A 72,089-nucleotide genomic window follows, 5' to 3' on the forward strand; every position below is an offset into this window, starting at 1 on the left:
GCGGAGCCACAACAAATCCATCCAGAACACACATCGCGGAGAATATAGAACTGACTCGGCAGCTGAGGGTTGTCTTAGACCGGATATCACCCAAAAGATTAGCGCAATTGAGATCTGGGCAGCCGAAGGCAAAGCGCTCAAAGTCGACGAACACTACAACAAAGAGAGTCAACTTGATGCCTGACAGCGCTGATGACGATGTCTCAATTGCGGAAATGATTGATAATAACGGCGACGTGGTAGGTACCTACTTAAATGCCAACGGCCTTACAAGTGCAGGTCCTGAGTCACAACAGTGCGGTCATGAGTGGCAAAACTTGAGTCGTGCTGCAGTGTCTGCTGACCTATTTTGTGTAAGGCGACCTTCAGCGCCGGGCCATAGTTCAGCCAATACCGCGGATGGATTTGATGGCAGCTCCGAGGTTCATCAACAAAGTCATCATCACCGAAAACTGTCAGATCCTCGCCTAGCAACTCGCCAAATGTCTGGACCATCTAATATCCAAGCAGTTCATCATATGACGGTACCATCTTCTGAAAGAAACGATCTTGATCATTATCAGAGACAATCAGTCCCTCATGTTGCCCCATCATTTCCTCTAGTAGGCAGCCCTCGGCCTTCATTAACGGTCCATCATCAACCATCTCACTGGGTGAGTGCACCATCTCATCAAATACACCATCCCAGGCCTAATAATCCAGTCCATCATCAACCATCTCATCGGATGAGTGCACCATCTCATCAAATAGATGGTATTGGGCCTATTTATTCATCTCACCAGTCGGTGGATCAAATAGCCTCTACGTCTCTCCAAATACCGTATCCCGGGCCAATAAATTCAGTCAATCATTACCCATCTCATCCGATGAGCATACCATCTCATCAAATTGAAGGTCTTGGGCCCATGCGTTCACGTCATCAGTCGGTTAATCAAATGGCCCCAACATCTCATCAAATACACCATCCCACGCCTATTAATCCATCTTATCATCATCCATCTCATCAAATGGCCGGACCATCCCAAGAAGTTTCCTGTCCTAGGCTTATGGGTCCAGTTAGTCCAACCATCCCATCAAAGAAATGGTCCATGGGTTACATATTCACCCCAGTTCATCGCAGAGCATGACCAGAGACCATCAGTCTCTCATGTGGCTGAACCAGCTCATTTCAATTCTTATAGAGAGCTGCTCAGCCAAGACACATCTCACCTTCTTCAACTGAACCCAGAGCATAGACCATCTACGTCATACCCTCCTCTATCCCAACATTATATTCACCATGTGCAGCAGAATCAAGTAAATCAGTGTCACTGTTGCAATCAAGTTCAACCTCCAACCAGTGAACCAGCTGATGAATCTGCTTTTGCTGCAACAAGTCCACAAACAATCAGTGATACTGATGTCTCTGATAATGAAGGACATTCGGTTTCAGAGAGCGATATGCAGAATATGAGGCAACATCTTCTATCAGTCGCCAATGACTTTAGCACCGGTTATTCTGCTATTTGCGGAAATCTTGATGAAATGCAGAGATCTATTTCAGCATTGAAATCAAGAAATGACCAAATCTGCAGATCATTCTTAGGCTTACTTGAATTGATAACCAAGAAGCCACAGTAAGATTTTAATTTTTGATAAGTTTTATTAGTGTTTTAGTATTTTCTAAGTACTTTATCATCTAAAATTGTTAAGTAAATATGACATATGTAATAAGTTTTACTGCCAATGGCCGTAATGCGTGCTACTTCACGCAAGCGCTGTGATTTCACCAAAACCATTCAAATTGTTTAGATTTTTTCACGTGGCGCCACGTGATGTCTAGAAGTAGCTTAAAAGTGCGATTGTATGTTTTCGTAGCTTAAGGCTTGTTCTCAGTATATTTGATTTTATTGTAAAGTTAATTGTTAGTAATGTGAATTCTTAATCTCTAGGTGTTTACAATAAATACCGACTACTTAACCGAATTGTTTGTTCTCATCCATCCCTCGTATTCAAACTTTCCCGCCATTTCTGAAAACTTAATAAGTACCAACTTCGAATCTATATTGGGCTGCTGATTTCAAACTGTTGTGACATCTTACTTATCTATCATCTTAATTTATGCGTATAACCATAACCACTAATTATGATAAATCAATATTTTAACGACTTATTAATAATATTATTGGCCGCAAATTAGCATAATTATTTGTAGTTCAAAAGAATCTAAGTTGAATGTCACAATTCGATTTCTATGAAGCGGTTTCTTTTGTTTAAACAAATAAGCAATAAAATATGATTTTTTACTGATTGAAATATTTGATAACGTTAATGAGACAGGGATTTACGTAGAACTTTGTATATCTATTTAAAACAGTGACCACTTCCTGAAGTGGACTCAATTAGTAACTGAGGTTAGGAGTGCAAATTGATAAGAGAAGTTCCCGGAATTATCGATTGTTCTGTTTTCAAAACAATTCGCATAACAATTAAGTAGCTCTGTCTCCTCTTCTCCCTCAGTATAGTGACGTGTCGTTTTTTACTGTAGTACACGTTTCCCGCGCGAATATAATACACTTGTTTCGTGTAACATTTGAATTCAAGGACTGCAGAGTAAGTTTTAGAATAATTAATTTAGAATAAGAAAACTGTCGCCATATAGCGTCTAAAAATAGTCATTTTTTTTTTCAGATGGAAAAAACGAGCAAAAAAAAAACGTTTTTTTGTGGTTAAGTTTAAGGATATGCCTTTTGAGCACGTGGACAATTATGTCTGCGTGCCGAGAGAGTGGATTAAACTGAGGAAATTGGGCCAAAATCCGGTGATTATTATTTACCCGATTGACGAAGATCGTCAAGTAACGGCAGGTCGTGTTGAGCTACGGGAGAGCCAAAAGATGGATGGAGGCTGTGGGCAGCCGAAATAATATTTAAATCAAGTAGGTAGAAAAAAATAACGGCGCGAGATTTAAATTTTTGGTGGTAAATTAATAGGAAAATTTTGTGTGTTTTAGGATCTTTTAAGATTGCCGACCAGTACACGTTCACGATGAACAATTATGAAGAGCCGAAGGAAGTTAAAGCGTAATAGGTAAGAAAATGAAATTATAATTGTTTTAAACTAGTCAGGATTATAATATTGCTATCACAAGTTACTACGGGCGTCATATTTATTTATATCAATATTGTAATAAAAATGTATTTTTTTAAATATTAGAAATATTGGTAATATTTAACGGGATGTTGTGTAAATTTATGACTAATGAGTATGTAAAAACAAGTACAGAAAATTACGATTATAAACAATGATTCTTGTGGTTAAATTTAATGATGTACTGTGAATTAAATTATAATAACACGTCAGAGCCCTCACTATCAGTGTTGCCAATGTGTGGAAAATTTCTCCAAATGTGGGATCGTTTTGGCGTACAATCGCCCACATTAATGTCTGGTAAAGGAATTTATCATCAGTGATCGGAATAGGTAGTGCCATTTCACGGGAACTCGGTGCGTAAGCTTAGTATGGACATAGCTTTTAACCCCGGGATTTCATATGAAAAATTTTAAGTTTATGTTTAGTTCAGAAATGTTATGTGTGATTTTTTTTTTGGTTACTATAGAATATGGCATCGACAAAATATGAAGTAGATACACTAGTGTTGAGTTGCTCACTCGTGAGGCACCTCATTTGTACCACTCATTTAGTTAAATTGTCGCAGAACTTCACACCGCATAAATGTCATACATCACTCCTCAATTAATTTTACTCATTTACTCGCGCGCATCACACACAGCTCTTACCACTCAAACTATTCTAACACTTCAAATTTGAAAAAAAACTCTCAGCCTTTCAAACTCACTCGCGTTCCTCACAACTCGCAAGAGAGTCGCGAGGCGCTCGGTGCTCGCCGACATTCAAATGAAGAAATGAGTCATTGACGTCATCGCATTCATCGCTCACACTATCAACTGCCCAACTACAAACCTTATTGCAAGGACAAAAGGTCCACCGAGAAATGCGTTGTGTTTATTCACTCGCCTCACTGTGACATCCCTCAAAAATCCTTTCAAAATGAAACAATGAATTAGATTTACCGAAAGAGGGAGTGAGACAGACACGCGCCGTGCTTCAATAACACCTCATCGAAAATACGTTAAAAATGAAACACGAAAGAAAACAAGCGTAAGCGTCCGCAAGCTTACATACATATTACGTCATTTTGATCCTAGCATTGCTAAGTTACTTGTCAAAAGCGAAAAATCTAAGTCATCAAAGAACCTACCGAAGAAAGTTTTTTCTCTCTGTCGCACTTGTAATTTCATACGTAAGTGCGACAGCAAAGCAAAACTTCGTGGTTCGCGGTAGGCCTCCATATTTGTTAGCTATTATTGTACTAACGCGCATACCAGTATAACCTGACCTCAAGACTCATATTGCTGGTGTCATGTATAATCTGAATCAATTAGACTGGACAGTGAAATGGTTACTTGATAAGCGATTGAAATGCCAACCAAGTCTCACTGGGCATTTACGAAGCTAGCTTAGTTAGAAACAGTTATCGTTTAAGAGACCAAAATATTATTTAAATTATTGAAATATAATATAGTGGCGTACACAAAATATGATATTTTACATTAGTTTATTAATAAAAAAGTAAATATAATTTGTATAGGTGAAATAAACATGTACATTTTAACGATTTGAATTTGTAATACTTTTTGTTAACGTGCTTCGTATAGTATTTCGATCATTTATGATTTTGACATATTTATAGTACGAGAAACTCGAAAAAGTTGTTCGTAATCTTTAGTTGTGTTTTATAAATAGTGATCAGTGACCATTCTTATAATTATACCAAAATAACAATATATTAACATTGTTTTCGCGATAAAATATACCTGTGGGTCTTTCTTTGTGTCTTTTGCATACAAAAATCAAGTGTATATTACACGCCGGTGGCATTACCGCGCGAACGTTATTGAGGCTTTCGTTTGTTATCATATTACAATGCTATTATTACTGATAAATTATGAGGTGGTAAGTTAGTAATTTCTATATAATAATGGTACAAAAAATATTGGATTTGTTCTCCTTAGTTTGTTAATTGTTTGTCTGGCAGTTTATGGTTAGTATTTATTTCAATATATGAATGTTAAACTTAAAATGATATCAAGTAGCAAGGATTGATACTGAACAATCTAACAATAAAAATAATAAACTGCTAAATTAGAACAAGTTTCATAAAAGCATCATATTAAGTTGCAATAGGATGTATGTACTTTAACTCCTTAGTTTGATTCTTAAATGTATGTCTTCTGTTGTTAAAAGTTCTGTTTTAAACCTCCAGAATTGCACTCCAAGTAAATATTTAAAAGGAAGTTTAGCAATGCCTAAATATGTATTTACATTAAATATGGTTTGCTGCCGTTGGAGTTGATGGAATAGTCGATGCTGCAAAAGTGCTAGTACCTCTCCTCATTTGAAGTAAGACATTGTAACACCTCATTTTAGAGAATGAGGTACTCATACAAACTCATTTTAAATTGATGTCCTACCCATCACTAAGATACACTAACTTTGACATCCATGCAAACAAAGAAAATAAGCACGTCTTATCAGTTATCTTTTTGCATTTGCATGTTGTTTTTCTAAGTGCATTCTTAAATTATCTTTACTTAAATTATCTGGTTCGACCTTGAGATAACTTTCTATTGTTTACCTCTATGAAGAGCTCGGGGCAGGGTGGGACAGTAGCAACAGATGCCAATATTTGTCATGCTATCTCTTTTTAGTTGAAAGATAATGTTTTAAACAAGGCAAGTATTTTAAGATTACTTATGTTCTTCTGTTCGTTAAGTTCGCACGTATTACTCATGGTTGGTTCAATTCGACTTTGGCTTGTTTACCGGACTTTGTGATCGATCATCTTATTGTGACGACGTTGGCTATCCCTAATTGGACTCTGATTTACTTGTGATTGGACTAAGTGGAACTTCTTATCTAGCTAAACATGACTCGGCGAGCTAAGGAAGAAACTATTCTGAGTTGGATTGAATCCTATCCCGACTTGGAGTTTGATTCAACAAGACATTTAATACATTGTACTAAATGTGACGTTAATATTGGATGCAGAAAGAGTACAGTGAAGCGACACATCGAAGGACCTGTACACAAAGGATTACATCACCAACCAAATGAAAGTTTTTACTTTGATCTGATCGAGTTCCTCATACTTTGCAATATCCCATGGGTTCAAATCGAAAATCCAGCATTCACAACCTTCTTCCAGAAGTATTTTTGCTGCACTTGTACAAATCAGCCTCTACGTACTCTACCCAGTGAATCGACAATAAGAAAAGTATACCTGGACAAGTTTTATCAAGCCAGAATAGCAGCTATACGCAGTGAAGTGGCAAATAAAAAAATTTGGATTTCGTTAGATGAAACGACAGACTTTCTAGGCAGATACGTGGTCCATTTCTTGGTGAAACCTTTGGATGCAACCGTTTCTCATAAAACTTATTTAATGGCGTGTAAAGTGCTCACGGTAGTGAATGGGGAGACTATTGCTAAGTTTGTTACAGACTGCTTAGAAAAAATGTGGGGAGAAGGCTATGAAAATCAACTCGATAATGTGCTTCTCTTATCTACTGACAGCGTTGCGTATATGTTGAAGGCGGGGCGAATTTTAAAAAGTGTGTTACCGAATATGAAACACGTTACATGCTTAGCTCATGCTCTGCATCGTGTGGCAGAGCAAATAAGATGACAATATCCGGACGTAGACGCCCTGATAGCTAACTTGAAAAAAGTATTTTTAAAGTCTCCTAGTAGAGTGCAACTGTTAAAGGAAATGTATCCAAATTTGCCTTTACCTCCTAAGCCAGTAATTACAAGGTGGGGTACTTGGCTCGCTGCAGTATCTTACTACGTGAAGTATTTCACTGAAATAAATACAGTTTTGTCAAGATTAAGAACATCAGATGCTGTTTCAATTAAAAAGGCTAAAAAAGTGCTTGAAAAACCCAACATAAAAAAAGAATTAGATTATATCCACGAAAATTTCATTATAATAGAGGTGGCCTTAACTCGTTTACAGGAACGAAATATGTCATTTGTATTTACAATAACCTGAGATTTTTTTTTTCACTCTTTCCAGATGTCTCCACTAGAAAACCAGCGAAAACGACCAGCAGAAGAACAAACAAACGCGCCCAGTCCCAAACGCGAACGCTCTTCAACATCAAACACAACGGAAAGTGACTCAACCGATAGCCAGCCTTTAGAATTACAAATGTTTTACGAAAACATGGTAGATAAAATGAACATGGTATTATATTGGAGTGAACTGGCGAAGGACGTGTTGGACGAAGTGCAACTTACGTTTATTGAGGCTCGTCAGAGGTTGTTGGAAATGATGGAGCGACTCAGCTCGCTGGGAAATTCCGAGGGTCGTGTTTCTCCATCATGAAACGCTTCCGTTGTGGAAGAAATGAAGAAAAAAATGTCTGACAGTGGTAATGACAGTGATAGTTAAGCTTTAAGGCCAGTTTTTCAATCTAGGTTTAAATTTTAGCTCGGATTGAAAAACTGGCCCTTAAAGACTTAAAACACTGTGAAAACAAGTGAAGGCCTAAGTGTTAAAACAGTAAAAAAAAATGACATCAAATACCAAAGCAAAGTGCCATAAAAAATATAATTTATACACTAAAATTAATTTTCTTTTAAACTTTCACTAGATATTTAAATTCCACAATATTTTCATATCATTTAGTTTTATTCGAAAGGTTTAAGTTTATAGAAAAATTATTTTAGTGTATAAATTGCCCGCCGAATTTTACTTAAAATATTTAGTCATAATTAAGTCTCTAGTCTAAGTAACGTTTTCGGTTTTCTAGCTCCTGTACAACTTTTAAGTCTCTACTTTATCGCGAAATGGTCAAAAAAGTGATATTCTAGTATACCGACCGATGATAGAAACTCATTTCAAACATAGTTACTATTGTAGCGGTAATTATTCATTTGCTGACAGCTTATTACGAGGAAGACTTCAGGATTTAATTATTTTCCTCCTATTCTTCAAAAGTTAAGCAATTGGAGCGGAAAACAAAAAATATTGTATGTCTGGCCGTTTAGTGACGATATTCTGATATTTGCTCTAGTTTGTGACGCAAATGTACACCAATAGAAATAAAGTTTTTTCCTTGGTTGCGTCACGAGCATTAAAAATACGCCTGAAGTCTCGCGCCACAACCTTAAGCTCATATCGCAAGTGCGTCGTTATCAGAAAACCGTCACTTCGCGGTCTTATAGACCAAGTTCCAGGTCTATTTTATTGCATGCCTTAAGCGCTAGCGTAGGTATGTTCTACTATCGCCTAAAAATCAAAATCCCGTGTTTTATCACATTAATTTGTGTCTAACATACATAATATGCATTCAAATGCTACAAAAACTAATCTATCACATAAAGAAATAATCACTGATCATTTAAAAAAAAATTGATTTTTTTTATTATTATTTTCACAGAAAAAATGGTTTTAAGTCCTCGTAGTCGAGAAAAACTTAAAAATCAGCCGTTGTAAACACTATAACTTTAATAAAAATCCGTTTTTACACTTTTTTTTTTAATTGATTCATTATATATTTGCGAACACAAGGAATACAAAATCGTTGCTTGAAATTGTTTTGTTTAATTACAATAAATATATTTCAGTTGGTCTCTCGAGAGATTTTGTTGTCTTTAAGCAGTCTTGTATCTAAATAGAGCTTTCAACTATACATACTATAGCATAATTCTAAATGTCGGTAATATAGTTTCGAAATTTTTTCTCCCATTACGCGGGAAAATTCAAATCAACTTGAGTTAATAATACTTTTTATTTAACAATAAATATTTTATTTTTTGTTTAACAATCAAATTAAGAGTAATAAGAGTTTACTGTCTCAATATTGCATGCCTTAAGCGTGAGCGTAGGTATGTTCTACTATCGCCTAAAAATCAGAATCCCGTGTTTCGGCACATTAATTTATATCTTACATACATAATATACATGTAAATGCTACAAAAAATACATTGTCTGATACAGAAATAATTACTGATCTATTAAAAAAAAATTTTTAATTGTTTTTAATCACTATTTTTATATAATAAACGTTTTTTGAGTACTTGTAATCATGAAAAGTTAAAAAACACTATAACTTTAATACAAAATCGTAGCATCAAGTCGTTTTGTTTAATTACAATGAATTTATTTCGGTTGGTCTCTCGAGAGATTTTGCTGTCTTTTAGCAGTCTTGTATCATATTTTTTTTCTAAATACAGCTGGAAATAGCTTTAACTATACATACTATATTATAATACCGAATGTCGGTAATGTAGTTATGATATTAGTTTTTTTTTTCAATCCACGCGGAAAAATTCAAATCAACTCGAGTTAAATGATACTTTTTTTTGTTTTTTTTTTTTTTGCAATATATAAGCAAATATTCAACGCAATTTTTAGTACGTAAAAATTTTGTCTTAAAAATGTGGGCGAATAAAATTAATAACAAAATTCTATTGTTTTTATTTGGAAATCATTTAAAATTTTTAAAACTTGCAAATATTGTTCTTGTTCCTTTGCTTAAATTTATTCTCTTTAATTAATAACTTCACGCATTTTTTTTTTCAATTCGAAAATGTATTATAAGTCTATCTAAAAATCAAAAATATTAAAAGGACTTTTTTTGTGTCAAAAACCTTTATTTAAATAATATACGAAAAACACGAACGCTTAAGGCATGCTCATTTGGTTTTACCAAACTTTTTTATATTAACAGGGTGGAGAAATAATCTCAAGTGATTGAATCTGAGGCCTTAATTTTACACAATTAAAATAATTCGTTAATTTTTTTTATATTCTTTCAATTTTGTCATTGAAATTTATACTGTTAGCATCATAAGGTACTGACTCTCGTAGTATATTCGACATTCATTTTAATCAAACTTATATGCAACAATTAATAAAAGATCATAATAAAAGGACTAAAATATTATATCGAATAATTGCTGACAAAATGCTACAATCAAAAGAAATTACACATTCTCGTTTAAAAGCATCAGCTTCTACATCTCAAAATTTTCATAGAGGAGACGAAATTTATACCAAAGTGGTAAATAAGCGTTTAACTAAAGATAAACCAAAATATGAAAAGGCTACTAATACAGGCATACCAGAAAAACATGTAGCGCCCATATGTATTAGAGGACGAAATATCACCGTACCCGTTAGGAATAATAAACGTCCAAATAAAATACATACAGTATTAAACTGTATAATGCACAATAATATGCAAGACGACGACGATCCTTAAAATCACTGAAAGAAATAAATGTAATCAGTTCCCTACCCCTATAAATAAATATAGCATATATGATTGTAAAATAATTATTAAGACGTCAAATCATGAAACTGCGCATAATGATTAATTCTACGACAATTTAATTAGTTCTTTTGATATACAATAAATGTATCTAAAAAATATCTCTAAACAATTCCGACTAAAGGATAAAAAGCCAATTAAAGGCTAGAAAGCCTAAATAATAATAAAAATGCGACGCTTACACGGTAATATACACTTACCAGAACATCTGGACAAACAACAAAGGTGCCGTCTCTCTGGATGTGATAAAAGAAGTTTATTTAAATGCTCTGATTGTAATGTAGCTCTTTGCCTGAATCCGACAAGGAATTGTTTCAGGACCTTTTATCTCCAAGAGAATTAATAATATGAAATATTAAACCTTTCTTGTCAAGTTCATTTGATAAAAATGTTTAATTATTAAGCTAATTACCATGTGATCTCTTAAACTCGGCTGTGATATTGCCCTTAAATGTCAAATAACTAGTTAGAGTAGTTAGTAAGGCAGATTGTTGTATTTTTTTTGTATTTTCCATTTTTATAGGTACAGTGTATACCATTATTCTCTGATTTATAAATGTTTATTATGCTTAAATTGTCTTTAAGACTGTGTCTATTAATTGTTTTTATAAGAAGAAAATTGCTTATGTTGTGTTAAAGTAAAAAAAAATACTTAAGTGATGATAAGAGGAAAAATGTGATTTGTTTTTGATACTAAATAAAACCATTATTTTTTTGTAATTGAGTTTTAATGTACCGTGTAAAAACCGAATGTACTCACACAAGTACAAAATATTTTCAATAATTTCCTTCTTAAGGAGATGCTAACTACAACAAACATACCATAAAAAATAAAGGCAACAAGACTTCACTTCAAAATATCTCTAAAAACTACATATTTTTGTCTCGGTCTGAAGCACTATTCTTGGTTTGTACTTGGTGTAGTACAACCGGCAGATATGGCTACAGCTGTAGAAAAAACACAGGACTTAGGAGGATATATATATATATATATTATGTATCAGAACGAAGGGCTTTTTTTAACTTTGCTCTATCTCAACATGACTTTGGGTACTCTTATTTGCAGTCGGTTAACAAATCTTGTTACAGTCTGTAGAAACAGTAAGACGTCAGTTTATAAACGTAAACAAACTAATTAAAACCAATCCACATAATATCAGATTACTGCCATTTCAACTATAACCAGATACTGATAAGCCTAATACATACGAAACACTAAACACTTCTTGAAATTATCATTTAAGGACTATTTTTTGTTATTATTTCATTATTATTTACAACAGGGATTTTGCATATCATTGTAGTTCACTTTGACATTAATTATGACATTCCATTAGATTTGTCATCTTGTTATTTTTATTTTGAAAGAGGTCAGGTAATATCAATTAATTGGACTTTTTTCCTTTAAATTTAAACTTCAAGTCAGAGTTTCTATAATCTAATAAAAAGATATTTAAATTAAGAATTACTGATAATGCCTTTAAATTTTTCTGCGGAGGAACTTGTGGATATGATCCTTCTTTACGGAGAGTGTAGGGGAAACGGGAATGCCGCTCTTCGTCTGTAGGCGGAGAGGTTTCCCGCACGAAGGCAACCCAACCATGGCCGTGTGATCGTTAATACGCTTATCTGACTGCTAAATAACAACCCGCCGATGCAGATCCACCGAGGAGGGGCTCCACAATCGTGAGAGAGGAAGAACATGTACTAGACCATTTTCATAACCACCCGGGATCTAGTACGAGACGTGACGGGCGCATTTTAGGCATGAGTCACTCCTCCGTCCATCGAATACTAAAACGGGATTGACAACACCCTTTCTCTATTAAAAAAGTTCATGCGTTACAACCCGACGATTATGACAAAAGGACTGAGTATGCAGATTTGCAAAAAATAAGACAAGATCGTAACTTTTTAAAAAAGTTCTTTGGAGTGACGAGAGCACGTTTCCTAGAAACGGAATGTGGAACCGGAGATGTGTCCACCATTGGTCTCCTAAAATTAGAAACCCTCACGTACCTTTGCAGTGCTGGGTATGTCATTTTACTAGTGATTACTTCCGAAAATATTATCTTTATAAAATCATTTTGTATGGGAGCTACACTAAGATTTTTATTTTTATTTTACCGTTCTGTCTCAATGCATGATTTATGTATCCATGCCAAATTGTAACTTTCTAGCACTAACGATCACAGAGCAAAGCCGAGGTCGGACAGACAGACGGACATGGCGAAACAAAACGAAAAGGGTTTCTGGGCGACTACAAAACCCTAAAAAGGCTTAATTATTGAAATTATTATTTTTACTCATGTTAATTTATTTTATCTACTTTAGAATACCACCATAGCACAGTAAAACAAATAATCGTTAGTACTTATAAATAAGTAATTACTCAACCATTCCAATAGTTTCAAATAGAACATTGATTGTCCAATGCCCAACGATTGTAAATGTAAATATATAGGAACGGAAGGAACATCTATCTACATTTTGCTTACATTGTCATGTCCTGTGAAAAAGCCCTTGAGGCATACTCGAAAAATAAACGTTTGATTTTTAAATGTTTAAACTTCATAATGTGTATAAGAGATAAAGGGTAATAATGATACTGTATTGATATTGCTTTATTGTTTCAGATGGCACAATTAACATTGCTGGGCAGAAAGTATATTTTTTGACCCATCTTCTGAAATGTTTGAGAAACAATTTTCTCAATAAATACATTATTTAGGAAAGAAAGAGGGTCTCATGGAAAGATATTCAATTTATATACGACATAGACAATAGATGGGGACACACAAGGGCATTACCCAAATCAACTGCACATCACGTTGACCCACACAAAATAAAAAAAATGAAGGTCAGCGTAGCGGCGCAAGTTTTCAGTTCTCGAACGGCGGCTACGGTAAACTACACAGCTGCGCTTAGTAAGTTCCTATATTTGAATTTAACTATTTACCTCATTCTTGTGTCATATATTGCCATAAAATTACGAAAATCTTATAAGTATGTACAGGTGGCGCTGCAATAGTACAAAAAACTACGATAGAATAAAGATTCTTTTTGCGTCTGGACACTAGGAACCATTTGCGAGTATAATTTGCGGTAGTACTATTTTATTAAGGGGCTAATGTAATCAAACTTACTAATAATTTACTACTGTCCTTTGACTTTCAGATAAGCTTCACACTGGTTCAGACTCAAGTGACACCATGGCACTATGGTTCGCGTAGAACAAGCTAGCTGGACAAGTCACTTTCACATTCCTTGGAAATTCTTATCAATACTGATAAACAACACCCTGACGATAATGAGTCCACGTCTAATTATTGACATAATTACTTAATGAGGGAGTAATTAAGGTGAGTATATAATGCATAGTGATATTTTTGCAGTAATCATTTGCAAAAGTGATTGAGCATGGCCATCAAAGTCCATGGATTAATTGCACTGTTTATTTGTGGACAAGATTCTTTAATGATGGAAAAAAACAAGACAAAACAAAATTAATGCATTTTCGTATAAAAGTCGCTAGAATGCATTGACGCTGTTCACATCACAATACGCTTTCATCGGATATCATTGTATTTTCTTGATCATTAAAGTGTGTATTTTGCAATGCATCACTATAATTTAACAAACATGTTGACTAAACGAGGCCTTCTTGGCGGTAATTACTTTCACGATGTAGCCAGAAGCGGATCCATAGAACTTCTTAAACGAGTGGAAACATTTCTAAAAGAAAATCACAAAGTTCTACTGACATCGACGGACAATATGGGTCTACAGTGTGTTTATGTTGCGGCGCAAAAACTTGAAGGGAAGTTGGCAATCTTGATGATTGAAAATCTTGTACGCTTAGGCGCAAATATCCATGCAAGAGAATCAGACACCGAAGATAACTTGTTGCATATGGCAGTGCACAAGAAAAATTATGATCTCGCAGAATGGTTGTGCAGGCGGGGAAAAATAAACATAAACGCTAAAAATCATGCGGGCCGTACGGCCCGTGAAATTGCTGAAAGTAATGATAACAAAAAAATGATGGCAATTTTGCTTAAATACAGAGGTGATGAACTCACATCCATACCAGAGTGGGAATTCCCTGCGCCATCTACATCTATATCACGCGACATTTACAACTGAGAACGGAAAAAACCAAATCATCCAGTGATTCCAGTGAAAAGTGCAGTGTACTATGGTGAAGAATCTATTATTATGGTGATTTAATGCACGAGACTATCACTTGGGACTGGTCGAGCAGTAAGAAAATATAATGAACGTCACGTTCATCATATTTTCTTATCGATACTGTGATAACAAAATATTATGAACGTCACGTTCATTATGTTTTCTACTCGATGCTGTGACAACATTCGATGTATGGTTTGTTTTGGTCTTTAAAAAAATGTATGTCACTTATTTCAAGAAAATTATTACGCTGATTTTTTTCGTTTTAATTTATTTTCTTATGTTTTATATATTATTATAGAAACTAACATGTAAAATTGATGTTCATAAATCTATGAAACAATCAAGGTATTTTACCTTCACGATAATCAACCTAATTTTACCTACACAATTATAAACCAACAAACATTGCTCGAGCAACAACAATAACTGCTAAGAAAAAATAAATCCAGCGAATGAGTTCACTTATTACGCTGGAAAAGATTAATTTTTGACAGGGACATTTTTTCTGTGGTATATTTTTTTCGGTATATTTGTAAGAAAGATATTATGGCGTGCAAGCTCTCTTACTATGGTACAGGCCCTATCATCGAAATCGAGGGCATCATGAACAAGGAATACTACTTAAAGAAGGTGCTTCAGGATGTAATGTACCCATATGTAATTGATTGTATGCCGCTAAAGTGGGTTTTCCAGCAAAATAATGACCCAAAACACACCAGCATGGTTGTGAAAAAGTGGTTTAAAACTGAAAAAATTGATGTTTTACCTTGGGCTGCTCAATCGCCGGACCTCAACCCGATTGAAAACTTGTGGACGGATATTAAGAATGCTGTAAGTGATCAAAAACCCACCACAAAGTCCCAATTACAGCACGTGGTACAGTCAGCATGGAACAATATCCCTGTACAAAGATGTCAATCTTTAGTGGACTCAATTCCAAGGAGATGTGAAGCTGTTATCAAAAATAAAGGTCAAGCAACGAAATATTAATAAGAATTTATACTTTTTGTTGTAAATTGTTTGAGAAATAAATCCAACTGCTATTATTTTTAAAATCGTCTTGATTATTTTTGGTCATTTTCCTCGAAGATATTGATCACTTCTTTAAAGTTCATTTCTTTTCAGTGTAACGGGATATAAAATGGTAAATATGACCAATTATATTCAATATAAAACTATATTTACATACTTAATGCGTAATTTTGCCTTCACTGCTATTATTTTGCACACAACTGTACATCACTGCATCCACTGCACTGCATCCACTACATCAAACACGCGGAATGCAGCCTCCACCATTCCAGCAACACGTACATAACTATCCACTGTATCAACGACCTGCAATGCAGCCTTCGCTGCTGCAGCAACATGAACTTCACCATCGATTGCAGCAGAATCAGGTGGATTACACTTACGATGGTAACCAAATTCAGTCTCAAGACTTTAGGGCAGCCGATGAATTTGCTCCAGCTGCGGCAACTCATATCAGCCAGAAAAGGACATGGATGACGAACAGCATCAAGGGGAAGATTCGGGTGTAGAGACTAATACCCCTGATATGATGCAACAGATTGCGAGTTGTGCTTTGTCTTCGACAGCGAGACAGCGTCCATGTAGCAGAATTTTAAGAATATAGAACGTACGGGAGATGAGAATTCGATACTCTAAAATGTGCAAGTCATTTTCGGAATTACTAAAACTAGTCAAAACTAGGCGGCAAGAGCGAGCGTCTTTTAGTTTATAATTAATGAATTCCTCTACTAGTTTAATAAGTATTGTATATCGTAAAAAAATGTCGAATACGTCGAATCTCAGGTATGCAATTTTAATAATTACTAATCATTATACTAAATAATTGTTTGTTTTTTAATCCAGTATGTATTCAAGGTCTTGAGTTAAAGCCCAGCCGGTGAAATACTTTCTAAGTCAGAATATTCAAATCGGCCAATCTTTGAGTATCAACTGTTAAATATCAAAATTTGAGCTAAGGGAATTTTCGCAAGATATTAGAATTTAAATATCAAGAAGCGGTTTCCTTTGTTCGGTAACTAAATTATAAATATAACTACGGTCAAAGATACAAATTTAAAAGATAAAACACTGGACTACACGTGGTCGTTATCTTTTGACGTTTAATGTTGACGGAACAGTTGTTACCCCTTCCACTTTTCAGCACTAGTAGGTATATATTACGCACGCAACTGTAATCAATTTAATTGTGTCTTTGCATATCAAACAGTTGACACATGTTTAAATATTAATAAGCGAAATATAAACATTGACAAGTATAAAAAAAGAAAGGATATTTTAATTAAGACAAGAAAAAAACTGTCACCATGAAAAAAAAGCTATTCTATGTAATAAAATTCAAAGCTTTTCCTTGCGAAACTGTTGATGAACCTACGTCTGCGTGCCGGACGAATGGATAATTTTACGCAAACTTAAAGGTAAGGTCATTGTTTTATACCCAATTAATGAAGATGTTTTAGTGACAAAAGAACGTGTTGAGAGACAAGAACAACAAAATGATAATGGGATACGCAGCAGAAATTCAATATAAATCAGGTGAGTTTAATTAAATTTTATAGCATAAGTATAAATTAAAAATAACGCAGGAATGACGGGTAACTCTTTAGTTACCCGTGATAAAGAAACAACGCCCATCTGTTGATTCAGAAGCTGATCAAGAGCAAACAGAAGCACTTGTTGATGACGTTAGTCAATCTCAAGACAATTCGGCCAACAAACTGCAAAACTTGTCATCAAGATCTGGGATCCAGCAACAATAAAATTGATAGATGCTTTTGATATTGTTATTGATCAATTAGACGCGGCGTTATATTGGACAAATTACTTTCACGACTGGTTAATGGAAGCACGTGTCGAAACTGTTGAGTGTCGTCAAATGGATACCCTTAGGCGCAATGCAGCAGACAATTCGTCAAATTCAACTGAAAGTGAAAATTATAACCGTGATCAAAACAACAATTAGTGTCTCAGCGCCTGCGGTTAAGTTGAGTGCAAAATCAGTGTAGTGCCATAACAAACTAAACGTTAATTTAATTTAGTTTTAGTGTTTGTTTTTGTATCTAGTTTTGTGTCTTCTTCCGAATTATAGTCAGTAATTAAGATGTAAGTTAAAATCCAGTTAACTATTAGAAATATTTACTCGTATTCATAAGCACTGAATTTAAATTATATTGACTATACATTAATACATAAATTTTAAGTACTAAGAAAGATCTCTGATGTCTACATTTAAAGCTTTGATTTAAGAAAATTTAAATATATTGTTTATATTTGAAAATGATTTTAAAGTTTCAACATTCGAAATTGTCCTGTTTATGGCATGCAAAATATACATTACAGCGTCCTAGCCAGCCGGAGCAACGCAGCAGGCTACGGGCATCGCAACTCCGGCTGTACAGGGCGCTGCTGCTCCCGGAGCAACCCCGGCAGCCACTTGAGCAGCCGGAGCTGCTGGCTGCCCAGCAGCGGTGGCGGGCAGCTGTGGAGGCTGCAGAGGAGCGACGCCGCTTCAAATAGGGAGCCCTATACTACACTTATTTAGTGTGTATAAGGGTCTGTTAAAGCATAACAGAATACTCGCATGGAAACATTTAAATGTAGCAGAATTTCTAAGTTTTTTGGGAAGTCTAGTTCTTATTTCACATGGGAACAATAAAACTAAACAAATATTCAGATTATTGGAGGGGCCATTATTAAATTGTTTTCCGGCCAATTCAATGTCAAGAAACCGATTTATATTTAGATGTTTAAGATTTGGATCCGGCAATTTGTCAAGTAAGGTAAAACACCCAATATTCGACAAGGCAACATTGTCCGAAATTAAAAAAGTTTACAAATAACAATAACAGTATTTTCTGACTTCTGAGCGCATTTGAAGCATGAACTATAGACGAGGATTATTTAGCTGTCATTACGGATGACGTTTCATACATTCGGCCAATTTGTACAAAATGGCGTAATCACATGTTTCGACCGCGGTAGATCTCCAACGAAATCCAGTTATATTAGTGAAATCGCTAAGGAGGTGAGTAAGATTTATTGCCCATAACTTTTTTAATCAGTAAATTTAAAAATTAAATAAATGTTTTCCGGCCAATCATTGTCTATGGGAATATAGTTTTAAAAAATATATGTGATAGGCCACCTCTTTGTTTCATATTTGTCTATTGCAAAACTTATCTAGTGACCTATGTAGTTGTAATTAGTTTTAAGTGAATTTGTAATAAATTAATCAGTTTTACATTTTTTTGTTTTTATTTCAACAAATTTTTATATTAATTTGTATCCCAGTCACCCTACCTTTCCCAATGTCACTTTGTCCTCAAAGTGAACCCAGTATGGCAAAAATCCAAATTACCTAAAACCGAATCAGAGCACCCGCGGAGGGAGGGTAGCCCTCGCCCGCCATCGAGGGCGGTAGGACTAACCCTCTGCAGCGCCGGAGCCACTCAGATCCCACAGCTTCACATCTTCAAGCGAGCTATGGTCTCGTCAGCTCGCGACCTCAGGGGCGATGAAGCGGGCCTTCGGGCGAACTTTGATGGTCAACATGGGTGTGGACAAAACCCAAAAATGGAACGACGCCGAATTGACAGCCTTATATGAACTGGCGAAAATAATATTCGTTGGGTGTACGAGAAATGTACGAGATTGTGTGTTCTTCAATAATGTTTGGGTGTTTTTCAAGTTAGTAAATTGCATCTCCCAACAATTTTGCCAAAAATATTCGCAAGATAGATTTAAGGTAGCCTACAAACTTATTCAGAAATCGTGGGTTACATTTCATAATTCAAATAATGTGACGCTGCCTTAACAATTCGAACTGCTAAAACACAAAGAACAATTTAATACCTTATTATTTTCCGTAGTTATACTTATTACAACGCAAGGCCTGTTGTAACTAGAGCGAGTATTTTACCAATTGGTTCAAAAAATAATTACAGGCTAAATGCAAATTAAAAGAGACTTTAGAATTACCCTTGGAGGTTAAGTACGATCACTAGCGGCACTAGCAAACGAACGACTAACGAGAGACCACATACGCCGTATAATTGTCATTTCACGATTTTCAAACCATGTCACTAAATCAGTATGGTTTATAGAAAGATGTGTCGCATCAGATTAGCCAGCGCTTCTAATGATTAGTTTGTTATTATTTAATTTTAGTTTCATTTAATTTATGTAATTTAATGCCAATGAGCCAAGACACACATTAATTACATTTTAAACATTTAAAAATTAAATAACATTACTAAAGATGCTAATATCCTCAATTCAAGCTTATTCTGATACAAAAGTCATAGTAAAGATATTATATTAGGGGAGCAAAACGTGGCAACGTATTTTGAGTTGTAAAAAATAATAATTAAAAAATGGAAGCACTTCGTCCACACACGAAAACCTTATTCAAATAAATGAACCATATTCATAACAATGCGAGAGAGAGAGAAAAGTCAAAAACACATCAAACAGGTTTTGGAGCTTAAAAGAAACCTTAAAGAGTAACCTATCTGTTCAGCTCAAAAAGAAAATAATGGACATTTATATTTAATCCTTTATTTTTCCCTAAATATCTTTTACATAATAAAAGTTTTCTAACAGTATCGTTTTTTCATTTTTCTATGTTAAGGACCCCTGTCGGATATAGGCCATAGGAATGGACATTTACTTACTACAGTTACTACCAACCTTAACCTATGCATGCCAAACTTGGAAATTCTCATCAAAGGCGAAAAGGATGATAGTTTCACGCCAAAGGGGAAGGATAAACAAGATCAGGCATTAGATAATCAGAAACAAGCCTAAGATTAGATACACTAAGCCAGGCCTAGAAACAAAAATGGAGATGGGCTGGTCATGTCGCCAGACTCCAGGATGACAGGTGGACCTTACAAATGACAGCCTGGAAAGGTCCAGTCGAGGAACGAAAAAGAACACGGCCATTGGCACACTGGGCTGATGGCATAAATAAAGTAGCGGGGCCAATGGATATGGAAGGCCCAACCCTGCAAAAAATTTAAAAATGTGGAAGAGGCCTATGCCTCTTAAGAGGCTTCTGGTGTAATTTTTATAATATATTTATATCCTAGATTAAGTTGTAAACATCTTATATTTTTTGTTCTGTTACCCAGAAATAATGAGTTTTTGTAAAAAATTCATTTTAGACAAAAATAATTATTGCTGATTGTACTTTTTTTTCCACAGGCAACTACACTCATTGAGACAATTCTAAAAACCTCAAACACAATTAGGTTGCATAGTTTTATCACCAAGTTCCTATGGCTGCCTCCTATCTCCATCATCTTATCAGCTTAATGGTACCATAATATAGCATTGTCACCATAATTACATATGTATGTACATTTTCAGCTTCATCGGAAACCAGGAAGTGGGTCAAATATAACTCGCAAGATTTAACCCATACGTACATAGGTACATTGCAAGTTAATAAAAAGCTTGTAAAAAGGCTTTTTGTTTCTTATTTATTTTATGTCAGCGACTGCTTTGCCTATGACTGGGTTGAGTTTGTCATACGGCCTTTGTCCTTCAGACCTCAAAATTTTGTGGCAAGTTTCGATGATAGTTTTGTTGATTTGCTGATAGAACAGAGACTGAGAGCCCCACGAGTAAGGTGGCTTGAAGACTGTGGTTAATATGTGCTTAATCTCAGAGTCAATGGTGATCCAAGCCAAATCCTTGACTATGAAAGTGTCCATCACCAATGAGCATAATTAAAATTTATATATTAGTGATAAAAATAGGACTATCTGATTCATGTTTTTTTTTTGTAAATTACTTCCCAGTTCCATGATGTTTGGAAGCACTACGAAAACTGAACAGATCAGATTGCTAACTTATTACAAACATTTCTTATGACACGCAAATCTGACAAACAGCGGCGTAACTATGTGTAGAGAGATAGGCCGGCCAAAATGCCAAAGCCCCTAATCCGAGAGAGGTCCCAAGACCGAGAGGCCGTGAGCACAGGCCCCCATTCTATGATTTAACACTCGTTCACATTTAACATTATTACGCCACTGGAGACAAAGTATAGCAAAACGGACAAGATCCCAAAAATAACAATAGCAGGACAGCGATAACGAGTAGGAATAAACACTAACAATAAATGTATGATCAGACGAACAAGTAACACTGACAAAGCAAAGAGAAAGGAAAATTTTCTCAAACGCTCAGACTAATCTCAATGATGATATAATCTCTAATTTGATAGCTACAGCTACAGTGTTGCCGGTTTAACCTATTAACAGACGGGAGTACCGGACGAAACATTAGTACCATATGTCTGTTAAGGATGCAACTACATACATACAAAGGCAAATAGACGAGATGATCAAAATCGATTGGCTTCAATCTCCAATTTATTCACCAATTTTAGATTTATGGTAATATTTGAGGGCCCTAAATTTAAAAAATGCCCCTAAACGGGAATATTAGCGTCACATATTGGTACTCTTCCTTGCGTCGGCACCTCCCATTTTATCGTAGTATCGGTCCACAGACAATGAATCCTAAAGACGTAGCTTTGACCGCGGATTTACATTCGCGGCTCGTGTATCGACTCGCAGCTCGCCTTACATTCACACTAATGATAGATATATAGATAAACACTTTATTCATTTCCACTACATACATGGTAATTACAAGGAGAGATACTTATTAAAATTAACATGCAGCTTAAATTAAAAGATAAACTAACGGTATGAACAAAGAAATAAAAACATAAAAGGACATAACCATGTGTCGTGGCAGAGAATTGGCGCTGGCTCAGCATGATGATGCAGCAAGCCACATCGCTGATATTCTGCCAGGACCTTACATAAAAGTTTGTGCAACGCTATATGACGTACCTTATATACAAGTTCAAGTAGTATTTGTGTAAGTGTTGTGTTAGTGTAATTGTGTATATGCGAGGTGCGGCAATATCTTCTATTTTTTATCTATTTAATTATTTATTTTACGTGAAGAAAAAAATATAGTGACATAAGTACATTTTTATTTTAAGAAACATCAAAAAGGAAGCAAGGGAGATTCAGCCTTTTTCTTTTTGTTAGTTTAAAAGGTGTAGACGACATTTGTTTTTGAAACTAAGTTTGTTTCGTGAGCGACGAATCGGTGGAGGAATATTGTTCCAGCATTTACTTGCACAGTACCGAAAACTCCCCCTAAAAGCAGCGGATCTGTGCCTGGGAACTAGTAAGACGGCCGCTCGTGACGTTCTAGGTTGGTGGTGGGTATTAGAAAGCCATACGAGTTTTTTTAAACATATAGGATGTTTCGTTTGGATAGTGTCAAATAGCAGGCACGCAAACATAGTTCTTGCCTACCGGCCATTTTTAACGTATCCGAGCTATATAAGTAAGGTGTTATGTGCGTCCTAGGAGATATTTTGAAGCAATATCGCGCACAAACATTTTGTACTCTTTGAATGAGACGTTGAGAACGAGCCAGAAGGCATGGGCCATATGCAGTGAGACAATAATTAATTTTGGATAAAACCAAGGATTCACAGAGTCTCAATCGAAGGTCGACACTGAGGAAGTTGCGGATATTATATAAAAGTTTTAAGCGATATAAACAGTTTCGAACAGTTTCTACCACGTGATTTTCAAACTGCAGATTTGTGTCAAACAAAAGTCCTAGATTTCTTGCTTTATCGACACGATCAACCCTTACATCATTTACCAGTATAATTGGATTTTTACTAATAATAGCATTTGCCTGTTTTCGAGACCCGAGCACCAATACTTGAGTTGCGGTCCGGTACGCCCGTCTGTTAGTGCTTTAAGGCAGAGGCCTCTCCTCTCCTCTAGGACCTTTTGACGGGTATAGGAATACTACGAATTATAAAAGCGCTACTGGTGCGTGCGTGTTTCGTGCGTACGTAGAGGCATTTAAATAAATAAAAAACCGGGCAAGTGCGAGTCGGACTCGCGCACCTTCCCCCGCAAAAATCGGCAGACTGTTTTGTACAGAAAATTACAGTCAAGGCGTCTCCAGTCTTTAAATCCTCCAAGCCTCCACGCATTCCTGATAAAAAAAGGGGTCTTGAGTCTTGACAGACAGACAGACGGACAACGAAGTGATCCTATAAGGGTTCCTTTTTTCCTTTCGAGGTTCTGAGGGCCTACTGTGAACCACGTTCGACGTGTTGCCTCTCTGTCACACTTACGTACAAATAATTATGTCTTAGTGAGAGTATAAGACAAAGATCCCCGCAATTTGCGAATTTCTGTTTTCTGTGTTCATTTAGTTCTGTGGGCTAGCTACGCTACTCTTTAGTTGTCCAGATCCAGATGAACGAAAAAAAAAGCTATTATTTAGCTTAGTGACAGACGTCAAACTCAAACGTCAAAAATGGCGGACACAGTACAGTAGTAGTCTAGTAGTACATTTATGTCAGTGATCTCACCAAACTTCGGTCTCCGTTGTTTATATTGCCAAAGTGATAATGTTGGCAGATTGTGATGATTGAAGATTTATTTCTGTACAAAATGTAATTAGATCTCACTGTAACCCATGAGGAAATGTCCAACCTTGTCTCATTTTGTGGCAACTGGCAGGAGCATGCACAAAGCCGTGACGAGTGGCCGAAGACAGGGGAGGCCTTTGCCCAGCAGTGGGACACAATGTAGGCTATTAAAAAAAAAGTAACCCATATAAACACTTTCTCTAAGCAACTGAGTAGTGAGGGCTAGGAACAAACTCAATATGTGCTTTCAGCACAAAAAGTGAACAGTTTAAAATAAATTGTCAAAAACTCAAGATGATTATTGTATTTAGGCTATATCAGTTGTCATAACTGTCTGCCTATTGAATAATAACAATAATCAATGGGGTAAATTGACAAACGTCTGGCAGCTTTGTGACATGTTTATACAGTTTGTGCTATAATACTATTATTACTTGTCTTCTTGTTGTTGTATTGTAAATGCAGCATACAAGTATAATTGTGACTATTGTGAGTGTCCAAATTGAATACTAAAAGCTGTTGTTGCTAGGTGACTGGAATGAACTATTTATATAAAATAAATCCTATTGCCCCATTTGTTAAATAAGTTATCATGTAATATTGTTAAATTTTCTATAGTCTTTCACCATTTGGTTTTTTAATTGTCCTGCAGCAACATGCTTCTTGGCCACTATGTGCTCTGGATCATCTGGTAGTAACTGATCGTCAGACTTTTTATGGTTTGGCTGCTATGAGGTCCACCCCCTGCCCCGCTGGTGCCTTTCCGAGTTTTCAACCCTTTGTATTTGCCAGATTCAAAATAAGTGAATTTTGTTGCCACTATGGTTGTTTTATTATGAGTATTCTTCTAGATCTTAGTCACTTTAGTTGGAGTAAAATAAATAAATAATGGGTGAAAATATTACAAAATACTTAACCTAGGATCTTAATTCTAATATCATTTTTTGTGAGATAACTCACCAGAACCCTTAGGAGGTAAAGGCCTTTTCCAGAACCCTCCACTTGTTTCTGTATGGGCCTCCCACATCCAGCTGGCCCCTGCCAGTTTCCTTATGTCATCTGACCAGCGTGCCAGTGGCCGTCCATTAGTCCTCTTACCAATGGGCCTTTTCCAGGCTGTCACTTCCATCAGGTTGTCAGGTCCATCTTCCGTCTTGTAATCTAGCGACATGGCCAGCCCATGTCTATTTTTGTTTCTGGGCCTGGCTTAATGTGTCTATAATTTTTGTCATGTCTCTAATTTTGGAGTGCCTAATCTTCTGTACTTTTCTTAGTTTTAACAGTTTTAGTTGGAGTAAGCAATTCAAATGCACAATGCATGTAGTTTGCTGAATCTGGTGCATTTGAAGAGCCAGCACCTATGTCCTGTTGGTTTATGAGAGTAGGTAGAGTATAGGAATGGGCTTGATGGGCAACATACTCTGTCAAGGAGTTTTTTCAGAATTGGGTTTAAAAAGCAAATCACAAATTGCCTAAAAAAAGACTGTTCAATACACACAATACAAAAAAAACGGATTTGAGCAGTGTGATCTGTGTTGGTTTTATGGCTTAATTTAATCTAAAAGTGCCTGTGTGTGTTGTGGAAAAGGATTGATTTAAGTACCTAAAATTGAATTTAATAATTTCATGACGTTTTATTATTACCAATGCCATACCTTAGAGACTAGAATAATTATCCTTTCTTTTTTTTAAATTAAATAATGGTTGTATTATGTTAGTTTCGATTTATTGGAATTACCGACGAAATCAGAGCACATACGTAGATTTCAAATATTTAGGCGGCCAAAAAATTTTTTTCTGGAAAATAGCTATACGTACAATAGGAAATTAAAATAAACTCTTGATCCGAAAAAAATATAATTATTGATTATGCAACATATTTACATCGATAAAATACAAAAAATAAAAATTATTTTTTAAATTACCAACAAAATAAAAACGTCGTATGAATTATTAGTTACAAGCATAAATATGGTAAAATATCATATATATCTATATCTTAAATATATACTTATTACAAATAAAACTACTTAAACACATATTTTACTTTGAGAGAATTCAAAGATTATTGGCTATCTCTAGAAGTATTTGGTTTGGCAGCCATCAACATTTCTATAGTTTCAGGTAGGAATGCTTTGTGACAAGGTTTCTTGATTTGTCTGCTTGAGCTGATCAGGGGGTCTGATGTTAATAAAAGCCTATTAAATACATCTAAATTGCATTCCTTTCTAGAAAACTTCCTTGCAAAGTTAAGTCTGTACGATCGAAAATGCTTGTTCCGGGCTTCTGCTGTCTCCTCAGATAACTGGCCAATAGGAAGTAACGAGTGACTTATGATTTGTCCACCATGCATCAGTATTTTGTGCATCGTCGGCGTCATTGGATGCCATCCATACAGGTCCACGTACAATTTCGCAGTATCATATGCGTATTGATCATATTTTGCGACATCAATTTCATGACCACTTGAAATAGTTTCCAATATAACTTTGAGTCTGTAGATAAGCTCAAAGCTAATTCCTGTGACCTCAGATGCCAGTTCAGGGTTTTCGAAGAATCTCCTGCTTGTGTTGCCATCATTAGTATTGCCAAAGTCAGCCTTCGGCATATCTATGTGAAGTCCAGTTTCATTGTGAAATCTGACTTGGATTTCGGACTTTCGTTGTGCTTCCAATGCCTTTTCTTCTGTGGTTTTCCTCTGTCTGTATTTCTGCACAGGTAACTTATATGCCAAATGGAGTATGCTTTCTAAAAACCGAATTCTAGCATGTAATACTGATAATCCAAATTCTAGAGCTTCGGAGCTCACATCATTCCTCTTGTTTAAATCGTTGAAACTTTTCGAAGTAGCTCCACAGATGTAGCACTTCGAAGTTGATTTCGTGTCCGTGGCCGCGTTACACACCTTTCCGTCTACCATTGTCATTTTTAGCATATGACCAAACTGATACTCCTGGTTTTTTAAAATGACTCGTATTATTGAGCAGCTTAACTGACTCTTGCACATAATTTATCTCGTCCTTTGTCACATCTGTAGACTCTTTTGCATACCGAAATCGGATAGGATGGCAAAATCGTGAAGAGGATGGCGTTGGGTTTTGCCATATTACATTTTTGTTTTCCTCTCCACAAACAATGCGTAACGGCACAAAAGAACTCAAGAAAATGTTTCCATCTGAGTCAGTGTCATTCTCAAATTTTTGTTTAAACTTGGATTGCTGAGAGCCGTCACAACCCCATTTACAGATAATCGTTAACGACTTCCTTTCTTCTTCATTCAGCGTAATTAGCACCTCTTCCAGGAATATTGATAGGCGTGTCACAGTAAGGTCCATTAAGCATTGTAAGTTGCTCTCTGCCGAAGTATCTGTGACATTCATGGATTCTTCTGGTGGATAACATTCTTGTTTCGCCTTTAGCAACAAGTCGTAGCAAGGGAAATGTTTTGGGTTTGTTGCTCTTATTATGTCATATTGCCGTCTTGAAAGATCAGCTTCCACGAACATCTGAAGTGCTTGCAGAGGCGTCAGTGGAGGTAACATGTCGTCGTCGTTATTCACTTTAGAATAGGCTCGTGTCGGCGAATTAGTAATTTCTTTGAGAACTTTTGAAGCATTCCTTTGCCCAGTGTTTTGTAAAACAGATTGTGCGGCATGGATGATGACGTCATGCTTCAAAGTCGCGCGGACTTCTTCCGTTTTTCTTCTTTTGCTTCGCTCACTTAAATCTTCGAAAGATTTTGCTGGCCTACCTTGACGAGAGGCCGATTCTATCGGAATCTCGAAAGTTCCTTCTAACCAATCTCGGTTGTTTTTTAGGAAAACTTCTTCGTGTTTACTGGCTTTCATCCATCTTTTCATGAATTCGGTCTTGATATAAGAATACCTTTGCTTCAAACACTTTTTAGCATTTTCGGTGTCTCCATAACGTATCAAAAGAAAATCTTCATACGAATCGAGTTTTCCCCTAAAACTTGGTAAATTTTGTGTTTGTACCTGTTGAAACAGGTACTTCCGAGTCACTATTTTAGTACCCGAGGTACCAGACGGACCTAAAACAAAAAATAATTAGATTTAATACAATTTAGCACTAACGTGGTATTTTTCTCAATTTCGACCCCTAAGATTCAAATGCTCTTATTTGGGAAACGCGCGGGTTTCCGCGGCTAATTTTTTACTGGTATGATAGAAAAATAAGTAAAGTATAGAAAAATAAAGAAAACATTGCTCGGACGGACCCTTAAGTTAGTTAAAAGACATATTTAATTGTAAGAAACACAAAAAAACTGACTTATTGATAGAGCTATCTTTGAAAAATTAAAAGTTTATCAAAGGCAGTAGAAACTAAAAAAGTTACTATTAAAAAACATAGGTTCTTACCTGAATTACTGCAATCCATCACTGACACTCGAAAATAAGTAGTTAAAAAACAAATATGAATTTTACAAAAGTTGTAAGTTTAGGAGCGCCGAGAACAGACACGTACACGTTAAGCGACTATCGAATTCCGACTACCTGAGGGAAGCTCTTGCGCATCTACGAAGGGTGGGAGGGGGTGCCCATTGTATTCCCGGAACTGTTTACTACCTGAGTAAATGGTTATCTTATCATTAAGCTATGTTTACATTTGTCTGTCGTGTCGTGTTGTGATGCTCTCTGACGTGACGGCTACTGTTCACATTAATATGACGTGTTATGATGCATTCTGACGCAATTTTTTGTCAGTTCGTTCTCAGCACTCGGATAGCTCACACGTTCACAATGTTTTTTCAAGAATCATCCGATTCAGATTCCGATTTTGAAGATGAATTGCAATTGTTGGCGCTGGCTACGCTTCTTACAAAAGAAAAAAAGAGAAGGAGGTATTGGATTCATCCTGTAAATAGAAAAAGAGAGAGTAAAGGCGAGTTTCATACTCTCGTTAAAGAGCTTGAAAGTGATCCTGAAAGATTTCATCAGTATTTTAGAATGTCGAAGGCACAGTTTGAAAAAATTCATAGTTTGATTGCAGAAGACATCAAAAAAATACAGAGGAAATTTCGCAAGCCTATTGGTACAAAAGAAAGACTTGGAGTATGTTTAAGGTAAGGATTTATTTTTAATAATATGAATTATTTTCCTCAGAAAATTGTGCATTAGCATAATACGCCGAGAGACAAGAATTTTGCTGTTCTGATTCCAATGTTTGTGTTTCCATTGGTGCTGCGACTGCTGTGGATGTACGTGTATAGGAGAAGGCTGAGGTGCTTGGAAGTGACGGCGTGGATGTGGATATGTGTTCTGGTGACTGATGTCCTTGTTGTTGCGGTTGAGAAATAATCTGGCTAGTTATATGGATGGGTGTTCTGCGAATTTGGTCTTGTGCTTGAAGAAAGTGAATTTCGGCTTTTGAAATCGCAGTGTGCAAATCCAATTTTATTTTAGACTGTTCGAGTTTAGGCAGTTTCTTTACGGCTTTGCTCATACTTAGGAAAAACAAGTCAGTCTCATCCATTTCTTTGTCTAGCTGCTTATTTTGTTGTTTTTGCAGTCGTAAATCGTGCGAAGTTTTCATTAAATCGTATAATTCATGTAAATTAGTTTTATTACGTATAGGTCGTTTGCCTGATTGAGAAGAAATCGATCGAATCGATTGTGGTGTTGGAGAGCGGCTATCAAATTGAGATCGAATGGCATCTTCATTGAATCCTTCCGATTGAGTATCTGGTAGGGACTCTGTTGAATTTGGTGGTGACACTGGTGACTCTGGCGATTTAAGATTTGTTACCGTAGGCCGAGATTCCATATACGGCTTCAAAAAACTCATCTGCTCTTCATACTTCCACGGTGTAATAGTTTTAGCAGCCTGACCACTTTTAGTTTTACGCCGTTTCATTGCGTTCACATAAGCATTTCGCAATTTAGTCCATTCATCTTTACATTTGTCCGCTGAAACAAAATAAAACATATGCTTATTTTTTATTTTACAGATTTTTGGCAACCGGAAACTCATTCCGGTCAATGGCGTTCAGCTTTCGCATGGGTGTTTCTACATTAAAAATCATAGTCGAAGAAGTATGTACTGCAATATGGAAGAATTTGTCACCTATTGTTATGCCCAAACCTACAGAACAAATATGGAAAGAGATTGCAACTGGATTTGAAAAAATATGGCAGTTCCCGAATTGTCTTGGAGCACTGGACGGAAAGCACGTTACTATAATATGCCCAATAAATGCCGGCTCAACTTATTTTAACTATAAAAATGAGCATTCTATTGTGTTGCTAGCACTTGTCGACGCCCATTACAGATTTATTATGGTGGACGTAGGGGCGTATGGGAGAAATAGTGATGGTGGTATATACCAGGAGTCATTAATGGGGACAATGTTTAAAAATAATGAGTTGAATGTACCACCGAATCGACCGTTAAGACAAAATACTGAACCTTTGCCATACACTATTGTGGCAGATGCGGCATTTCCATTGAAACCTTATTTGTTAAAGCCGTACAGTAAAGTGAAATTAGTAAACAATGATCCAAACAAAATTTTTAATTACCGTTTATCGCGTGCTCGCCGCACAGTCGAAAATGCATTCGGAATATTACGAGCGAGATTTAGAGTGTTTCAAGGACCTTTACAGGTACAACCGTATATGGCGGACAAGATTGTACTTGCAGCTTGCTGCCTTCATAATGTATTAACTCGTGACACGCAAGAAAATGAAGAAATATTAACGGACGAAATCGATTGCAACAGTACATGCTTCGGGAATATCCGCCCTGCCTATAGGAATCCGTCCCAAGAAGCTGTCCAAGTTCGCGAAACATATAAAAACTATTTCATGAGTGCAGAGGGACAAGTTCCATGGCAAATCCAAGCTATTAGACAAGGTAGAACTCGGTATAATTAAATAAAAACACGTTACTTACGAGGTTGTTTCATTTTTTCTCCTATTTCCTCCCAGATAGCTGTTCTAATAGCTTGATCCTTATATTCTTTACGTTTTGAATCATAAATGGTTTCGTATTGCCGTACGTATTCAATGAGCAGTTCGCCATCCATACTTGCTGCTCTGACGCGTACACAAGACTGGCGCTGGCGCGTTCACACTAGCCAAACAAGCTGTGACGTGTCGCTGCCCCGCCCCCCGTACCTCACCCGCTCTGACGCGGACCGGGATCGCTTGTGTCGCGACACAACACAAGCCGTCACAACACAGTGCATCAGATAAATCTGAATGCAACGATATTAAATGGTTGAAACCGATACCGTTCTGATGCGTCACAACACAACACAACAGACAAATATAAACGCGGCTTTAGTTTTTTTTTCGGATAGCGAGTTTTGGCCGCCTAATTAGTTGAAATCTACGTATGTGCAGCGTAGGGCTTCCAATCCCGCATGCCCTTGCGGGATCTCGGTATCGGCGGGACCAAGATTTTTTTCTGGTGCGGGATCCCGGTATAAAGGGATCCCGCGTTTGTTGATAAAAAAAGGTTAAAAGTTAACAAACTAACATTAAATAAGAAATCAATTAAGATAAGTTCTCTTAACAAAAACAATCGAACGATTAACCAGGCGGGCGACCACGCGCAACGCATCTTAGCTGTTAGTTTTCACGCATGCGTAGTCCGTGTGCGTTGCGCGCGCCGCGCCGCCGGCCGCCGTCGTCTCGCTCGTCAGTGTCCGAGCGACAGCGCTCGCAAAAGCATGTGTCTCCGTTATACTTTTCAATCCCGCAAATCCCGCGGATCCCGCATGTCTAATCCCGCAGTAAGCGGGAGTGAAAAATCGTGCGGGATCTCGGTATTTCGAGATCTCGGTATACCGAGATTGGAAGCCCTAGTGCAGCGTTTGTGAGTCGCTTAAGTTACGCGTGGCTTTTTCAAAAGGTTTAAGAACTGTTACACAGCACTCCATAGCTTTCCATTCTTCGGCTGAGATGGTAGGGATGTTTTTCTCATTAGCATAAAGGCACAGTGTATCTTTGAGTTTTAAACACCTTTCAAACATATAAATAATATGTGCTATTCCACCTTGTCGTACAGTCTCCGATAACAGAGAATGGAATTTGATCTGGGTTCAGCCGCTGTTGGATTTTTGCAAGTTGACCTTGGGCAATGGTTGAGTGGTTAAAATGCGTACCTAGCGATTTTTTTACATTTTTGTGTCATATTAAAAAGAAACTCTTGGGAATTCAATCCATTTTTAATATTTGTCTGGAGTTTGTGAGCAGTTTATGTCTACCTTCAAATTCTTCGCACTTTAAAACCACATTTAACCCTTAAATGCATGATTTTTTGTATAACTTTTTAATAAATTGAAATAGATGTGTCATGTTGTATAGATTGAGGGAAAAATAAAGAAAAAAATCAGTATTTAAAAAAAAACATATATTTTTTCCGAAAAAGACTTGATGCATATATACATCACGTCTAAACGCTAAAGATTACATATTTAACAGTAAAATTATAATCTGCAATTTATTATTACATTTGTTCTCGTATCTTTATAGCACAAAACAAATAACTTAACGTACAACAGATAGACTTCACCCCAAATAGCATTCTCCACCAGTCAACCTTTGGGCAAACAGAAAATTTAATAATTATATACCTATGTCTTTCCCGTTCACGGAACAATGTAGCTTTGCGAATCTGAATCCGGCCGAATGCTCATGACTAAGTTTTTCGAAATAAACCCTAAACAGGTTGAGCTACTTTTGGCAAAGTGACCCGTTTAATAATAATGAACATGTTTGAGACTCACTGGAGTTTTCTACATAATATTATTGATGGAAATATGTAAAACAGTTATTTCTTGGATTCAAACAAAGAGGCACATTACATTTTGAGCAAGACCAAGATGTTGTCCCGTTGCAACTAGGTATTTTGCACCTAAGACGAGTAGCAATCATAGGCCAGTGATCAACGCCATCTTTTCTTACATCTACGCTTGGAAGAGGATGACTAGTACCTTTTCGTTTCTTGGCTTGTAATTGTTCTTCGATGGAAGCATTACTTGGACGTCCTCTTTTGATGCCGTAAGTTAATCCAATATTGCAAAATTTGCAAAGGACATCAGCTAATTCATTGCGAAATTGACCAAGATTCGGTAGTTGTTTCTGAGGAACACCCTTTGCAATGCAATTCTTCTTCATTAAGATCCAGGAATTTATTACGGCCAAGTCCAAAACGTGATAAAATAATCGTAAGTACCATTTACGGCTCTTGACCCTGACGCTATAGCGGCCTAAATAGCTATCCATTAGGTCCACACCACCCATATGCATGTTATATTCTTGCACAATTTTTGGACAAGGTATTTCCACTCTTAGTTTTTGTTTTTTATCCTAACGTGCAGTTTTTCCCAAGCTTTATCTTCCTAAGTAGGTACCTAATTGTAATTCCACTATGAAACTTTTAGTGTAAATTTAATATTATACTATATGTACTTTAAAGGGACTTTTTACTTTAAGGCCACGGATGCCAATTTATAAGAAAATTATTCTAAAACTTTTCAATGACTATACAAAGAACGAAACAATAAAGTAAATTCTAATACAACCGATTTTGCATGGTGATGTATTTACGCATCACATATAAAACACAAATTTTCGGAAAACTATACTATTATTATCAAACCTGTTAATAATATACATTACACTTACCTTTTATCCTTTTCAGAAATAATTTTTACTTGCAGTTCTTATTAATATTTATCAATAAATTTTGAACTTGTAAATTTCGCGGCAACCAGTGTAACAACTTACGCGCCAAAGATTGAAAATATGACACTACAGAAAATAAAACTATCAAAAGTTTATGGGTGCGTTCAGAATCTAACACGTAAACGTCACATTTATTAAATAAAAGTAATAAATGTGATTTTGGATAGCTGCATATTGAGCCACGGACTATCAAATATACGATGCATATATACATCATTATGCATTTAAGGGTTAAGCGGTCGAATTCGCTCGTAATGCCGTGGCATGTTAAACTGAGAAGTGATACATTATATCGACCGATAACCGATATATTATATCGGTTGTACCGTACAAATTTTGGCAGGTTTACTCAGTGTAAAAATTACGACCTTTTAACGTGTACTGTGGCTAGGGTTGCCACCTTTTTGCGCCCCAAATAAAGTATTTCTCGTCTGACGGTACAAAAATAAAAAGTACACGGCATAAAAATAAAGTATTTTATTGTATTTTTTTTAAATACATATTTTTTGTTTGATTTCGCACTGGCTAACAGTTTCTTATCAGCTTGGAATATGTTTATGGCTTCTAAGCATGGCATGCACAAATTTAAATAAACTAGTAGTTCATTTCTGATAAGCTTAATGAAAGCTTTGTTTCTGTCATCCCGCCATTTCACATTCATTACGGAAAACACCCTTTCTGTAAATGCTGAGGTGGCGGGAACTGACAGTAAACGAGATACCACTTTAAATATATTGGGAAACACTGTTTCCTGAGAAAAGATGGATTCCCATTTTTTGGCTGTGTAAAAATCCTAAAAACTTCTGTTGTATTTTATTCCCTCACATCATTTAGAAGGTTTACTTCTGTATAAAGGCAATCCATATCTAATTTTGATTGCATATTCAACATTTCAACTATTTTAAAAATCTGTTGAAAGGATAATGCCGAATTTAAGTCAAAGTGACTTATGATGGCTAACCAGTTGTCATTATCAAAGTTAAACCATGTTTCTAGATAACTTGATGAACTTGACTATGACTTGACTATGACGACCGGTTTGGCCTAGTGGGTAGTGACCCTGCCTACGAAGCTGATGGTCCCGGGTTCAACTCCTGGTAAGGGCATGTATTTGTGTGATGAGCATGGATATTTGTTTCTGAGTCATGGGTGTTTTCTATGTATTTAAGTATTTATATATTATATATATCGTTGTCTAAGTACCCTCAACACAAGCCTTATTAAGCTTACTGTGGGACTTAGTCAATTTGTGTAATAATGTCCTATAATATTTATTTATATTTATTTAACTTAAAGCTTTGTCTATAAATAAATCAAAGTTTTTACAGATTTTATTTTTCTGTCCAGGTGAATATTGTTCAAGTGATTCTATTTTCTGCATTGTCATAAATCCATAAAATTTATTTATTTATGCAATAGGGTTGTTTCCAATTTTTTGAAACGCTCGTATTACGTTCTATATTAACTAAAAGTTGCCCTAAAATTCAACTTTTATACTAAAAACAGCTTTAAATATGTTAAATTAACAAAATATATTTTGACAGATGCTTTCGCGCCCAAAACGCTCTTTGAAAATTGTGTGACGTCACAGTTTACGGTTTGACACATAACTAGATACGCACGTAGAAGATACGAACTGTCAGCTGACATTTGTCATTTGTTGTTTATCGCCTAACTGTCAACAGTGTCAATCCGAGAGTTGTGACGTCATCAGAATCTTCAATGACGTTTCGAATTTGGTCACGTGACGTGTGCCAAAAGATATTTTAAATTCAATATTTACAAAAATATGTTCATTACAGGTCCCCTAAAAGTAGTTTAACATGTTCTTATAATCCAAAAGAATTTATTGGGATACAATTCTGCCCTAAGATTTGTAGATGGAAACAACCCTATTGTGAACACAACGCCACATACGGTGCATTTTCCATTAAACTAATTGTTTGGGTAGCCTTTCATCCATGGAAAATCAGCTTCCCAAGTAGTTTTATATTTCTATATGCGTTTTTGCACTTTACGTTTTTTAGGCGTAATGTAGTTGTAGCTGTTCACACTAGGACTTGCCACCGAATCTTCGTCACTCAAGTCACTTTCCATTTTAAGTTAAAGAAACTTCGACTGCTTCACACGATTCAAAGAAAGCTAACAATTCAACGCAAAACTTTTATACTTAGCATTTAGCCGCCGAGTTAAACCGCCAACGAAAACTTTATTGACAGCTGTCAATGTCAAGCGTCGACTTGTCAAGTTCGAAGCGTATGATTAAGGTTGCGTTCAGGAACATTGTCAAATGTATTTTTCTGATGAATTTAAGCGAAACATGAAATTTCCAAAAATTGCATGTTTCGCTTAAAAAAAATATAATTGATGAATAAAGGTCGTAAATAAAGTATTCTGGCGTACTTTTAGTGCTTCGTAAAATATAAAGTACACAAAGCCAAAATAGAGTACAATACTTTTTATTAAAGTACGGGTGGCAACCCTAACTGTGGCGCGACTAGCTGCATCAGTCGAAAACCAATACCTTTGACGAAATTAAATGGCAAGTCCTATAAGGCTATCATTTCGCTAATACTACGGTCAATTTGCTGGGATAATGGGTGTTTGCTATCCCATTGTTTCTTTTTAATTAAAAATACATCAATGCGTAATTGCCGTGTTACCTCCTTCAGCGGAGTTTGAGTCGGAACTTATTCCGCTTCCAATTTCACCAAAGCATCGTACTCCTTCGGGTGGTCCGCTTTTAAATGGGTTCTTAGGGCAGATGTAGTACGCCCAACTGTAGAATATATTTTCTTACACATGTTGCATGTAGCATGGTCTTTATCTACAGTCGTAAAAAACGCCATATTTCACTTCTTTTCGTCGGCGCCATTGCTACAATTATCACTAGTCAACGTTTTATAGCGTTCACAAACAACACAGACACATAAATGACTTATTTGTTTATTTACGTAAATAATCTTTTACAATTTCACGAAACTGAGCGACACTTAAGACTTTATAAACTGCAACTAAAACAACAAACAATTGAAACAACAAATCACAATTAAGCATTTACGTAAACGTACTTTCTATTGGTCAAAATGAATGTGTAAACAAATAGCGAGCACTGTGCATGCGCGAGCCGACGACCACTTACGAGACAAGACGCGACCTGCACACATTCGCATTCGTAAAACATTCGTGACATCCCTAGTTGACACATTCGACCACATCATGACCAAATTAAAAAAACAAAAATTGTTTTACGGCTGAATCTCTATAAGTTCTTTTTTTTTATTTAAACTAGGGAAACAAACAGGCCAAATAGTACAATAAAATAATTAATTTAGACAATGCACAGCCAAAACAGTTTCCACTTATGACTAATATTATTTATGATTAGGGTTGCCAGATTGTTAAGGCACTAATGAAACATATTTATATATATTGAAAAATGAACTATATTTCCACTCATTTATTATTACACTACATTATGGATGTAAACTTAAAGGTTCGTATACCGTTAGCGCTTGTGGTTAGTTCTGTACTGACATTGAATTGACCCTTTTGACAGACGTCATTATAATTTCTCATGTACCGTCTCGTACAGATTAATTAATTAAAAAAACAAAAATTGTTTTACGGCTGAATCTCTATAAGTTCTTTTTTTTTATTTAAACTAGGGAAACAAACAGGCCAAATAGTACAATAAAATAATTAATTTAGACAATGCACAGCCAAAACAGTTTCCACTTATGACTAATATTATTTATGATTAGGGTTGCCAGATTTTTTTCTGAGATATATAGTATTTGGCGGTTCGAAGGATCTAAAAATAAGGTACACACAGAAAAAATAAAGTATTTTATGATAGTCCTTATTACAGTTATTAGTGCCACCTCTAAGAAATAATGTGTCCCAAAATACTTTTAAAACTAAACTGAAATCAATATTACTCTACAAACAGAAGAATACTTAAGCACCCTTGAAGCACCTAATGAACAGTACCTAGTAATTTTTCGTGTCTTGCTCTAGCTAATAGTTTTACCCTTGCTAAGAATATTTTTTAAAGACTTTTTGTTTTTCTTTTATCATCCTAGTATTCTTGTATGTGTGTGGCAATAAATAATTATTATTCTTATTCTTACTTGCATATTTTTTGCTGGCTTTTGTTTCAGACATTAACAACTTATCATTTTTGAATATGTTAATTGCATCCAGGCATGGAGCAGTCAAATTAAAATAAATGAGCAGCTCATTTTTGATTAATTTTAGAGATGCTTTATTTCTGTCATCCCCAAAAAACGGAGGCCATGACCTTTCCTGCTGATGGAACGGTTTTTGCCTTCTTTGGGGCCGGTTCTCCTCTTCGAGTCCATTGCTTCTTCTGTTCTTTCGTCTCTGGTGTGAAATAATGCACCCATGTTTCATCCATAGTGATAAAACGTCTCAAAAACTCCGCTTTATTGTTGTGAAATTTTGCCAAACACTCGGTCGAAATATCTTCGCGGTGTAGTTTTTGTTCGTCTGTGAGCAATTGCAGCACCCACCTTGCGCAGATCTTTTTCATATCCAAATTTTCAGTTAATATGCGATGTACAGCTCTTTTTACAATCCCTGCCATGTCTGCTAGCTCGCGTACTTTCAATCGACGGTCATCTAATACCATTTTGTGGATTTTTTTTACAGTTTCTGGCGTAGTCACTTCATTTGGTCGACTACATCGATGTTCATCTTCGCAACCTCGTTTAAACTCTGCCACCCAATATTTTATTGTTGTAAACGATGGAGCAGACTCCCCCAAAGTAGAATCTAGCTCCGCTTTATAATAGTTGGACTAAAACCTTTCAAATGAAAATATTGTATCACATAACGATGGCCAATTTTCTCCATGTCTGAAAATTTGTTCACAGCGTCCACTATTGATGGCTACTAAACAAGAGACAAACGACGCTATGTGTTCGAATTTCAAATTGAAACTTTATAAAGGATATTCTTTTAAAAAAAGTATTTACTCAAAATAAAAACCTCTAAGTGTGTCAGGTCGGTCACTTCTGGGACCACCCTCGTAACCTCGACGATTTACTGCTGACGACTTACTACAATTTTCCACCAGTTCTACCTCGCTTATATTAAATTTTTATAGAAAAGGAATAATAACGCGTGCGATAAGGAGATGTGACGTAATATGATTCGTTATGATCTAAGCTCTCTGATTGGCTAATTACGTAATTCGGCGTTGTTCAGGTCAATTCGTACCATCTCGTCATCGCTCACATAATATGATTATATTTCCGTTAATTAACTAATTAGCTCTACAAATATTGCATTACACACTAATTCGGCAACTAGGTCATCTGAAATAAACAACAAAAATTGCACGATTCACAGTACCGATATGAATGTGTTTATTTTTCGCTCGCGCGCGGAAGAATGGGCCGGTTTCACGACCGTTTACGGTGCGCTATTATCTAATGGCTATGATTAGGATTATGTGACCTATATTACTGCGTTAAGCAATTTATTCTCTATAATTACACATAGCATTCATTAGCCTAATTATTTGGATTTCAGAGATAATAGCCCAAATATGCTTAACTCATAGTCCAATCGGGCCTGATCGGATTCTCTTCGGAAAATTAACGACCCAATCACGATAGAGATTTTCTATCTCACTGTTTTTTACCTATCCTAGTCATGATTTGCGTGTGAGTGATTAAATAAATAATATTGTAGGACTTTATTACACAAATTGACTAAGTCCCACAGTAAGCTCAATAAGGCTTGTGTTGAGGGTACTTAGACAACGATTTATATATTATATAAATATATATAATTACTTAAATACATAGAAAACACCCATGACTCAGGAACAAATATCCATGCTCATCACACGAATAAATGCCGTTACCAGTATTTGAACCCGGGACCGTTAATTGGCTATAATTAATGGACCAATGAATAAAACTACTTGATTTTCTTTCTCGTATTCTTTCATCCATCTCACTCTTCGATTAGGGATTAAGGGATTTTGACGACCTAAATAACTAATTATATATGTTCTCTTTCCTCGTGTGGGTTTTGTAGATGCCAGCAATGGATATTGTGAAGATTGGCATACCCATCTCTTTTACAACCGATTCGTCGCTCCACAAAACTTCATTAAAAAGTTTGGATTCTCCCTGATTTTCTGAAGTATTTGGCGGCAAAACTCGACACGTGGCGCGTAATCTTTTGGAAGCAATGTCTGCACCCGTTGGATGTGGTACGGGTGGTACTTATGGCGTTTCAAAACCCTTTGTGCCGAAGATTTTGCTACACCCGTGCAGCGTTCAATGATTCGTACTGAAGTTCCTAGTTCCGCCATTATCTGGTCTAAAACTACTTCTTCGTTAACAGTTCGAGGTCTTCCTTCCGAGTGAGCGGCTTTGGGTACTGTACCATTGCGGTAAGCATTAAATACTCTCAAACTCACTTTATAAGTAGTTGGATTCCGATTTGCGAATCTTTCGTTATCTATCTATAATATAATATCTATACCTGAATTCATGCATAATTCTTCTTCCTTACCTGGCCTATTCTGCTGTTTCTGACAGAAAAAGTTATGCTGCACGTTGTACACCTGGCATCGTGTTCACTGTTGGGGTCTTTGTCTACCCGGGCGTAAGAATTTTGCCATTCCACTTTATAGTTTATACCTAGTTAGTACCTTTATAGTAGGTATCTTTACAACTTTGGCCCCTTTTAGTTGACGGTGGACGTGGAGGTGTTTTATTATGGTCAACGCCACTGCCACAATCGTCATTATAACTGCCACGCCACAATTTTTGTCACTACCAATACCGTCTTCCATTATTGAATTAATTAACACCCCGAACCGCGACTTGACTTGTTTTTTGTTGTTGCGACTTGCGAAAAAAACCGTTGTTTTGATGGAATGGACCGACAATGACAACTTGACCAGTAACCACAGGATGTAAAAATTATTTACAATAACAATACACATAATGGATATATACAGACACTTACTATAACTAGCTTATCTCTAAAATAGGCCCTTGAGGCATTGTACCAAGGTTGCTGGAGGCCTTTCCATTTCCTCGTCGTATCGCAATACTGATACGTTGTGCGAGGAAGCCGCCAGCTCTTCGTTCACCAGGTACGTGAACCAGACGTTTCGCGATTTCTCCAAAAAATTACAGATTAGTTGACGTTTAACTTTGACACACGTTCAGAAATACGCAAAACTACAACACAATGCAACGTGTTCTTTTTTATTTTACGTCCGTTACACTTTTGCAATTAATAATATAATTTTATTTGATTAGAATTCAATTGAAAATCTATCTTGAACAAATTACAAGGATGTCGGAATTATAGTATTTTAGCGTACCTACTATAAGTAAGTCCGGAGGTCGCGGGTTATATTATTATCTCATTTATTTATCTCTTTCCTAGGCTAAGGCTAGGATTTTTACAATATGTATATAAAAGTAAAATATAAGAACACAAACAATACAAAAGATATAAACACATTATAAAAATCCTTACCTAGGGTGCCGCCAGCAACAGGGCAGGGCCCAAGCTGCCGGTGGTCAGGGCCGCAGAGAGAGGAACCGCCGGACTATCCGCGCCGTGTCCAAGATCACAACCTTTAGAGATTTATCTATATTTGGAAAAGTTATCCGAAATATCAGATACTTTTGGCGCGTTGTTTCATCCGCTACTATTGATGCTGACTGTACTAGCGTGGGTATAGAAGATGTAGTATAGATTTATGTTAGTGTTCAGACAATAATCTAATATTGTTAACTGTTATTTATTTAAAATCCGCTATGTGTGTACAAGGACATCTTTATTCTTAAAATCGTAAAATGAAAAATGCCGTTAATTAAATACACAAATGAGGTACCCAATAAAAATAACAAAAATTAAATACAAACCTTATTAAACTCCTTTCTAAAAAAAATTTCAAAGAGGCTATCTTTTTCTTAACCGTGCCAAGTTTGCGTTAGGATCCTTTGTTTACTTTAAGTAATTTTAATATGGTGTAATTATATCAATGATTAAAAACTTGATTCTGTGATAATTAGTTAAGAATACCTATCTATATAAGCGTAAAGGATGACTCACGCTAGACTGGGCTATGGGCTAGGCTCCAGCGTCCGGCGCATCGTTTTCTATGGAAAGCACCACGTGATCACCGATCAGCAGTCATAGAAAATGACGTGACGCGTCGGACGCCTCGGCCCGGGCCTGGCAGACTAGCGTTAGTCGTTTTTTAATTAGAATTTATGTAATCATACACACGTTCGTGTAAATCTCTGCACAGTTGGCAAGTTTTTTTTTTCTCAGGCACAGTTATTGTGTGAACTTCAGAATAAGTCAGTAAGCAAGATTGTTCAGTGTGCGTCTTCCTATTAGACGTGCGCGCCGCGCTACTGTTACCCAGCGGCGGCGCGCCGACCTGTCGGGGTCGGCGTGGTGGCGCCGCGCCGGCGTGGGTATTTTTTTTAATAAAAAAAATCTAGCAGCTATCCAGCAGTAGGTACTAAATTAAAGAAAAATAATTGCGTATGACCGAATGAAAACTTTTATTAGGCACTTACTAACTACTGTGTGTGTTCTTTACATGACTCGTAATTATTTTAGGCACTTGATTCCCAAAAGGGACGGTAGCTTGGAGAAGGGGCGGGAAAGGGACGGTGTGGCATTAAAAAGGACGGAAAACCGTCCCTTTTAGGACGATCTGGCAACGCTGATGACAACACGGTGAGAAAAAAGCTCGCGTCTTTACCCTCCCCGCGCCCCGCTCTTCCCCGCCAGCCACACGTTCGTGAACGCTCGGTCCAGCTCGGCTGAATTCGATTAATTTATCGCGCTTCGGCCATCTTCGGCGCGCCGAGAGAATGTCTCGGCGGCGGCGGCGCGTTCCGATGTCGGCGCGGCGCGGCGGCGCCGGCGCGGCGCGCACGTCTACTTCCTATATCTATCACCCTCTATCACGTCACGCCTACAACTAACTAACTGCTTTGGCTCAGCGATCCAAAAAGAATCTTGGCCTCCGAAACGAGAGAACGCCACCTGTCCCGATCCAGCGCGGTTTCCTGCCATGAATTGGCACTCAGCCGACGCAGGTCCGCCTCCACGACATCACACCAGCGGTACCTGGGGCGCCCGATCGGACGACGGCCGGTTGGTCGCCCCAAGTACGCTTCCTTGACTACGCGATCCTTCCCCATTCTGAGTAGGTGACCGAGCCAGCGAAGTCTGTGGGATTTAGTTACGCCTATGATATTGGGCTCAGCCACCAACTCTTCGATCTCGGCATTTTTCCGGATCCTCCAGGAGCCGTCGTCACTTCGGACAGGTCCCAAGATCTTCCTGAGCACTTTTCTTTCCGCTATCAGGAGCTGACTTTCCTCTTTTTGAGTTAGTGTCCAGGCCTCACAGCCGTACATGAGAATAGGCCGAATGACGGTTTTATAGATTCTTAGTTTTGTACTCTTACTGAGAAGCCTGGACACCAAAACTTTATGGAGGGCTGCACTACATCGTAGTGCGTTTTGAATACGTAGTGCAATCTCCTCCTCCCGGGTGTTTGTATCGGTGACTGTACATCCGAGGTAGCGGAACTTGTCAACACCCTGATAGACGGAACCCTCCACATGAAGGCTGTCACGGCGAACTCGCGTGTTTTTGTACCGTTTCATGTGGAGGTATACGGTTTTTGCTTGATTGATCCTGAGACCTATCTTGGTTGCTTCCTGCTCGAGGACCTTTACCGCCTCAACCACCTCTTCACGGCGTTCCCCTAACAAAGCAAGGTCATCCGCATACCCAATCACCTTGTGCCTCCCACCCAGCTCTACTCCTATATCAAGGGTTATCACCTTGCGGACGACATGCTCTAGAGCCAGGTTGAAGAGTACAGGCGACAAGGCATCACCCTGCTTTAGGCCGGTTATTACCGCGAATTCGTCCGTCAGTTCTCCCCCAACTCTGACTCTCATCCTGCTCTTCTTGGTTGCCGTGGCGATTAAGGAAACTAGTTTTTTTGGGATGCCAAAATTAATGAGGATGGAATATAGGGCCCCCCGATCCACACTGTCGTAGGCTTTCGCGAAGTCCACAAACAAACAGTGGACGCTCTGCGCGTACTCCCACTTCTTCTCCATTATCTGCTTAAGCAGAAAAATCTGGTCCACTGTGCTGCGGTTTTTGCGAAACCCACATTGGTAATCGCCAAGGATTTTTTCAGCATGCGGCTCCAGTCTTTTTAACAGCACATTAGACCAGATTTTGTACGCAGATGTCAGCAGAGCGATCCCCCGATAGTTAGTGCACCTCTTCTTGGAGCCTTTTTTGTGGATCGGACAAATGACGCCCATATTCCACTCCTGTGGCTGTTCCTCAAGTTCCCATACCTTCAGCAAAAGTTCATACACTTTAGACTGAGCTAAACCACCACAACACTTCCAGACCTCAGACGGAATTCCGTCAATACGTCACGCCTACAACTCATGCACATATTAAATACCGAATCTTTATTATTCAATAACATTGTTTGAATTGTATGCCTATATTCTGTAAAATTTACACCAGCGCCGTCCAATGGTATGTTGTTAACAATGCACCAGAAAAAATAAATAATCATTGGCCCGCAATTATTATTATCAGTTTGTTAACGATGTTTTATAGTATGAACTTTATTTATCTTAACATTGTACTTAAATCTTCTCAATAAAAGATTAATATAACTTTAGTAACTTTTTTATTGCTAAGTTAATTGCCGAGTGGGTCAATTATTGTGATGCTTTGATCGCTTAGTTTCATAATAACGAAAGTGTAGTGATTGTGAATGTTAATCGGAAATACTATTTCCTTGTCAAAAGACCAATTAAAATTACTAACGTCATAATTTTCAGTAGGAACAAAGATGATTGAGGACACTTCACAGTTCTTAACATCGTACTGTTATTTTCATTTATTATATGTAAAGCACGGTTAACAACAGTACTTACATGTGTTTTAGGACATAGCAAATGAAAATCAGAGGCACGCAATTCCTTAACAAGAGGTATAGAATTCAGTTTAGTAATATAATAGTGTCTTTGTAATACTTTATGTTAACTAGGGTCGGTCACTAATCCGTTGGGAAACACATCAAGGTTTGCATGTCTACTACAGTCAGAACGTGCTGACCAAAGAGGGATTGGAGACTAAATTTCTATTACATTTTTAGATTCACAATATAAGCATACAAATGCACCCGAAAAATCATTACCTTCATCTATAAATATTTTAGCACATGATTGGTGCACCCATTCCAGACGAACTTCACACTGGACCCACTTTTTTATTTGTCGAAACTTGTACCACCCCTGCAATACATACCTACCTTACCTTACTTACCTACCTTAATTGGTATTTTGTAAACCTTTTATTTCAGTGTAATTTTCAATTTGCACTGTGTGTCAAAATGAGTATGCACCGGTTTCCTCTTTTTCTGCCACACTTTTTCATCTTGGGAAACGTTACTTTAGTTCTAGTAAGTTCTTTTTTGGTATTTTATAAGGTATCTCCTTCGAAATTGATTTGTTATCACGCATCAAGTTTCTAACAAGCTAGTACATTTTATATTATGTTAGCCTTCTAATATGTCTCCTTTCAAGTGTCCAAAATAATGTGCAACCAGAGAGTTACTTACTCGTTTACTTTTCAGTGAATTGCTCTACAGACGTAAGTATGCCATGTATTTGGTAGTAAATACTTGAAACATATCGGAATTGTAAAATTTATTTATTGTATTACCCTGCGAATCAAGTAATATATTTGAAGTATTTGCCATACACCGAATATATGTAGAAATGGCTCTTGGCATAGTTTACATTGCCTTTAACTTTATTATCGTCAATTTTCGACGATGTGACCGTTTACAAATTTTCTAAAATATCAACGCTATCTTGGTCACGACAAAGACTTATTAGAGTATTGTAAGCATTTACAATATTCCGTGCATAATATCGTGAATTTAGTAAAATGTGGAGATTCGAGACGAAATCATCAATGGTTTTTAAATCTTTAATTAAAATGACACTGACTAAAAGGTCTTTCAAGATATTTTTTTTTTGTGAAGAACATTTATCAACGTCTACACACACATTTACAAGATGTGACATAAAAATATGGGAGTATGTGGTTTTTCTATTTCATGACGTTCTTCTAAGCTTTTGTAACATTGCCCTAGTTACAGTAAGCGAAGAAAGTGGGTTCTGAAAGCTGTAAATGAAATCTTTCGAAAGCTGTTTACGGGCGTGTCAAAGTGTCTTAATGTCTAGATGTCTGTCAAAATTAGTTGTGTGTCATGAATCTTTCGTCAGCCGCTAATTTTCAGCTGCCCTAACTATAGTTAGCGAAGAAAGTGGGTTCTGAAAACTGTAAATGAAAGCTGTTTACGTTGATGTACGTCTTTAAGTGTCTTAATGTCTAAAAGTAGGTCAAAATTAGTGATGTCTGTCATGAATCTTTCGTCCGCCGCTAATCTTCAACTGGCCTAGCTATAGTAAGTATAGGATATCTGGGAGTATATAATAAGAAATGCGGAAGTACTTAATTAAGACGTGTATTTTCCCAATCACGACCGGGAGACAACAAAGGAGCGAGCTATGCGTCGGGCCTTCCGTAGCCGCGCGGAATGCTGACAACGCATAGTCCCTATAGGCCCCCCCCCCAAAAAATTTTTACAAAAAAAATTCCAAAAATAACCTTAAAAATAACTAATTATGTTTTTAAATTGTCAAACGATGTGAAAAACCAATAAATGAATCTAATTTATTTTTTTAATTTTATTGTGTCTGTTACCACTTATCAATTTTAAATTATATCTGACTGTACTTTTAATTTAAATAAAAATGTGCCTCGTAAACAATACCGCGCTGCTCCTACCTGGAATTCAAGAGCGAGCGATAACAGAACACAATGTAACATGATTACTTACGTTTATTAAGTACAATGTTGTAATAAAGTTGACTCTAGAATAGGTAATGAATCTAAAAATAGAATTTCACGAATCTCTCCATCTTTTTTAGGAACAATATGCAAAGGACTATACCACGGACTCTTAGATGGCCTGCAAATGCCCATCTCCACCATTGTTTGAAATTCCTTTGTTGCTTTTTCGTACCTATCAGGAGGCAGCGGTCTAGTTCTTTGATGTATCGGAGGCCCTGTCGTCTCTATATGATGATAAGTATTGTGTTTAGGTGCCTCGATAAACGACAACGGCTTTAAAAGTTCTGGGTACTTGTGCAACAAATGATATGCCTTATTATCCGTACTAATTAAATTAATTGATGAGTCAGTATGGTTTATGATCGTACCAATTACATAAATACTTGTCAAATTATCAACTAACTTTTTGCCATACAAATCCACAATGAGTCTATAATTATGCAAAAAATCTGCTCCAATAATAGGTTGTTTAACATCACATACAATAAAATTCCACTTAAAAGTACGTCTCAAATTCAAATTTAACGTTAATGTGACGTATCCATATGACTTAATCTCGGTGTTATTCGCGGCGTATAACTTGCAATTCTTAACGGATTGTAAAGAGTCTTTCACAAATTTAATGTTTTTTGGAATCACACTCACATTTGCGCCTGTATCGACCAAAAATTTAAAACCAGAGTTTCTATCTATTACACTAAGGCGATAATTATTTACCAAGGTGCAGGGTTCCGCCAAAAACGTCTGCACGGTGTCTAGTTTCCCGTCGGCGACTGTCCTTTCCAGCTGCATGGCTGCACGCACTTATTGGCCTTGGTCTTGTATCGGTAATGGTAGAAACACAACCAATCAGGGCTGTTAGGGGTCCTCCCAGAGCGGCTGTTGTTGCGTGAGCGACTACGTGCACGTCCCTGGCTGCGGTTCCTCCTTCGGCTCCTACCTTGTCCACTAGAGCTGGCTAATTCACTGATGCGGCTGTTAATCTTCGCTAATTCCGCCGTTATAAAATCATTCGGCGAACTTTGGCGCGATGTTGTCTGAATTGAGGCGACTTCATTCGGTTTAAACGTCTCCATGACCTTGTCGGCAATACTTACAAGGCTTTCTAAGTTTTTTGAATCTGCTGACGCTACGACTGCCCTTACCGATGGTGGTAGATGACCTTGCCAAAAATAGATTAAAGTGTCGTCCGGAATTTTATCACGCGCAAGGTCACGCATTCTCCTCATTAGCTGAGATGGTCGTTGTTGTTCATCATATGTTTTGCATCCAAAACTCATCGTCTCTTAATATAGATAACTTCCATGGGTTGTCTTTCTCCGCCCCAAATCCCAAAGATGCACCTTTTTCGGCCAGATATACGCAACTGTCCTTGCGCTTGATAATACCAGTTACTGTTTTTATTGTCTGTAACCGTTCCGGCTTTTTTATTATATTTCAATATTCGAATTTTATTTTCTTTAATTGCATCTTCAAAACACTTCCTAAAAACAGTTACAAAACATTTAACTTCAACAATATCCAATTCTGTGACCTGGCGCTAGTTGCGCACGCTTAATGCCGCACCACGATACGATCCGACCGGACCGGTACAGACTGGACGTTCGTTTCGTCCGTGCAATTTTATTTAGTGTTAAGTATGTTCGTCATGTTTATTTTATGTTTCTTTCCTTTTTTCTGTTACCTTCCGTGACTATTTCGCACTCGATGGTCTCATCGGAAGATCAGCGCTGGAAGTCGCCAGCAACATGCTGAGATGAGGCCATTTCGTGACACTTTACTCTCACTATGTTCTCTTTTATGTCTGTCTATTACTGTTTGTGTGTTTATGAATAAAACAAATTCTATTTCTATTTCTATTTCTAATATCGTCGTCTCCGACAATTTCGTTAGACGTAACACATATACGGATGTTAGTTTGGCGCATACCATACTGTTCACAGCGTACGATATTTGACGTCCGTATATGAATCCAGAACACTACTTTAGAATAATTGCGGACGTCAAATATGGAGCGGCATTAATAGTAGATATACAGCTAACTGACGTCCGCATATGAGGTAAAAGTACTACTTTAGAATAATACTCGGACTTCAGCCTAAGACACCTAGAGACATGAATAGAATGCAACTATCTGACGTCCGGATATATAGGGTATCCAAGCAGTCTCTTGCACTGCACATACGGGTATTTAAGCGATCTACGCTGCTACGGTTAGCGGTGTGAATAAATAAAACAGTGAGTTAAATAAAGAACTGAATTTATTCCACCGAAATTTCCGCCGCAAGCACACGATTTAGAGTCGTAAAGTAGGGTAGGTTTTAGGCCGGTACCGATTTTGCTCCGAGATCAGTTCCACCACGCAAATACTACCCTGAAGCTGCCGGAGCCACTGCGGGTTGGGAGACGGACGAGCTGAGGGACGTCAGCTAGGGCCGCTCTGGAACTGCTGGAACTGGTCTGAATGGTTAGTGCTTTAATCCCCGTTGCGTAAGTGTTGAACACTTCTTACGCTTAATCTAAGCAGGTAGTTTTAAATTTACTGTCCTATCCTTTCCTTCCTATTAGTTAGGTATTACTTGACCCAATTGTGAGCTGTTCCTCGAACTCCGATTCCGTATGATTTATTTAATAGGATTGGGTATTGGACTTTATCGTAAGCTTTGGTCATGTCCAATAGTATGCCAATAGCGTATTGTGTTGAGTCTAATATGTATGTCGAGGATAGTTTGGATGTATTTGAAAACCGCCAGCGTTGTAGAGCGTTTCCTACGGAAACCGTTTTGTGATTCATCAAAGATTTTATATTTCTCGCAGAATGCGTATATTCGATTGTACCTCGCTTTTTCGAATATTTTCGATGCTGTCGGAAGTAGAGCTATTGGGCGGTAGTTATTAGGATTAGTTTTTGAGTGTTTTTTGGATTGGCTTTACTATGGCGGTTTTTAATAAATCAGGGAAAGTACCTTCAATAAACGATTGGTTTATTCATACTGTCCACCAGGATCCCCTAGCCTGATCCCCTGAAGGTAAACTTACCTAAAGTTGTTTATACAATGCAGCAGTTAAAGTTTCACTTCTGACATTCACATGCAAAACACTGATTTGTTTGCCCATGATTACTCGTCGCAGATAACCTTTATTAATCTAGCTAACACGACTCGCTAGAGATAGACAATGTTGTAAATCAAATGTCATTAGTGGCAATTGAGATAATATAAATCTATGATTGTGTCTTTCTGTGCATAATGTCGGAAGAAGTTAATATGATAAATGTGATAGAAAATCACGGAAAAGTGATACTATTTGACGGACGAAGGTATCACAAAAAAAAATCATATAAGAACGGAAACGATTTGTTACGGTGCAGTAACTGGAAAAAATTTAAGTGCAGCGGCTATTTGACTGTCGATGTAAGTAAGAGTATATGTATTCTACTATATGGGACAAGTATGTATATAAATTTGTCCTGCGGGCCAGGGCGGCCATCTCCGCCTCCTGGTTGCCGAAGGACTGTGGACCACTGCCCCATACATGGCCTACTATCCATCCCGTCCCACTGGCCACTGCTGCAACATCCCACGGGATTCCTTTTTTGACAATGAGGGGGCTTAGGCTATAGCCCTCACGCGAGTCCAGTGTGTATTGGACTTCACACACCATACCATTTACTTGCGAATATTTATGCAGTTGTCCTGACGATGCTATCCTTCACAGAAATACAATTTAAATATCCTATGAACTTTACTTTGTAATAACAGTCGTTTCTATCTTTAAATGTTTTATTATTATAAAGTCTACAAATGTTGAATTTGTTGAACCAATGACTGAACAGCTAAGTAGATCGAATGTATGAATACTCTAAATAATCTGACAATATCATTTACACACTCTGAAATATAGTCTCCAATGGTATTATTCAGCGAGCTGGTTAAATCCTCCCAGTTTTACTCTCCAAGGTGCTGAAGGCACATTCGGCTTCTGGGTGGTAAATAGAAGTTTTGCTCTACTAAAATTTTTGCCTTCGCCATATCCGGTATATTCAATAGATTCTGGTTCATACAATCATTGAAGACGTATCTATTCGGGTCATCAAAAGCCCGCCGTAGAGATCCAGCAAAGTAGCCACTCATTTTATTGTAATTTATAATAATTATAATAGATCTAATATAATAACAATTCTAGAGCGAGTGACGCGTAAGATGAAAACAATAATGACGTGCACATAATTGTCAATTTAACATCCTTTTTAATCTAATGACATCTTCACAATGTGTTCTATCAAAGTCCGTGAGGTTGTCTTCGGCCTCTAATATTTCCTCCCAGCTTTGGATCGGCTGCAGATGGAATGAACAGGTACGAGTTCCTGGCGAAACGTAGAGGTCCCATTTTATTAGTAATTTCGCTTTGATTTGGTCGGGAATTGCTGTCAATGGCAATTGATTACAGCCGCCAAATACATAGGCATTTCTATCTTCCGGCGTCCTAACTAATCGACTAATTGTTTCTTTGACATTATTGTTATTCAGTATAATTTAGGTAAGAAAGAAAACCTTCTTTACGACGATATTTTTGTTTGGTTGAAATTCCCAAGACGCATTTAGATTTCGTTATGTGTGACTATTTAGATGTCCATAGTTCGGAAGAATCATCCCGCCGTGTCATCATTTTCTGTCTGGATGAAAATAAAACCAAATTATCCTCGATCAATCATGTATTTTGTGATGGAACTATTAAAACTTGCTCGCCACCTTTTAAGCAATTATATGTTATGCACGGGGATATTGGTAGTTCTCTTACATCAACAAATGTCGTTCCATTACTATATGATCTGCTGAGTGACAAGACAGCTGAAACATATGATATATTTTTTAAAATGATTAAATCTCAGGTAACTAGCTTCAACCCCAAGAAATTAAATATTGACATGGAGAAAGCCGCTGTTAAGGCTATTAAGGAGAATTTTTCTGAGGCAGATATAAACATTTGCTATTTCCATGTCAAGAAAAGCATTCGTAAAAAAGGAAAACAATTAAGCGGGCCACAGACCATCAGTTTTATCTGCACAGTTTTAACTGTACAGTCGAACTGTTCAGTTAAAACTGATATCCCTTGTGACTACACACTGAAAGTTTTTTTATTATTTATCCTTTTCGCTTGAAGTAAAGACGTTCGACGGAATCATGGATGACGCTGTGGCAATTATTGGATTATTGTGTATTTTACAAAAAAAAGACAAAGAAGGAAAAGAATGTGGTGTAAACATTGGTTATTACAGAGAAAGCAATATACGCATAACAATTTACTAAAGGAGATCAGAATTACTCCAAAAGATTATCGTAACTATTTAAGAATGGATGAAGAAACTTATTTGCTTTTGCTCGATTTGGTTACACCAAGAATAATGAAACAAGATACAGTGATGAGAAGTGCTATTTCACCACATGAAAGATTAACAGCAACGCTTCGATTTTTAGCAACAGGTAGAAGCTACGAAGACCTTAAATTTTCAACAATAATATCCCCCCAGTCACTTTCCAGTATTATACCAGAAACGTGTGAAGCGATATATAGTGTTTTACACAAGGATTACTTAAAGGTACGTAAGAAATAAAATGCATTTTATTTTTAGAGTATTTTAATAATTATATGTAACTTATAAGTATTTAAAAAAATCAGACTGAACATAACTAGAAATAAAAGAAGTTAATAAGCATCATAGTTAGATAAAAAGTCGGCAATTGTTGAAGTAGAACTTGGTTGCGACTGAATCATTTGTTGTTGAGTTGCATGCTGTTGAGTTGGTGCAACATTATTATTACCCGATGATCCCGGACTCTCAGGTATAGACAAATAAACAACTTGAGGTTGAGCCTGTGTTTGTTCATAAATTGAGCGCTGACTTTGAGGACTTGGTTGATTTGAGTAAGGTGAAGTACTGTGATTGAATTGGCTGGATGAAGTGGAATATGATCTTTGATGAAAGGGAGAATTAGGAAAAGGGGCCATTACTGTATGTGATGTTGTTAACTGACCCAATTCAGCTTCTGTGAGAGTCTCATTAATATTTTTTTCTGCGAGGATTCGTTGAGTTTTATTTAGATCTCTTAGTTTAAATGCAACAGATTTGCCAAAAATATCATAACGGTCGTCGGGTTGCTTCGGTGGTGGTGGAGATGGAGCCGGAAGTTTGAAATGATCTCTGACAGATATCAAAACGTCTTTTGTGAGGTCCGCTTCAGATTTTCGTTTCCTTGAGGTTGAGGAGGAGGACGTTGTAGACTCTGTTGTAGGTGTTTGCTGAACACCTACAACACTTGAGTCTTCAAAGTCTTGTGCTTCCTTTACTGATTCTTCAACTGACAATGGAGCTGACTCTGGTGAATTAACCTGTAATATTGTATTTGTTTCAGTTTCCTCGATCACAAGAAGAATGGAAAAGAATAGCTGCACTATTTGAACAAAGATGGAATTTTCCGCATCTGCTTGGGGCGATGGACGGGAAGCATGTAACAATAAATCCACCACGAGGAAGTGGGTCGACATATTTCAATTATAAGAAAAAACACAGTATGGGCTTAATGGCTATAGTTGACGCTCAATATCAGTTCATTTTATGTGATTTTGGAACCAACGGACGAATATCAGACGGTGGAGTTTTACAAAATACAACATTCTTTCAAAAACTTCAAGAGAATGACTTGAATATTCCGGCCGAAGAAATCGTAACGAATAGCTCAAAATCGTTACCGTATGTCTTTGTTGCTGATGACGCTTTTCCACTAAGGACTGATATGATGAAACCTTTTAGACAGGCTGAGTTGGATACAAGAGAAAAAAAAATTTATAACTACCGTGTTTCGCGAGCAAGACGAATTGTTGAAAATTGTTTTGGTATTTTAGTTACACGATTTCGAATATTTCATACAGATATTAATGTACATCCAAGTAGAATTGAATCAATTGTAATGGCATGTTGTGCCTTACACAATTTTTTAATTAAAATGTTACCAAATTCTTATATCAGTCCAGAGTGTTTTGATCGCGAACAGACTGATATTGGACATGTCACACCAGGTTACGATACAAATCATTCTACCATGGAACCTTTACAACAAAGGAATATAGGAAACACGGCCCGAACACCCAAAATGATTAGACAAGAATTTATGAATTATTTTAATAATGAAGGTCAAGTTCCCTGGCAAAATAATTTTATTTAAGTAAATAAAATAATGTTTATATAAGTAATATTAGTTTTATTACCTCATCATCCAAATTCGAGCGTGAAGGTCGTGGTACATGTTGATCATCCAAGAATTTCAAAAGAGGGTAATACCATAGTTTTGGCTCATATATTTCTTCTGTGCCTGCACCTGATTGATTTGAAGCTTTCACCTTTTTGTGTTCTTTATTATAAGTACAACGTAAATTATTGATTTTTTTAACTACCGCTGCTTTGTCACTAGTAGGTTCAACCTCTCGAAGTTTAACCAATAACCTCCTGTAGGCTGCCTCTTTTTTGTCACGGTCGTGGTACTCTTTAGCTTTAACTTTCCACAAGGAAGGTTCAGAACGATATATTTCTATAAATTCTTCTAACCATTCACGTTGATTAGGCATGTTGATGTTGCAAAGACTTAAGACCGTAGAAAACGTGCTCACTGCAATGATGATCCGTCAAAACTGACAACAAAACAGTTTTTTTGCCACAGACCATCAGTTTTAACTGAACAGTTTTAACTGTACAGTTTTATCTAATGAAATTTCGGTTAGATCGTCAGTTCAACTGCACAGTTCAAAGATTTGCCTACACACGTACGTTTTAACTGAACAGTTCGACTGTACAGTTAAAACTGTGCAGATAAAACTGATGGTCTGTGGCCCGCTTTAAGCTTGATAAAAAACAAATATACGAGGAGAGTGCTTGACTTATGTAGTGCAATGGCACTATTGCCTGTTAATTATATGAGTGAGGGATGGAACTATATAAACAAATATATTTCAAGCATGAGTGACGATTATCCAAAAATTTTAAAATTAAAAACATATATGAATTTCTGGCTCAAGAATGACGATGTTAAAAACATGTGGTCAGTGTTTAGTGAAAGACAAGGATGGCGGGAGATCATCTATTCCGTAGCTGTTTTTGTTTTTTAGGTTTTTTATAATTGTATATACTTTTTGATAGGTAACGGGGGCAAGAAACATCGTATTCTCAGTTGTTTGGAGTACAGGCCTCCCTATTCGTTGTTCAGCGGGCGTTGTATTTTCAGAGGTTTTCCCTATAGATATAAAATAATCGTTAAACAATTCAGCTACTTGTTTTGGATCGCAGGTAAGCGTATCGTTTATTTGTAGACTTAAGTTTTGGGGTTCCTTTTCCTGTTTTTTATTTGTTTTTTCATTAATTATGTTCCACATTGTTTTGACCATATTATTTGATTTTTTTATTCTATGTATATATTGTATTTTTTTGGATGTAATAATTGCTTTTTTTAATACTTTATCATCATGTCTATAATTTATGATATAGCACTAATAAACTTTCGACTCTTGAAAAATGTCATCATTATCAAATATTTCGAACAAATTGTCAAAAATACTGCCAAAAATTAACACAGTGTGTTTCTTTTTGTTGTCGATTATTGCAAATAACTTTTGTTCGATAAATATATTTTTTTATCTTTTGTTCTAATTAAAAAAATAGTAACGTCAGAGCATTCCTGACAAGTAACCCTACGTGGGATTTCAGGGTTTGTCCAATGGCTAAGGTCACCCTGTATAAGGAAGATTAGTTAGCGTCAATAATCTGCACTCTGTTGTCGTATCTCCCTCTCAGAGCATCAACGGCTATCTAATTGTCATTCGTAGTTTCTAAACCAACGATTATGGTTTTGGCTTCATCCTTTATTGATGATTGCCTTCAGATATAGCAACTTATCCACATCACGTAGATTTCTTTGATCAATATTTGAACTAGATTGGTCCCAAAATTATGTACATTCTAGAACCTCACAATGAAAAGATATGAGGTCTAGCTCTGGTATACTTGCTCCTATTCTTTGTAGGATCGAATGTGACTTGTCTTGTAGCCTTATCGGCTTGAATTCTTGCATTAACTTCAGCTAAAACTTCATCACCCTCTAGCTGTATTGCAGTTAGATTTGAAATCTCATCGGCGTTAGGATCCTTAGACAAATCGAAGGACTGATAGGGTTTGAGATCCAGATAGTCGTCAAATATGAGATCCGGATCCAACGACTCATAGGATCCGGATATTTCGGATATAACAGATCCGTTACATAGGGTCATGGACCTATAGCAGAATAAAGCTGAGCTAGAAATCATTACCAATCAGAATATCAATTCTATCTGAGAATGAGCCATCGTCGGCTAACACATATTTTGAGCTGTGAATCCACTTCGTTAATTCTTGTTTTGGATAATTAATACCTTGAGTGATAGAAGGTACAGCATTTTCAAATACCGTTTTCAGCTCATTATCTCAAGTTTGTATGGTAAGTTTGACAAGCGGACTATCTAATTCTCGTGGCTTCCTGGATCCGAATCTAAACACGCATAGGTTATCTTCTATGATCTTTAGATTTAATTCCTTGACTTCCGTTTGTGTTATACAACTTCTCTGAGATCCTGAATCTAATAATACCCGGCATCTTTTCATCAAACCTTCATGTCCTATGACTAGGGTTAGGACTCTCGTGAACTGAACGAATGACTGTGTTACATTTTATTCCCATTTATTACAATCTGCACATCACTAGGGCTGGAGATATCCTTGAGTATATCGCTGTCGGCGATATCCACTTTCGTAACTCGTTAGACTTTCCATTCCTTCTTTTTGAGCTCCTCTACCAATTACCCTATTTGCATAGGTCTCGTGGGGCACCTCGAGTTTTAGTTAGTACTGATTAATATATATATATACAGGGTGATTTCGGGGTCGTGGAACAAGAGAAGAAGACATCACACAGAATTCAAAGATGAGTCTAATGATGTTGCTCATTATTTATTATCACCAATAATCATGATTATTTTTCAGGTGACAAGTAGAAAAAAAACATGTTTGCATACAGTTTTCTCACCCTACTCAATGTGACGTCTTGTCGCTTTCCATACAGCGTATGTCAAAAGTCATAGGGTGACCATGATTATTTCGTATAAGATTAATTTTACTTGAAAAATAGTAAAAATAAAACTAATTATCTTTCAATCAAATACTACCGTATGATAATGTAAATCATTTATAGATTTAAAAAAAGTTGTTCTGGATCACGACCCAGAAATCACCCTGTATATATATTAATTCTGAACGAACCTGCAATTCCAAGTCACATTGCAATGGTAAATTGTTTAGGTAGTTTTTCGCTGCTTTAAAACTGCTGCTGCTTCTTGGGTTTGTTAAGGGTTTAAACTTTTTGCCATCTCTGTCGTGAGCTATTCCACTCCTCGAATGGATTCACCCAAATGTACTGAGCTGAACCCAATCCCCATGGGCTCACCCTATGTAGCAAATATGAAGCATGCAAAGGCAGTTGCGTCAGCTGTCTCTTCCATGGTCACATCCAATGGACGCGTACAAAGCTTGATGCAGTCAGCCCCCTCATACTGATGCTTGTCAAGCCTTCTAAGCAGTATATTCCCTAGTGGAACTTAAATGTGCATACTTAGTGCCTTATACTCTTGACCATGATCCACGTGGTCCGCCGCAGTGATCAGCCTCGTGCAGCCTCCGCCAACGCGTCGCTGACGGCGCAAGCGCCCTGGCCGGTCGTGTAAGTATAGCCGCCCCGTGTGGCTGGTGATGATGCGATTACCTGCCTAGGTTGGGTTGAGCACGTGGACACTTCGAATGAAACTAAGTCTTGACCAAGTGATATATGTATTTCGTTCACCAAACTGATTGCACTTATTTATAGGTATTACAAGCTAACACGTACCTAACATATTCTAGTTCGCTCTACTGTACGGACCGCCACGGTAGAGTACATGAGAAAGATGGCCGCTGGTAACCGACCAGCGGTCCGGCTGCGCCCCCGGACGCGTGCGTGGCGTTGGCCTCCGTTCCACTTTCTGCCCGCCCTGCGCGTCCTCTTCTTCTTCTTTCCGCCCTCCGTTTCAGGTCTCATGGACGGTGCCGATGCTAGGCGGGTTGGTGTTATTAGCCGAGTGCTGTTGTCTGTAATAAAAGCTACGTATTGTCCGTGTCGCCCAATATCGCCAACATGTCTCCTGGGGTGCCGTGTGTTCCCGCGGTCTCCTCCTGGTCTGGTTGTTTAGGCGGCGCAGAGGCCGTTGCACCTTATGCTGTAGTGCGTTAGGGCCATTACCCCAGATTCCAGACATATAACAACATTCATCATCGGCCAAGGCATGTACAGGTACAAACGTTTAATGTTTGGAATTACTTGCGCCCCTGAGATTTTCCAAAAAACAATAGAGACACTGTTACTTAGCTGTGAAGGGGTCATAAATTTTATGGATGACATATTAGTTTATGGAAAAGACAAAGAAGAGCATGACGCAAGGCTCCAACAAGTAATAACCGTGTTAAATGATAACAATGTAGTATTAAAACAAGAAAAATGTATAATCGGAGTCACTAAAGTACACTTTCTAGGACATGAACTATCAGCGGAGGGTGTAAGGCTGTTGCAAAAGTATTTATCGGCGATTCAGCAGGCAGGTTCAGGGCACCTAAAACTGTTGCTGAATTACAGAGTTTCATGGGTTTGGTGAACTATGTTGGCAGGTAGATACCTGATAAGTATAGGGCTGAGGGGACGAGTGACACGAGCGTTGGTTTATAGCACACTGCTTTATTGACGTAAAGATGGATCGTGGGCGCAGCCACACACACATGCATAGGTAATAGTCGCATACATATATATACGCATATAAGTTTAAGGACATTAACATAATGACAGTGCACTGTCAATATATTTATGAGAATATTCTGTATGTACATAAAAACATTGCCAGTTTTAAGAAAAACTGTGAAATACATAATATTAATACTAGAAATAAGCATAAGCTCGCAGTGCCCTTCACTAGGCTCCATAAAATTAAGAAATCATTCATGGGTAATTGTGTAAGATTTTACAATAAACTTCCTAATATTATAACTGAATTGTCTGTTAGTAAATTTAAAAATTATGTAAAACGTAAGCTTATCTCTAAAGCCTATTATAGCACACAAGACTACATGAATGATGAAACACCGTGGGATTAAGTGTGATTGTAAAGAATGAATTATTTATTGTTATGTTATTAATGATGAAATTGATAATTCAATGTATATATATACCGTATTTTTTGACATTTAGATTTTGTTCTAGAAAGGTTCTAGACTAGTATTTTTATACAATTTTGATGTTTGACGATCTTTTTGTGAAATTCTTACTATTAAGTTTACCATATCTATAATAGTTCAATGTTTTTTTTAGAACAATAATAACTGCATCAATAAATTGCTCTGATATTTAGATTAAGATGATATTTGTAAAATTTGACGATTTAAAAGTGCTTGTTGCTAGGCCTATTTGAATAAAGAATATTTTGACTTTGACTTTGACTTTGACTATACAACACCCCTCCTCTATATTATGAACTAATATCCTAAAAATATTTCTTAAAAACTACATTTAATTTGGAACGGCGTCGTAACCTGTTTCGCGCATCTGAGCGCACACATTGGTTTCTTTGTTGCTCAGCCTCAGTGGGGACCATCTCGGTGTCTGTGTCTTCAGAGCTATCTGTAAAAGATTCCGCTTCTTGAAACTCGGCGTCATTTGGCGCTGACCCTTTCCCCTCCCGCAAGGGCCCTGGAGTGTCATCAGACGAGGATGACGGAACTGGAGGGGGGACACTGTCTCAATCGGTCGTTGGCGGTGGTGGCACCACCGGACTCGAAGTTGGCGGCGGCGGCGGAATAGGGTCTACAGATGGTAAGTATTCGTCCACATCTGTTAAACTTAGGTCCCCTGGGCTGTCATTCTGAGTTTTTACAGGTTTATTAATCACGGGCTCGGCAGATTATAAGGGCGATAACTCCGAGGACGGATTCGACATATCTTATTTTATGACCTACATATCTACATCTTATTTTATGACCGTATACTAATTGTGATGGGGCGCAGCCTGTGGTCGAGTGTATTGAATTGCGATAATCCATTAAATATCTTAATAAGAGTAACCGCCTCTATCATTTTTACCCGTTAACATGCTCGATTTAATGCCCTATTTAACCGCCTTAAAAAAAAGAAGGTTCTCAGTTTGACCCGTATGTTTGTATGTATGTATGTTTGTCCGCGATTATCTCGCGATTGGCTGAACCAATTTTGATGCGGTTTTCAGAAAAGCGTTTGACACATTCTAGAGAAGGTTAGTATATATGGATCGTTTGAAAAAACAATTGGACCCGGTAGGTGGCGCTGCTATCGTTATATCGTCAAACTTGATTTGCTGAAACCGATTTAGATGAAATTTTGTGTGTATATTTCAACGGGTTCCTGGATGGTTTGGAAACACTATTGGACCCGGTAGGTGGCGCTGCTATCGGTACATCGCCTAATTTGATTTTTGCTGAAACCAATTTGGATGAAATGTTGTTGTTGTGTGTATATTTCAACGAGTTTCTGGATGGTTCGAAAACACCATTGGACCCGGTAGGTGGCGCTGCTGTCGGTATATCACCAAATTTAATTTGCTGTAAAACATTTGTTTGATGCGGTTTAATTTTAACCGACTTCAATAAAAAAAGAGGTTCTCAATTTCACCCCGTATGCTCGTATGTACGTATCTATATATCTATGTATGTTTGTCCACGATTATCTCGCGTTTGGCTGAACCGATTTTGATGCAGCTTTCAGAAAAGTGATTGTTTTTTTCTCAGTAAGCAGTAAGTAATAATAATTAAACAATAATAATTAGTAATAAAAACTATATATTAATTATTTATTATATATATACAAACAAATGGATACACCGTGACTTCGTTATTATGGATCCGTTTGATTCTAGCTAATGCGGAAACACATTTCGCATTCTGGTCATTTCGGATAAGGCTCTGTTATCGTGGGGATGGTTAAGTAACTTCTTTAGGTCAATATCACACAACGCCCTGCCTTGTAGGGATTTCACTCGACTCAAGGCAACATAACATTGGCCTTTTGCAAAGATTTCTTAATTTGTACTAACAATAATGATCTCAGTTGGTCTCTCAATAAAATGAAATTGAATTGTATTATAGTCTCTTTATAGTTTCTCTTTTGGTGTAATACTCTGACGTGTTTCAGACTTGGCTTGTCTCCAAACCAGAGTTCATAGGGTGATATGTTAGGTGTCTGGCTAGATGAAGTTCTGTTCAATAGATATACTGCACAATGTACAGCTTCTGCCCATAAGTTCATAGGCATGTCTTTAGCATAAAGCATAGATCTAGCTGACTGCATGATCGTCCTTAATTCTCTCTCAGCCCGCCCATTCTGCTGAGCTGTGTAGGGTACTGTACACTCATGGTTTATACCTTTGTTGTCTAAAAACTTCTTTAAATTCTTGGTTCACAAACTCACCTCCATTATCGGTGTGTAAAGTGCGCACATCATGTAGAAACCTGTTCTTCACAATAGCATTATATTTAATGAAAAAAATTCGAGCACTTCATTTTTATGTTTCAAGAAGTAAATATGACGATAGCTTGTTGCTCCATCCTTAAACAATACAAAATATCTCTTTCCTGATACAGATAGTTCCTCTATAGGGCCACAGACGTCACTGTAAACAATATCTCCAGTTTGTGTTGGGCCTCTATGAGATTTATTGAATGGCAGCCTGGACTGCTTGCCATATTGACATGCTTCACACATAAAAGTATCACTACCAGTCAATACCACAGGAATGGCACCATTTTTGCTCATATTTTGTATTTCTTTAGTATTAACATGTCCGAGCCTCTCATGCCAAATTTTAATGTCAGTTACCACATTACAGGTTTCTTGTATAACAGTTTGAATGTTCAACTGATACAGATTATTGTCTTTTAACTCAGCATTATTTTTAATTAGATGGGCTCTTTTATTATCCTTAGTAATTACATAACCTTTTCTAGTTACTGCACCCTCCGAGAACAAATTTCTTCGCAAGTCAGGCACATACAGTACATCTTTTAATATACTTTGCTCCCATTGACCATTCACTAATTTATTTATCAGTATGGAGCCTTTTCCACGAACTTCAATGTCTTGTTTATTTCCCAATTTGACAGTTCTTTTGTCATCTCCACTCTGATAATCCTCCAAATCATAGAAGTATTCTCTTCTGAAAGTCATGTGCATACTCGCTCCCGAGTCCAAGAACCATACATTATCACCATTTGTATACGAGGAACTATTCTCAGCGCTGAATGCTAACATGTCTGATTGCTCTTGGTTCTTGCGAACAGATTTCTTGGGCGCTCTACAATCCCTCGCAAAATGACCTCGTTTGTTGCAATTATAACAAACAAATCTATGTGTATGACTGGAGGAACCGGCTTTACTATTATTATTGTTATTTTGTTTATGTTGTGCACCAGGCTTCCTTGACCCCATTAATGCGGATTCACTTTCTTCCTCTGTAGTCAAAGTTGCTTCTTCGTCTAACAATCTTGAAGTCAAATTGTGTAGTGTTTGCTTAGACGAATCCAAAGATAACCAAGCTTGCCGAAGAGAACGGTAACTAGATGGCAGGGTCGACAATATTTTAGTCATTATGGCCATGTCACTTATATTTTCGCCACTTTCTTTTAACTGCTTTGCCAAATTTTCGACCTTCGAAATATGTTGAGCGATGCTGTCGATCGATGACATTTTATATTGGTAAAACTTTTCATGTGCCATCATTTTGTTATACTCCGACTTCTGTTCATAAATCGACTCCAATTTATCCATAATCTCCTTAGCAGTTCCACAATTTTCAATCAAGGAGATTTGGTTTAAATCCATAGACGAGGTTATGATGAACATAGCCATGCCATCTTCTTTTAACCATTGTGCAGTTTGCGCCGCCGTCTCTTGTTCGGGTTTTAATTTTGTAATATCCAAACCCTTAGCTTTCAAGGCACAATTTATTTGAAACTTCCACTGGCGGAAATTTCGACCATCAAATTTCTCTACACGCATTGCATTAGTGACTTCCATCTTTTATGCGAATCCACACGAATCACAATAATCGCACACTTATTTCTGCTCTTCACAGTTTATTCCTACGCGCAGTAGCGCGCCTGGGCCCATAACCTATTGGGGCCAGGCTTTTATTAATTAAACTATGGGAATTCTATTAAACTTTAGTTTTATTTTACTTTCAACACGTAAGTTTTAACACGTTCCCTGTGCATGCATCATATGTGTAGCATTTTAGGGTACATATGATACGTGCATGCACCACTAATGATGCACGACCCCATATAAACTTAAACCATTGCCAAAATTTACACGTATGAGCTAGGTCTTTTTTTATTTGTATGCACATACTGGCTATGAACCCTTTGACAAAAAACACGTGCGTCCGGATGACATTTATGTAATGTTGCCAGGTTATGACAGTTACAAATAAAACAAAAAAATATTGTCATATTTTATTTGAAAAAAAAAAATCAAATTATTTGCACTTATTGCACATGATAATTAAAATAAAGAAATAATCAAACAAATTTGCAAAAAAAAAACTAATAACAAAGGGGTTGTTGACACAATGCTTTCTTGCACATCAAACACTCAGTGTCCGTTTGTTTCGCCCTTTTGCGAGCTTCTGTAGGCGTCCTACCCTGTTCAGTCATTAATTTGTAGTACCCAATGCAACGTTTTCGAAAAAAATTATTGTTACGGCGTGGAATTTTGGTCAGTTCATGGCGGCGGGGTAAGGTAGACTGAATCGATGGCCCAGCCGAAGATTCGGAATCTTTAATACCAAGAAGATGACTAATAATTTCCTCGTGGCCTGACAAAAGAGGCATTTTTTTGTTAGCATTGATGTCCTTGTAGATTAAAATTGCATTAACAGCTGCAAGGGACATTAGATCAGCCGCAATTTTTTTTATACCAGAAACAAGTCTTGCGTACAGGCGAATTGTAGCTTGCCAGCTGATCAGCTATATCAATGCCTTTTTTGCCGCGATTGTAATCTAATACAATCTTAGGTTTCATGACTGGCCTGAATCCAGTGGACATTGCCATTTGATGATCGTGGCATGTTGATAAAACCTAAACATCAATCGAGAGAAACGTCAAATTGCCTTGAAGCGTGCATGAATGACATGTGGTGCACTGAGCAGTGAGCTAGCACGTGCATGCATCACATTTTGGGCACCAGTTTAGAAGCTCATACGTGTATGCATCGCATGTGGGGCACTCGGAAAAATGGGGAAAATAGGAAAAACGGTCTTCATGACTATCTTTTTTATGCCTAAATTTCAACATACATACAAAAGGTATTTACAAAAACACAAAATTGCACGTGAGGACTCAATTTCTGGTTCCTAGGTACACAGGGAACGTGTTGAGTTACATATTTTTCATTGAAAGAGGCCCCACACAGCGGAACTTTTATGAACTAAAACGACGTTTACGGAGTAACCTACATCTAATAATTTACAGAGACAGATTACCTTACCTTACCTTACCACCTACCTTACCTTTTAATTTATACTCTAATAATTTTGACATGACGGAACAGACACAACAATCTGACCCTGATACTGACAATATAAGTGATTCGATTTTTTGCCAGGATCTTGTGAAAAACTCACCAAGATAGAAATAAACATTCAAAATCAGCAACCTTATTACCTTACATACAGATACGGAACCCACCTCTTAAAATACTAATCGACACTGGCGCAAATAAAAGTTTTCTTAGCCCCAACGCTGTCAAGCAATTTTACGCTCAATTCTCATTGCAATACGATCCATTTATTGTTACAAACATACATGCTTCAACTATCAACAAATACTCGGTAACAATACCTTCTTTCCCGGAACTTAACAATGACGAACCATTGAAATTATTTGTGTACAAATTTCACAATTATTTTGATGGCCTTTTTGGGTCCGATTTGCTTGATTTATGGCAAGCCGATATAAGTTACAGAACCCGTCAGTTGATAACTCCATTGTCTACCAATCCCATATATATGTATACCTCCGGAAATGTCAATTTGTTTGAAACAATAATACCGGCAAATTCGTCACAATTAATTGAAGTACTAGTAAACATACCAAGCGGCGATGCCGGCGATATATTCGTGGAACAACAGACACTTTGCAATTGCATTGTAAGTAATTTCATAAGTACTGCAAACAATAAGAAAAGCACTGTCGAAAATTGCAATAATTTCTCACGCGACATGATATTCACGCTAACTCACCCGATTAGCGTTGAGTTATTCAATTCGGAGACCGAGTGTTACCGTAGAGGTGACTCATAACAATTCTCACGTGTCGATCACGTATTGTCTCGATTGCGCACAGATCATTTTAATAATCATAATCATTTATTGTATAATTTTATAAATTACATGTCAATTATTTACGAAAAAATATATGAAATAAAAATTAATAATATAACAATCATTAATATAATTATATACTCTGGGTATAACTTATAATTTAAGCTTTAAAAATTCGTCGATGCTGTAAAATGTTTGCTCGAGAAGCCAAGTTTTTAATTTTCTTCTAAAACAATCTAGAGAAGGAGCCGAGGTGATTGACACTTAGGGCGTCCTCCCGGGAAATACCGGTTCTCGATTTCCCGGGAAATCCCGGGATTTATTTGGAATCCAAAGAACCGGTACTGAGCACCGAGTCCCGGTTCTCCCGGTTCCCGCCATAACATAAAATAAACATTTATATTATCAGTAAAATTAACGCACCGGCAAGTTCGGCAGCGTCGCATATATATGCAATCGATTGCGAACATCTCTAGGTGACCGTACCATAGACGCCATTAGTTTTCTTCGGACATATTATCAAGAAAAGAGATGCAAATAAAAGGCCTTACGGAGGTATCTTGGGACAACTGCATCACCGCGCGCACGGCTCTTTTTTGGAGTCGGAACGCGCGTTGCCAGTCCGCGGCTCGCCCCCACAGCTCTGTGCCGTACTGCAAAAGCGAGTGGATAGTCGCAAAATAGCACGTCCGCACTACATGCCTTGGCATGACTCGAGCGAGGCGCCGCAGTGCGAAGCATGCACCGCCTAGCTTCCCACATAGCTTATCTATATGGGGAGCCCAGGACAGCTCTCGGTCGACCTCAAAACCCAAGAATGTAATGGATTCTACCTGCTTCAAAAATACGCCGCCAACTTGAACCTTTAGTGATCTCGGTGTGCGGCCACCGACTTGAAAATGGATAAAATGAGTCTTGGTTAAATTGAGCGCTAGGCCGTTTAGACTACATACACTTAATACAGAAGAGACAGCCAATTTAAAACAACTTTGTACCAAATATGCCGACGTATTTTATGTTGAAGATGAACCACTCACGTTTACTAATCAAATAAAGCACCGCATAAGAACGACAGATGAAATACCTATTTATTCGAAGACGTATAGATACCCACAAATTCATAGGCAGGAAGTTAAATCTCAAATTGCAAAAATGTTAGAACAGGGAATAATTCGACCGTCAACATCAGCCTGGAGTGCACCCATGTGGGTCGTTCCAAAAAAAGCGGACGCTTCTGGAAAAGTAAAATGGAGATTAGTCGTAGATTTTCGGAAATTAAATGCCAAAACTATAGACGACAAGTATCCTATTCCTAACATAAACGATATATTGGACAAATTGGGTAAATGCCAATACTTTACAACTTTAGATTTGGCCAGTGGTTTTTACCAAGTCGAGATGCATCCTTCAGACATTCACAAAACAGGTTTTAATGTAGAAAACGGGCACTTTGAATTTCTTAGGATGCCGATGGGAACAAAATATGCACCGTCAACATTCCAGCGCGTAATGGATAATGTACAAAATATATATTACCTATAGGCCTACAAAATTCCGTATGTCTAGTTTACCTGGACGACATTTTAGTCTTTTCCACTTCCCTTCAAGAGCATATTAACAATCTAGAGAAAATATTTCAAAGATTACGCGAATCCAATTTCAAAATTCAAACGGATAAATCTGAGTTCATGAAACAGGAAACTCCTTATCTAGGACACATAATTACCCCCAACGGTGTTAAACCTAACCCTGATAAAATCTTAACAATTGAAAAATATCCCTTACCACAAACAACGAAACAAATTAAACAGTTTCTGGGCTTGCTTGGCTATTATAGGAAATTTATACCAGATTTCGCTCGCATAACGAAACCCTTGACGCAATGCTTGAAAAAAGGTGTAGGCATAACTATTAATCAAGAATACATAGAATGCTTTAGAAAATGTAAAACTGCTCATGAATGATCCTATTTTGATATATCCTGATTTTTCAAAGGAATTTATTCTCAGAAGTGACGCGTCTAACGTTGCTATCGGCGCCGTACTGTCCCAAGGACCCCTAGGTTCAGATAAACATATTACATATGCATCACGCACATTAAACAGTAGCGAACAAAACTACAGCACAATCGAACTGTGGGTCAACTTTTAATGACAATTAGAAAAAAAATTAGGTACAATAAAATTGCCCCCTACAAAAACGACCCACCCTAATACTTGCGAGACGTTCCGCAAACACCGACTATTTAACCGTAAATTTAACACCGACTCTTCCTCGGGATACATGCTTGTGTGCATTACTTACCAACTTACTTACTTCATGGTTCGAGCTTTATAGAGCTTTATATGCCAAAATAATATCTTTTCAATCTGCTACTGAGCCAATAAAATCGTTGTGCTGTAATCAAACATTAAATATTAATTGTTTGGAGGAAAAATGCTTGAGCTGTAATGACAGAACGATCCCGTGTAATGACTTCAACGACAATGATACTATTTTAATTTGTTATTTTTTTATTTTAAAAGTGGGTAACCAAGAACTTTGTAGTAGTTATAAAAAGTCAGTCTAAATCATGTAGAAAGACCATCAAGGAAACTGACGACTACAAAAAACCCTTACTGACTTTCTGAGTTCTAACTTACCGGCTTTTATAAAAGTATAAATCAGAAACTATGTCCTGATCACGGATTGCTTCATATAGATTTCATAGAAAAGTAAAATTGTAAATATGGCAGTGAAGTACAAGCTGCACAATTCGGACGGTCTAAAAGCCAGATTTCGTTGCACACTTCTGTTTATTATAGTACTGACAAAGATTCTCTTATAAATTATGTAAAAACCACATCCTTCCCCCAGACAATCTGAACCATGATCCTGTCATGGTTTGTGCTCACTTGGATCGTTTAGTCGATCGAATCAGAGAGTTTTCTCCTACTTTAAAACCCCTTCACATTTTAAGTGAAACGGTCCGCAGACGCAATAGAGAAATGAGATAATATTTGACCTTGTTGCCACATTTTGAGTAAAGCTTTTTCGGTTGAGATAATATAGTGAAAAAGGGCACGGGAAAGGTGCACCGGATGGTGTTGGTGACTGCATTAAAAGAATTTGTGACAACTCTGTTGCAATAGGCAATGATGTCGCAGATTTACAAGCTTTGATATCATGCTTAAATGAAAATAATAAAGGAATTTAAATGTTTTCTGTTAACGAAGATATCGTTACCGAAGTCAAGAAAATTGCAGACTCTAGCACAACACGACCGTTTAAGGGTACACACTAGACATTCACCAGCTGACATGGAGTAAAAAAGAGCTAGGAGTGCATGCATGACGCTTGAGTAGTTTAATTTGTGCAGCTCATAGAATACGTCCCCAGTACGAAATGGGACAAATTTAAATCCAATATATGATGCCAGATTCATCCAGATCATCTGTATTTCCAGAAATTATGGAAGCCTTTTTGAGGTGCCTGACTTCTTAGATATACCTGACGAACCAACATATCATGAAGCGGGTAATGCTGGGTGGTCAAGAAAACACCCGGACGCTTAGAAATAAAAATATTTACGCTTAGAAACAAACTTGTAATACAATAAAGAACACTTCAGATAAAGATAAAAAGCAGTATAAATAACCTGCATCTAACAAGCAGTTTAAGCAGTTAAACTGGAAGGGCCCACCACAGTACAATCGAACCCGTGGTGGGCAACAATACTATCAACCCCGGAAACATTACAACCTGACGATCCTGTAATTTTGAAATGGCTGGAAGGGTATGAAACCCAATTTCATACTAAGCCTCCACCTTATGAGACGATACAAAAAGTGTGGCATGGGATAGAAAAAGAAAATATGTGTAGTGAAATCAAAAAAATATTAAAACTTGGTGCAGTTTCTAGGTGTTTGCCAGACCCTAGCCAGTTTACATCTCCAATATTTTTAGTGCCAAAACCCAATGGCTCTTAGATTTATATTGAATTTAAAGAACGTAATGAATATGTAGTTACACATCATTTTAAATTAAAAGATATTAGAACTGCTTGTAAATTGATTTCAAAAGACTGCTTTATGGGTTTCAAAAGACTGTTTTAAAGAGAGGTATGGGCATTGTGAATTTCATCTCGCTTTGTGTGGTAGGGCACAGCCAGTGGATGTCATTCCAGATCTAGCCCAGCAGAGCCCAACTGGGCAAGTACCTCCACCTTACAGAAAACCGCAGCCAAATAACACTAGACCCTACTCGTAGTGTTGTGTTCCTGCCGGTGAGTAAGGTTGCCAGAGCTCAACGAGGGGGGGGGGGGGGGGGGCGGGTTTAGGGTCGGCAACGCGCATATAACTCCTCTGGAATTGCAGGCGTACATAGGTTACGGAGACTGCTTACCATCAGGCGGGCCGTATGCTTGTTTGCCACCGACGTAGTATAAAAAAAAAAATGAGTTCCATTGATTTGTCAGAGGCATATCTTTCCCTACCGATTGCAGTCAGAAACTTTCTGTGTGACTGTCATCCAGATATCATATTAAGACTATATTTTGCTTTCTGAGATAGGTACTCATGGTTTGATTAGTTTAGCATTAAACTGAAAAAGTTGTCCGTCGAAGCTGAATTAGCTGAATCTTAGAAACTTTCTGTGTAAGATTCAGCTTCGACGGACAACATTTCCAACATTCGTTTAATCTAATAATAGTTTCGGAAAAAGTAGCTGTGACATACGGACGGACAGACAGACAGACATGACGAATCCCTATAATGGAAAAGAATATGTTAATGTGATTTTTGTGTCGTGATGTTTATTGTCTGTTATAGTAAATAATATTAATATACTCAACTAACTCTCACTCAATACTTACAAGTTTTAGAAAATTTTGTTTAAATATTTACCTATACAGGCTCAATTTCAAAATTAAAAGATAGGCTATTTGTTTTTTATAAAACGTGTATCATTATTGCATGCCTTAAGCGCTAGCGTAGGTATGTTCTACTATCGCCTAAAAATCAAGATGTAACCCTGGTAAACACTATAACTTTAATAAAAATCCATTTTTACACTTTTATTTTTATTTTTTGGTTCATTATATATTTGCGAACACAAGGAATACAAAATCGTTGCTTGAAATTGTTTTGTTTAATTACAATAAATATATATCAGTTGGCCTCTCAAGAGATTTTGTTGTCTTTGAGCAGTCTTGTATCTAAATACAGCTTTGAACTACACATACTATAGCATAATTCTAAATGTCCGTAATATAGTTTCAAAATTATTCTCCGATTACGCGGGAAAATTCAAATCAACTTGAGTTAATAGTACTTTTATTTAATAATAAATATTTTATTTTTTGTTCAACAATCAAATTAAGAGAAATAATAAAATATTTTATTTTTACGTAATGCATGAGCGCTTAAGGCATGCTCATTTGGTTTCACCAAACTTTACTACTTTTTGTATTTTTATTATTACTTAAATATAATTGTAAATTACTAGAATGTAAGATGTAGTAATAGAAACTCACTAGTATTGTAATTTTTTTGAATGTAATTTTAATAAATAATTAATGAAGCAATTTTCTTTTCTTTACGTAATTTATAACTTATAGATCTCATATGGGCTCTCTGCCATTATTTAAGTCATGGTAAATATATAATTATATACTTTGTTATTTATATGGCTCACTATTTTAAAATGGACGGTAGCTTTGTCTCTCTTATTTAAGTGACGAAATAAAGCGATCGATACTTGTCTGAGATAGCAAATGTAGCAGAGCCCTTAGCGCATGACCGGGAGATGTGGGTTCGATTCCCAGCCTGGGTGTCTATTTTTTAAGTTCCAGAATAATTCCCACTGGGTAAGAGAATCGATCTGTCTTTTCTTTATGCTTTCTTTCCTGATTCTTATGGATGTTATACTTATATGGCGGATTTCTTCACTTTAATGCATATGGAATGTTTGTTCAATGTAATATGTAATGCCTATTTAGTTAACCCACGGGTTTGAACCCAGTAGGCTAAAATTATACTTTTGTATGAATTAAAAAGACGAATAGATGGTAGACAGATAGGTATTTAAGCAAAAATTTATAGTGTACAGGGAATTAATTTTACAGCTTTCTAAGTTATGAACAAAAATGGTGAACAGCTACCGCATTTTATTGACAAGGTTAGACAATTGGCCGCTAGGTGGCAGAGAGCCACTCAGTCGATACACTAGAGTAAAAATAGACTCTTGAGTACTAGACTCAGTCGTCAGATTGATGGTACTAGAGCCAATAGAGTCAATCATTGGTTCATTAACGTCAATTGCCTTTCATTTAACAGCGAGAAAACTTTTGTCTATACGCATCTTTTGTTTTGATGATAAAATAGAGGTAAATTCACTGGTAATATAAGTAATGATTAATATTAACAATAATTGTTATCACCAAGTGCTGATCCCGTGGCCGTAACTTACGCGGATGAAGCTAATGAGCGAAAAACATTTCGTTGAAAAACACAAAGCGATAAGCTTATCGGGCAATATTGAGCACGTAGTTGTTACTAACAGGCTTTAATATGTTTGTGATGCAGCTTTTTGTTGCACTGGCCCTCCATATAAAAGGGGGGGGCCCTACGATCAAGACATTTCGGCTTCTACGCTTGAGGAAGATGGTAAGTTACAATTAATATTTAAAAGCTTGTATTAACTATGTAACCCATTCTCATAAGTGCTTTTTAATACAGTTGCTCAAAAAGTGGTACTTTTTGTGGCTGCGTAGCGTG

At 37.1% G+C, this 72,089-nt stretch overlaps 3 protein-coding genes across 3 annotated transcripts; 2 read left to right on the plus strand and 1 right to left on the minus strand.

Annotated features, from left to right (window-relative positions):
- The first annotated feature begins 22,988 nt into the window (after positions 1-22,988).
- Positions 22,989-31,411, plus strand: LOC133524888 (uncharacterized). Its single transcript, XM_061861044.1, has 2 exons — positions 22,989-29,200; positions 30,086-31,411. Exons 1-2 carry the CDS (start codon positions 28,812-28,814, stop codon positions 31,008-31,010), a joined length of 1,314 nt encoding a protein of 437 aa, XP_061717028.1. The 5' UTR covers positions 22,989-28,811; the 3' UTR covers positions 31,011-31,411.
- A 16,755-nt stretch (positions 31,412-48,166) lies between these two features.
- LOC133524891 (putative nuclease HARBI1) lies at positions 48,167-54,080 on the plus strand. Its single transcript, XM_061861048.1, has 2 exons — positions 48,167-52,428; positions 53,243-54,080. Exons 1-2 carry the CDS (start codon positions 52,081-52,083, stop codon positions 54,050-54,052), a joined length of 1,158 nt encoding a protein of 385 aa, XP_061717032.1. The 5' UTR covers positions 48,167-52,080; the 3' UTR covers positions 54,053-54,080.
- LOC133524894 (uncharacterized) lies at positions 52,450-54,871 on the minus strand. Its single transcript, XM_061861052.1, has 2 exons — positions 54,096-54,871; positions 52,450-53,219 (listed from the first exon to the last, which is right to left on the minus strand). Exons 1-2 carry the CDS (start codon positions 54,450-54,452, stop codon positions 52,536-52,538), a joined length of 1,041 nt encoding a protein of 346 aa, XP_061717036.1. The 5' UTR covers positions 54,453-54,871; the 3' UTR covers positions 52,450-52,535.
- Positions 54,872-72,089: the final 17,218 nt, after the last annotated feature.

Source organism: Cydia pomonella, chromosome 14 (assembly GCF_033807575.1).
Source record: "Cydia pomonella isolate Wapato2018A chromosome 14, ilCydPomo1, whole genome shotgun sequence".
NCBI classification, from domain to species: Eukaryota; Metazoa; Arthropoda; class Insecta; order Lepidoptera; family Tortricidae; genus Cydia; species Cydia pomonella.

Bases quoted from the DNA above. Each gene is read 5' to 3' on its own strand.
- LOC133524891 (XM_061861048.1), top strand. From the start codon at position 52,081: ATGTGGTGTAAACATTGGTTATTACAGAGAAAGCAATATACGCATAAC. The intron at 52,429-53,242 runs GTACGTAAGAAA...TATTTGTTTCAG, and splicing joins TACACAAGGATTACTTAAAG to TTTCCTCGATCACAAGAAGA.
- LOC133524894 (XM_061861052.1), bottom strand. From the start codon at position 54,452: ATGCCTAATCAACGTGAATGGTTAGAAGAATTTATAGAAATATATCGT. The intron at 53,220-54,095 runs GTAATAAAACTA...ACAATATTACAG, and splicing joins GCTCGAATTTGGATGATGAG to GTTAATTCACCAGAGTCAGC.
- LOC133524888 (XM_061861044.1), top strand. From the start codon at position 28,812: ATGATGCATTCTGACGCAATTTTTTGTCAGTTCGTTCTCAGCACTCGG. The intron at 29,201-30,085 runs GTAAGGATTTAT...TTTATTTTACAG, and splicing joins AGACTTGGAGTATGTTTAAG to ATTTTTGGCAACCGGAAACT.